We start from the raw sequence: 66,343 nt of genomic DNA, 5'->3' as shown, positions 1-66,343 counted from the left end.
CTGGAGTCAAGGCCCACTTCAGACTGGAGTCAAGGCCCAGCGTGGTCTAGAGTCAAGGCCCAGCGTGGTCTGGAGTCAAGGCCCAGTGTGATCTGGAGTCAAGGCCCAATGTGGTCTGGAGTTAAGGCCCAGTGTGGCCTTCTGTCAAGGCCCAGCGCAGTCTGGAATCAAGGCCCAGCGTGCTCTGGTGTCAGGGCCCAGTGTGGTCTGGAGTCAAGGCGCAGTGTAGTCTGGAGCCAAGGCCCAGTGTGGGCTGGTGTCAAGGCCCAGTGTGGCCTGGAGTCAAGGCCCAGCGTGGTCTGGTGTCAAGGCCCAGTGTAGCCTTGTGTTAAGGCCCAGCGCAGTGAAGAATCAAGGCCCAGCGTGGTCTGGTGTCAAGGCCCAGTGTGGCCTGGAGTCAAGGCCCAATGTGGTCTGGAGTCAAGGCCCAGCGTGGTCTGGAGTCAAGGCCCAGTGTGGTCTGGAGACAAGGCCCAGCATGGTCGGAGTCAATGCCCAGTGCAGACTGGAGTCAAGGCCCAGCGTGGTCTGGATTCAAGGCCCAGTGCGGTCTGGAGTCAAGGACCAGTGTGGTCTGGGGTCAAGACCCAGTGCGGACTGGAGTCAAGGCCCAGCACGGTCTGGGGTCAAGGCCCAGCAAGGTCTGGTTTCAAGGACCAGCATGGTCTGGAGTTACGGCCCAGCGTGTTCTGGAGTCAAGGCCCAGCGCAGACTGGTGGGAAGGCCTAGTGTGGTCAGGGGTCAAGGCCCAGCACGGACTAGAGTCAATGCCCAGCATGGTCTGTAGTCAAGGCCCAATGTGGTGTGGAGTCAAGGCCCACTGCAGACTGGAGTCAAGGCCCAGCGTGGTCTGGAGTCAAGGCCCAGTGTGGTCTGGTGTCAGGGCCCAGTGTGGTCTGGAGTCAAGGCTCAGCGCGGTCTGGTGTCAAGGCCCAGCGTGGTCTGGCGTCAAGGCCCAGTGTGGTCTGGGGTCAAGGCCCAGCAAGGTCTGGTTTCAAGGACCAGCGTGGTCTGGAGTCACGGCCCAGCGCGCTCTGGAGTCAAGGCGCAGCGCAGACTTGTGTGAAGGCCCAGCGTGGTCAGGGGACAAGGCCCAGCGCGGTCTAGAGTCAAGGCCCAGTGTGGTCTGGAGTCAAGGCCCAGTGCGGACTGGAGTCAATGCCCAGCATGGTCTGTAGTCAAGGCCCAATGTGGTCTGGAGTCAAGGCCCACTGCAGACTGGAGTCAAGGCCCAGCGTGGTCTAGAGTCAAGGCCCAGCGTGGTCTGCAGTCAAGGCGCAGTGTGGTCTGGAGTCAAGGCCCAGTGTGGTCTGGTGTCAAGGCCCAGTGTGGCCTTCTGTCAAGGCCCAGCGCACTCTGGAATCAAGGCCCAGCGTGCAGTGGTGTTAGGGCCCAGTGTGGTCTGGAGTCAAGGCGCAGTGTGGTCTGGTGTCAAGGCCCAGTGTGGTCTAGAGTCAAGGCCCAGCGTGGTCTGGTGTCAAGGCCCAGTGCGGACTGGAGTCAAGGCCCAATGTGGTCTGGAGTCAAGGCCCAGTGTGGCCTGGAGTCAAGGCCCAGCGTGATCTGGAGTCAATGCCCAGCGTGGTCTGGAGTCAAGGCCCAGCGTGGTCTCGTGTCAAGGCCCAGTGTGGCCTGGAGTCAAAGCCCAGCGTGGTCTGCATTCAAGGCCCAGCGCAGACTGGAGTCGAGGCCAGCGTGGTCTGGAATCAAGGCCCAGCGTGCTCTGGTGTCAGGGCCCAGTGTGGTCTGGAGTCAAGGCGCAGTGTGGTCTGGAGTCAAGGCCCAGTGTGGTCTGGTGTCAAGGCCCAGTGTGGCCTGGAGTCAAGGCCCAGCGTGGTCTGGAGTCAAGGCCCAGTGTAGCCTAGTGTCAAGGCCCAGCGCAGTTTAGAATCAAGGCCCAGCGTGGTCTGGTGTCAAGGCCCAGTGTGGCCTGGAGTCAAGGCCCAATGTGGTCTGGAGTCAAGGCCCAGCGTGGTCTGGAGTCAAGGCCCAGTGTGGTCTGGAGACAAGGCCCAGCATGGTCGGAGTCAATGCCCACTGCAGACTGGAGTCAAGGCCCAGCGTGGTCTGGATTCAAGGCCCAGTGCGGTCTGGAGTCAAGGCCCAGTGTGGTCTGGGGTCAAGTCCCAGTGCGGACTGGAGTCAAGGCCCAGCACGGTCTGGAGTCAAGGCACAGCGTGGTCTAGTGTCAAGGCCCAGTGTGGTCTGGAGTCAAGGCCCAGTGTGGTCTGGAGTCAATGCCCAGTGCAGACTGGAGTCAAGGCCCAGCATGGTCTGGAGTCAAGGCCCCTGTGCGGTCTGGAGTCAAGGCCCAGTGTGGCCTGGGGTCAAGACCCAGTGCGGACTGGAGTCAAGGCCCAGCACGGTCTGGAGTCAAGGCCCAGCGTGGTCTGGAGTCAAGGCCCAGCAAGGTCTGGAGTCAAGGCCCAGCGTGGTCTGGAGTCAAGGCCCAGTGCGGACTGGTGTTAGGGCACAGTGTGGTCTGGAGTCAGGGCCAACCCGGTCTGGTGTCAAGGCCCAGCGTGGTCTGGTGTCAAGGCCCAGTGTGGCCTTGTGTCAAGGCCTAGCGTGGCCTTGTGTCAAGTCCCAGCGCAGTCTGGAATCAAAGCCCAGCTTGGTCTGGTGTCAGGGCCCAGTGCGGACTGGTGTCAAGTCCCAGCGCAGTCTGGAATCAAGGCCCAGTGTGGTCTGGAGTCAAGGCCCAGCGTGATCTGGAGTCAATGCCCAGCGTGGTCTGGAGTCAAGGCCCAGCGTGGTCTGGAGTCAAGGCCCAGTGCGGACTGGAGTCAAGGCCCAGCACGGTCTGGAGTCAAGACCCAATGTGGTCTGGAGTCAAGGCCCACTGCTGACTGGACTGGAGTCAAGGCCCAGTGTGGCCTCGAGTCAAGGACCAGCGTGGTCTGGAGTCAAGGCCCTGCAAGGTCTGGAGCCAGGGCCCAGCGTGGCCTGGAGTCAAGGCCCAGCGTGGTCTGGAGTCAAGGCCCTGCGCAGTCTGGAGTCAAGGCCCAGTGTGGTCTGGAGTCAAGGCCCAGTGCGGACTGGAGTCAAGGCCCAGCACGGTCTGGGGTCAAGGCCCAGCACCGTCTGGAGTCAAGGCCCAGTGTGGTCTGGTGTCAGGGCCCAGTGTGATCTGGAGTCAAGGTTCAGCGTGGTCTGCTGTCAAGGCCCAGCGTGGTCTGGCATCAAGGCCCAGTGTGGTCTGGGGTCAAGGCCCAGCATGGTCTGGTGTCAAGGCCCAGTGTGGCCTTGTGTCAAGGCCAAGAATGGCCTTGTGTCAAGGCCCAGCACAGTCTGGAATCAAGGCCCAGCATGGTCTGGAGTCAAGGCCCAGAGTGGTCTAGAGTCAAGGCCCAGTGTGGACTGGAGTCAAGGCCCAGTGCGGACTGGAGTCAACATCCAGTGCGGACTGGAGTCAAGGCCCAATGTGTTCTGGAGTCAAGGCCCATTGCAGACTGGAGTCAAGACCCAGTGTGGTTTAGAGTCAAGGCCCAGCGTGGTCTGGAGTCAAGGCCCAATGCTGACTGGAGTCAAGGCCCAGCGTGGTCTGGAGGCAAGGCCTAGCAAGGACTGGATTCAAGGCCCAGCACGGTCTGGAGTCAAGGGAGAGTGTGGCCTGGAGTCAAAGCCCAGCGTGGTCTGGAGTCAAGGCCCAGCGCAGATTGGAGTCAAGGCCAGCGTGGTCTGGTGTCAAGGCCCAGCGCAGTCTGGAGTCAAGGCCCAGTGTCGTCTGGAGTCAAGGCCCAGTGCGGACTGGAGTCAAGGCCCAGCACGGTCTGGGGTCAAGGCCCAGCACGGTCTGGAGTCAAGGCCCAATGTGTTCTGGAGTCAAGGCTCACTGCTGACTGGACTGGGGTCAAGGCCCAGTGTGGTCTGGAGTCAAGGCCCAGCAAGGTCTGGAGTCAGGGCCCAGCATGGCCTGGAGTCAAGGCCCAGCGTGGTCTGGAGTCAAGGCCCAGCGCAGTCTGGAGTCAAGGCCCAGTGTGGTCTGGAGTCAAGGCCCAGTGCGGACTGGAGTCAAGGCCCAGCACGGTCTGGAGTCAAGGCCCAGTGTGGTCTGGTGTCAGGGCCCAGTGTGGTCTGGAGTCAAGGCTCAGCGCGGTCTGGTGTCAAGGCCCAGCGTGGTCTGGCGTCAAGGCCCAGTGTGGTCTGGGATCAAGGCCCAGCGTGGTCTGGTGTCAAGGCCCAGTGTGTCCTTGTGTCAAGGCCCAGCGCAGTCTGGAATCAAGGCCCAGCGCAGTCTGGAGTCAAGGCCCAGTGTGGCCTGGAGTCAAGGCCCAATGTGGTCTGGGGTCAAGGCCCAGCAAGGTCTGGTTTCAAGGACCAGCGTGGTCTGGAGTCAAGGCCCAGCGTGCTCTGGAGTCAAGGCCCAGCGCAGACTGGTGTGAAGGCCCAGCGAGGTCAGGGGTCAAGGCCCAGCGTGGTCTAGAGTCAAGGCCCAGTGTGGTCTGGTTTCAAGGCCCAGTGTGGACTGGAGTCAAGGCCCAGTGCGGACTGGAGTCAATGCCCAGCATGGTCTGGAGTCAAGGCCCACTGCAGACTGGAGTCAAGGCCCAGCGTGGTCTAGAGTCAAGGCCCAGCGTGGTCTGGAGTCAAGGCCCAGTGTGATCTGGAGTCAAGGCCCAATGTGGTCTGGTGTTAAGGCCCAGTGTGGCCTTCTGTCAAGGCCCAGCGCAGTCTGGAATCAAGGCCCAGCGTGCTCTGGTGTCAGGGCCCAGTGTGGTCTGGAGTCAAGGCGCAGTGTAGTCTGGAGCCAAGGCCCAGTGTGGGCTGGTGTCAAGGCCCAGTGTGGCCTGGAGTCAAGGCCCAGCGTGGTCTGGTGTCAAGGCCCAGTGTAGCCTTGTGTTAAGGCCCAGCGCAGTGAAGAATCAAGGCCCAGCGTGGCCTGGTGTCAAGGCCCAGTGTGGCCTGGAGTCAAGGCCCAATGTGGTCTGGAGTCAAGGCCCAGCGTGATCTGGAGTCAAGGCCCAGTGTGGTCTGGAGACAAGGCCCAGCATGGTCGGAGTCAATGCCCAGTGCAGACTGGAGTCAAGGCCCAGCGTGGTCTGGATTCAAGGCCCAGTGCGGTCTGGAGTCAAGGACCAGTGTGGTCTGGAGTCAAGGCCCAGCACGGTCTGGAGTCAAGGCCTAATGTGGTCTGGAGTCATGGCCCACTGCAGACTGGAATCAAGACCCAGCGTGGTCTAGAGTCAAGGCCCAGCGTGTTCTGGTGTCAAGATCCAGTGCGGACTGGAGTCAAGGCCCAGTGCGGACTGGTGTTAGGGCCCAGTGTGGTCTGGAGTCAAGGCCCAACGCGGTCTGGAGTCAAGCCCCAGCGTGGTCTGGTGTCAAGGCCCAGTGTGGCCTTGTGTCAATGCCTAGCGTGGCCTTGTGTCAAGTCCCAGCGCAGTCTGGAATCAAGGCCCAGCGTGGTCTGGTGTCAGGGCCCAGTGCGGACTGGAGTCAAGGCCCAGTGTGGTCTAGAGTCAAGGCCCAGCGTGGTCTGGTGTCAAGGGCCAGTGCGGACTGGAGTCAAGGCCCAGTGTGGTCTGGAGTCAAGGCACAGTGTGGCCTGGAGTCAATGCCCAGCGTGATCTGGAGTCAATGCCCAGCGTGGTCTGGAGTCAAGGCCCAGCGTGGTCTCGTGTCAAGGCCCAGTGTGGTCTGGAGTCAAAGCCCAGCGTGGTCTGGAGTCAAGGCCCAGCGCAGACAGGAGTCAATGCCCAACGTGGTCTGGGGTCAAGGCCCAGCGCAGTCTGGAGTCAAGGCCCAGTGTGGTCTGGAGTCAAGGCCCAGTGTGGTCTGGGGTCAAGGCCCAGCGTGGTCTGGTGTCAAGGCCCAGTGTGGCCTTGTGTCAAGGCCCAGCGCAGTCTGGAATCAAGGCCCAGCATGGTCTGGAGTCAAGGCCCAGTGTGGCTTGGAGTCAAGGCCCAATGTGGTCTGGGGTCAAGCCCAGCAAGGTCTGGTTTCAAGGACCAGCGTGGTCTGGAGTCACGGCCCAGCGTGTTCTGGAGTCAAGGCCCAGCGCAGACTGGTGGGAAGGCCCAGTGTGGTCAGGGGTCAAGGCCCAGCACGGTCTAGAGTCAATGCCCAGCATGGTCTGTAGTCAAGGCCCAATGTGGTCTGGAGTCAAGGCCCACTGCAGACTGGAGTCAAGGCCCAGCGTGGTCTAGAGTCAATGCCCAGCGAGGTCGAGTGTCAAAGCCCAGTGCGGACTGGAGTCAAGGCCCAGCGCGGACTGGAGTCAAGGCCTAGTGCGGACTGGAGTCAAGGCTAGGCGTGGTCTGGAGGCAAGGCCCAGCACGGTCTGGAGTCAAGGCCCAGCACGGTCTGGAGTCAAGGCCCAGCGTTGTCTGGCGTCAAGGCCCAGCGTGGTCTGGTGTCAAGACCCAGCAGGGTCTGGGGTCAAGGCCCAGTGTGGTCTGGAGACAACGCCCAGTGCGGACTGGAGTCAAGGCCCAGCACGGTCTGGGGTCAAGGCCCAGCACGGTCTGGGGTCAAGGCCCAGCGCGGTCTGGAGTCAACACCCAGTATGGTCTGGGGTCAAGGCCCAGTGCGGACTGGAGTCAATGCCCAGCACGGTCTGGAGTCAAAGCCCAGCACCGTCTGGAGTCAAGGCCCAATGTGGTCTGGAGTCAAGGCCCACTGCAGACTGGAGTCAAGGCCCAGCATGGTCTAGAGTCAAGGCCCAGCATGGTCTAGAGTCAAGGCCCAGCGTGGTCTGGTTTCAAGGCTCAGTGAGGACTGGAGTCAAGGCCCAGTGTGGTCTGGAGTCAAGACCCAGTGTTGTCTGGAGTCAAGGCCCAGTATGGCCTGGAGTCAAGGCCCAGCGTGTTCTGGAGTCAAGTGTCAGTGCGGACTGGAGTCAAGGCCCAGTGTGGTCTGGAGCCAAGGCCGAGTGCGGACTGGGGTCAAGGCCCAGTGTCTTCTGGAGTCAAGGCACAGTGTGGCCTGGAGTCAAGGCCCAATGTAGTATGGAGTCAAGGCCCACTGCAGACTGGAGTCAAGGCCCAGCGTGGTCTAGAGTCAAGGCCCAGCATGATCTAGTATCAAGGCCCAGTGCGGACTGGAGTCAAGGCCCACTTCAGACTGGAGTCACGGCCCAGCGTGGTCTAGAGTCAAGGCCCAGCGTGGTCTGGAGTCAAGGCCCAGTGTGATCTGGAGTCAAGGCCCAATGTGGTCTGGAGTTAAGGCCCAGTGTGGCCTTCTGTCAAGGCCCAGCGCAGTCTGGAATCAAAGCCCAGCGTGCTCTGGTGTCAGGGCCCAGTGTGGTCTGGAGTCAAGGCGCAGTGTAGTCTGGAGCCAAGGCCCAGTGTGGGCTGGTGTCAAGGCCCAGTGTGGCCTGGAGTCAAGGCCCAGCGTGGTCTGGTGTCAAGGCCCAGTGTAGCCTTGTGTTAAGGCCCAGCGCAGTGAAGAATCAAGGCCCAGCGTGGCCTGGTGTCAAGGCCCAGTGTGGCCTGGAGTCAAGGCCCAATGTGGTCTGGAGTCAAGGCCCACTGCAGACTGGAGTCAAGGCCCAGCGTGGTCTGGAGTCAAGGCCCAGCGTGGTCTGGAGTCAAGGCCCAGTGTGGTCTGGAGACAAGGCCCAGCATGGTCGGAGTCAATGCCCAGTGCAGACTGGAGTCAAGGCCCAGCGTGGTCTGGATTCAAGGCCCAGTGCGGTCTGGAGTCAAGGACCAGTGTGGTCTGGGGTCAAGACCCAGTGCGGACTGGAGTCAAGGCCCAGCACGGTCTGGAGTCAAGGCCTAATGTGGTCTGGAGTCATGGCCCACTGCAGACTGGAATCAAGACCCAGCGTGGTCTAGAGTCAAGGCCCAGCGTGTTCTGGTGTCAAGGCCCAGTGCGGACTGGTGTTAGGGCCCAGTGTGGTCTGGAGTCAAGGCCCAACGCGGTCTGGAGTCAAGCCCCAGCGTGGTCTGGTGTCAAGGCCCAGTGTGGCCTTGTGTCAATGCCTAGCGTGGCCTTGTGTCAAGTCCCAGCGCAGTCTGGAATCAAGGCCCAGCGTGGTCTGGTGTCAGGGCCCAGTGCGGACTGGAGTCAAGGCCCAGTGTGGTCTAGAGTCAAGGCCCAGCGTGGTCTGGTGTCAAGGGCCAGTGCGGACTGGAGTCAAGGCCCAGTGTGGCCTGGAGTCAAGGCCCAGCGTGATCTGGAGTCAATGCCCAGCGTGGTCTGGAGTCAAGGCCCAGCGTGGTCTCGTGTCAAGGCCCAGTGTGGTCTGGAGTCAAAGCCCAGCGTGGTCTGGAGTCAAGGCCCAACGCAGACAGGCGTCAATGCCCAGCGTGGTCTGGGGTCAAGGCCCAGCGCAGTCTGGAGTGAAGGCCCAGTGTGGTCTGGAGTAAAGGCCCAGTGTGGTCTGGGGTCAAGGCCCAGTGTGGCCTTGTGTCAAGGCCTAGTATGGCCTTGTGTCAAGGCCCAGCGCAGTCTGGAATCAAGGCCCAGCATGTTCTGGAGTCAAGGCCCAGTGTGGCTTGGAGTCAAGGCCCAATGTGGTCTGGGGTCAAGGCCCAGCAAGGTCTGGTTTCAAGGACCAGCGTGGTCTGGAGTCACGGCCCAGCGTGTTCTGGAGTCAAGGCCCAGCGCAGACTGGTGGCAAGGCCCAGTGTGGTCAGGGGTCAAGGCCCAGCACGGTCTAGAGTCAATGCCCAGCCTGGTCTGTAGTCAAGGCCCAATGTGGTCTGGAGTCAAGGCCCACTGCAGACTGGAGTCAAGGCCCAGCGTGGTCTAGAGTCAAGGCCCAGCGAGGCCGAGTGTCAAAGCCCAGTGCGGACTGGAGTCAAGGCCCAGCGCGGACTGGAGTCAAGGTCTAGTGCGGACTGGAGTCAAGGCTAGGCGTGGTCTGGAGGCAAGGCCCAGCACGGTCTGGAGTCAAGGCCCAGCATGGTCTGGAGTCAAGGCCCAGCATGGTCTGGAGTCAAGGCCCAGCGTTGTCTGGCGTCAAGGCCCAGCGTGGTCTGGTGTCAAGACCCAGCAGGGTCTGGGGTCAAGGCCCAGTGTGGTCTGGAGTCAACGCCCAGTGCGGACTGGAGTCAAGGCCCGGCACGGTTTGGGGTCAAGGCCCAGCACGGTCTGGGGTCAAGGCCCAGCGCGGTCTGGAGTCAACACCCAGTATGGTCTGGGGTCAAGGCCCAGTGCGGACTGGAGTCAATGCCCAGCACGGTCTGGAGTCAAAGCCCAGCACCGTCTGGAGTCAAGGCCCAATGTGGTCTGGAGTCAAGGCCCACTGCAGACTGGAGTCAAGGCCCAGCATGGTCTAGAGTCAAGGCCCAGCATGGTCTAGAGTCAAGGCCCAGCGTGGTCTGGTTTCAAGGCTCAGTGAGGACTGGAGTCAAGGCCCAGTGTGGTCTGGAGTCAAGACCCAGTGTTGTCTGGAGTCAAGGCCCAGTATGGCCTGGAGTCAAGGCCCAGCGTGTTCTGGAGCCAAGGCCGAGTGCGGACTGGGGTCAAGGCCCAGTGTGTTCTGGAGTCAAGGCACAGTGTGGCCTGGAGTCAAGGCCCAATGTAGTCTGGAGTCAAGGCCCACTGCAGACTGGAGTCAAGGCCCAGCGTGGTCTAGAGTCAAGGCCCAGCATGGTCTAGTATCAAGGCCCAGTGCGGACTGGAGTCAAGGCCCAGTGCGGACTGGAGTCAAGGCCCAGTGTGGTCTGGATTCAAGGCCCAGCATGGCCCGGAGTGAAGGCCCAGCATGGTCTGGAGTCAAGGCACAGTGTGATCTGTAGTCAAGGCCCAGCAAGGTCTGGAGTCAAGCCCAACACGGTCTGGAGTCAAGGCCCAGCATGGTCTGGAGTCAAGGCTCAGCGTGGTCTGGAGTCAAGGCTCTCCGTGGTATGGTGTCAAGATCCAGTGATGACTGGAGTCAAGGCCCAGCACGGTCTGGAGTCAAGGCCCAGCGTGGTCTGGTGTCAAGGCCCAGTGCGGACTGGAGTCAAGGCCCAGTGCAGACTGGAGTCACGACCCAGCGTGTTCTGGAGTCAAGGCCCAGCGCAGAATGGTGGGAAGGCCCAGTGTGGTCAGGGGTCAAGGCCCAGCGCGGTCTAGAGTCAATGCCCAGCATGGTCTGTAGTCAAGGCCCAATGTGGTCTGGAGTCAAGGCCCACTGCAGACTGGAGTCAAGGCCCAGCGTGGTCTAGAGTCAAGGCCCAGCGAGGTCTAGTGTCAAAGCCCAGTGCGGACTGGAGTCAAGGCCCAGCGCGGACTGGAGTCAAGGCCTAGTGCGGACTGGAGTCAAGGCTAGGCGTGGTCTGGAGGCAAGGCTCAGCACGGTCTGGAGTCAAGGCCCAGTACGGTCTGGAGTCAAGGCCCAGCGTTGTCTGGCGTCAAGGCCCAGCGTGGTCTGGTGTCAAGGCCCAGTGTGGCCTGGAGTCAAGGCCCAGCGTGGTCTGGGGTCAAGGCCCAGCGCAGACTGGAGTCAAGGCCCAGCACAGACTGGAGTCAAGGCCCAGTGCGGACTGGAGTCAAGACCAAGTGCGGACTGGAGTCAAGGCCCAGCACGGTCAGGAGTCAAGGACCAATGTGTTCTGGAGTCAAGGCCCACTGCAGACTGGAGTCAAGGCCCAGTGTGGTTTAGAGTCATGGCCCAGTGTAGCCTTGTGTCAAGGCCCAGCGCAGTCTAGAATCAAGACCCAGCGTAGTCTGGTGTCAAGGCGCAGTGAGGCCTGGAGTCAAGGCCCAATGTGGTCTGGAGTCAAGACCCAGCAAGGTCTGGACTCAAGGCACAGCGTGGTCTGGGGTCAAGGCCCAGTGCAGTCTGGAGTCAAGGCCCAGCGCTGACTGGAGTCAAGGCCCAGTGTGGACTGGAGTCAAGGCCCAGTGCGGACTGGAGTCAAGGCCCAGCACGGTCTGGTGTCAAGGCACAGCACGGTCTGGAGTCAAGGCCCAATGTGGTCTGGAGTCAAGGCCCACTGCTGACTGGACTGGAGTCAAGGCCCAGTGTGGTCTGGAGTCAAGGCCCAGCAAGGTCTGGAGTCAGGGCCCAGCGTGGCCTGGAGTCAAGGCCCAGCGTTGTCTTGAGTCAAGGCCCAGCGCCGTCTGGAGTCAAGGCCCAGTGTGGTCTGGAGTGAAGGCCCAGCACGGTCTGGGGTCAAGACCCAGCACGGTCTGGAGTCAAGGCCCAGTGTGGTCTGGAGTCAACGCCCAGTGCGGACTGGAGTCAAGGCCCAGTGTGGACTGGAGTCAAGGCCCAGTGCGGACTGGAGTCAAGGCCCAGCGCAGACTGGTGGCAAGGCCCAGTGTGGTCAGGGGTCAAGGCCCAGCACGGTCTAGAGTCAATGCCCAGCCTGGTCTGTAGTCAAGGCCCAATGTGGTCTGGAGTCAAGGCCCACTGCAGACTGGAGTCAAGGCCCAGCGTGGTCTAGAGTCAAGGCCCAGCGAGGCCGAGTGTCAAAGCCCAGTGCGGACTGGAGTCAAGGCCCAGCGCGGACTGGAGTCAAGGTCTAGTGCGGACTGGAGTCAAGGCTAGGCGTGGTCTGGAGGCAAGGCCCAGCACGGTCTGGAGTCAAGGCCCAGCATGGTCTGGAGTCAAGGCCCAGCGTTGTCTGGCGTCAAGGCCCAGCGTGGTCTGGTGTCAAGACCCAGCAGGGTCTGGGGTCAAGGCCCAGTGTGGTCTGGAGTCAACGCCCAGTGCGGACTGGAGTCAAGGCCCGGCACGGTTTGGGGTCAAGGCCCAGCACGGTCTGGGGTCAAGGCCCAGCGCGGTCTGGAGTCAACACCCAGTATGGTCTGGGGTCAAGGCCCAGTGCGGACTGGAGTCAATGCCCAGCACGGTCTGGAGTCAAAGCCCAGCACCGTCTGGAGTCAAGGCCCAATGTGGTCTGGAGTCAAGGCCCACTGCAGACTGGAGTCAAGGCCCAGCATGGTCTAGAGTCAAGGCCCAGCATGGTCTAGAGTCAAGGCCCAGCGTGGTCTGGTTTCAAGGCTCAGTGAGGACTGGAGTCAAGGCCCAGTGTGGTCTGGAGTCAAGACCCAGTGTTGTCTGGAGTCAAGGCCCAGTATGGCCTGGAGTCAAGGCCCAGCGTGTTCTGGAGCCAAGGCCGAGTGCGGACTGGGGTCAAGGCCCAGTGTGTTCTGGAGTCAAGGCACAGTGTGGCCTGGAGTCAAGGCCCAATGTAGTCTGGAGTCAAGGCCCACTGCAGACTGGAGTCAAGGCCCAGCGTGGTCTAGAGTCAAGGCCCAGCATGGTCTAGTATCAAGGCCCAGTGCGGACTGGAGTCAAGGCCCAGTGCGGACTGGAGTCAAGGCCCAGTGTTGTCTGGATTCAAGGCCCAGCATGGCCCGGAGTGAAGGCCCAGCATGGTCTGGAGTCAAGGCACAGTGTGATCTGTAGTCAAGGCCCAGCAAGGTCTGGAGTCAAGCCCAACACGGTCTGGAGTCAAGGCCCAGCATGGTCTGGAGTCAAGGCTCAGCGTGGTCTGGAGTCAAGGCTCTCCGTGGTATGGTGTCAAGATCCAGTGATGACTGGAGTCAAGGCCCAGCACGGTCTGGAGTCAAGGCCCAGCGTGGTCTGGTGTCAAGGCCCAGTGCGGACTGGAGTCAAGGCCCAGTGCAGACTGGAGTCACGACCCAGCGTGTTCTGGAGTCAAGGCCCAGCGCAGAATGGTGGGAAGGCCCAGTGTGGTCAGGGGTCAAGGCCCAGCGCGGTCTAGAGTCAATGCCCAGCATGGTCTGTAGTCAAGGCCCAATGTGGTCTGGAGTCAAGGCCCACTGCAGACTGGAGTCAAGGCCCAGCGTGGTCTAGAGTCAAGGCCCAGCGAGGTCTAGTGTCAAAGCCCAGTGCGGACTGGAGTCAAGGCCCAGCGCGGACTGGAGTCAAGGCCTAGTGCGGACTGGAGTCAAGGCTAGGCGTGGTCTGGAGGCAAGGCTCAGCACGGTCTGGAGTCAAGGCCCAGCACGGTCTGGAGTCAAGGCCCAGCGTTGTCTGGCGTCAAGGCCCAGCGTGGTCTGGTGTCAAGGCCCAGTGTGGCCTGGAGTCAAGGCCCAGCGTGGTCTGGGGTCAAGGCCCAGCGCAGACTGGAGTCAAGGCCCAGCACAGACTGGAGTCAAGGCCCAGTGCGGACTGGAGTCAAGACCAAGTGCGGACTGGAGTCAAGGCCCAGTGTGGTCTGGGGTCAAGGCCCAGCGTGGTCTGGTGTCAAGGCCCAGTGTGGCCTTGTGTCAAGGCCCAGCGTGGTCTGGTGTCAAGGCCCAGTGTGGCCTTGTGTCAAGGCCCAGCATGGCCTGGAGTCAAGGCCCAGCGTTGTCTTGAGTCAAGGCCCAGCGCCGTCTGGAGTCAAGGCCCAGTGTGGTCTGGAGTGAAGGCCCAGCACGGTCTGGGGTCAAGACCCAGCACGGTCTGGAGTCAAGGCCCAGTGTGGTCTGGAGTCAACGCCCAGTGCGGACTGGAGTCAAGGCCCAGCACGGTCTGGGGTCAAGGCCCAGCGCGGTCTGGAGTCAACGCCCAGTATGGTCTGGGGTCAAGGCCCAGTGCGGACTGGAGTCAAAGCCCAGCACCGTCTGGAGTCAAGGCCCAATGTGGTCTGGAGTCAAGGCCCACTGCAGACTGGAGTCAAGGCCCAGCATGGTCTAGAGTCAAGGCCCAGCATGGTCTAGAGTCAAGGCCCAGCGTGGTCGGGTGTCAAGGCTCAGTGATGACTGGAGTCAAGGCCCAGTGTGGTCTGGAGTCAAGACCCAGCAAGGTCTGGACTCAAGGCACAGCGTGGTCTGGTGTCAAGGCCCAGTGCAGACTGGAGTCAAGGCCCAGTGTGGTCTGGGGTCAAGGCCCAGTGCAGTCTGGAGTCAAGGCCCAGTGTGGTCTGGATTCAAGGCCCAGTGTGGACTGGAGTCAAGGCCCAGTGCGGACTGGAGTCAATGCCCAGCATGGTCTGTAGTCAAGGCCCAATGTGGTCTGGAGTCAAGGCCCACTGCAGACTGGAGTCAAGGCCCAGCGTGGTCTAGAGTCAAGGCCCAGCGTGGTCTGGAGTCAAAGCCCAGTGCGGACTGGAATCAAGGCCCAGCGCGGACTGGAGTCAAGGCCTTGTGCGGACTTCAGTCAAGGCCCAGCGTGGTCTGGAGGCAATCCCAGCAAGGACTGGAGACAAGGCCCAGCACGGTCTGGAGTCAAGGCCCAGCGTGGTCTGGCGTCAAGGCCCAGCGTGGTCTGGTGTCAAGGCCCAGCGTGGCCTGGAGTCAAGGCCCAGTGCAGACTGGAGTCAAGGCCCCAGTGTGGTCTGGAGTCAGGGCCCAGCGTGGCCTGGAGTCAAGGCCCAGCGTTGTCTGGAGTCAAGGCCCAGCGCAGTCTGGAGTCAAGGCCCAGTGTGGTCTGGAGTCAACGCCCAGTGCGGACTGGAGTCAAGGCCCAGCAAGGTCTGGAGTCAAGCCCAACACGGTCTGGAGTCAAGGCCCAGCATGGTCTGGAGTCAAGGCTCAGCGTGGTCTGGAGTCAAGGCTCTCCGTGGTATGGTGTCAAGATCCAGTGCGGACTGGAGTCAAGGCCCAGCACGGTCTGGAGTCAAGGCCCAGCGTGGTCTGGTGTCAAGGCCCAGTGCGGACTGGAGTCAAGGCCCAGTGCAGACTGGAGTCAAGGACCAGCGTGGTCTGGAGTCAAGGCCCAGCAAGGTCTGGAGTCAAGGCCCAGCGCTGTCTGGAGTCAAGGCCCAGTGCGGACTGGTGTTAGGGCCCAGTGTGGTCTGGAGTCAAGGCCCAACGCGGTCTGGTGTCAAGGCCCAGCGTGGTCTGGTGTCAAGGCCCAGTGTGGCCTTGTGTCAAGGCCTAGCGTGGCCTTGTGTCAAGTCCCAGCGCAGTCTGGAATCAAAGCCCAGCCTGGTCTGGTGTCAGGGCCCAGTGCGGACTGGAGTCAAGGCCCAGTGTCGTCTAGAGTCAAGGCCCAGCGTGGTCTGGTGTCAAGGCCCAGTGCGGACTGGAGTCAAGGCCCAGTGTGGTCTGGAGTCAAGGCCCAGTGTGGCCTGGGGTCAAGGCCCAGCGTGATCTGGAGTCAATGCCCAGCGTGGTCTGGAGTCAAGACCCAGCGTGGTCTCGTGTCAAGGCCCAGTGTGGCCTGGAGTCAAAGCCCAGCGTGGTCTGGAGTCAAGGCCCAGCGCAGACTGGAGTCAAGGCCAGCGTGGTCTGGGGTCAAGGCCCAGCGCAGTCTGGAGTCAAGGCCCAGTGTGGCCTGGAGTCAAGGCCCAGTGCGGACTGGAGTCAAGGCACAGCACGGTCTGGAGTCAAGGCCCAAAGTGGTCTGGAGTCAAGGCCCACTGCTGACTGGACTGGAGTCAAGGCCCAGCGTTGTCTTGAGTCAAGGCCCAGCGCAGTCTGGAGTCAAGGCCCAGTGTGGTCTGGAGTCAAGGCCCAGTGCGGACTGGAGTCAAGGCCCAGCACGGTCTGGGGTCAAGACCCAGCAGGGTCTGGAGTCAAGGCCCAGTGTGGTCTGGAGTCAACGCCCAGTGCGGACTGGAGTCAAGGCCCAGCACGGTCTGGGGTCAAGGCCCAGCACGGTCTGGGGTCAAGGCCCAGCGCGGTCTGGAGTCAACGCCCAGTATGGTCTGGGGTCAAGGCCCAGTGCGGACTGGAGTCAAAGCCCAGCACCGTCTGGAGTCAAGGCCCAGTGTGGCCTGGAGTCAAAGCCAAGCGTGGTCTGGAGTCAAGGCCCAGCGCAGACTGGAGTCAAGGCCAGCGTGGTCTGGGGTCAAGGCCCAGCGCAGTCTGGAGTCAAGGCCCAGTGTGGCCTGGAGTCAAGGCCCAGTGCGGACTGGAGACGAGGCACAGCACGGTCTGGAGTCAAGGCCCAATGTGGTCTGGAGTCAAGGCCCACTGCTGACTGGACTGGAGTCAAGGCCCAGCGTTGCCTTGAGTCAAGGCCCAGCGCAGTCTGGAGTCAAGGCCCAGTGTGGTCTGGAGTCAAGGCCCAGTGCGGACTGGAGTCAAGGCCCAGCACGGTCTGGGGTCAAGACCCAGCAGGGTCTGGAGTCAAGGCCCAGTGTGGTCTGGAGTCAACGCCCAGTGCGGACTGGAGTCAAGGCCCAGCACGGTCTGGGGTCAAGGCCCAGCACGGTCTGGGGTCAAGGCCCAGCGCAGTCTGGAGTCAACGCCCAGTATGGTCTGGGGTCAAGGCCCAGTGCGGACTGGAGTCAAAGCCCAGCACCGTCTGGAGTCAAGGCCCAGTGTGGCCTGGAGTCAAAGCCAAGCGTGGTCTGGAGTCAAGGCCCAGGGCAGACTGGAGTCAAGGCCAGCGTGGTCTGGGGTCAAGGCCCAGCGCAGTCTGGAGTCAAGGCCCACTGTGGCCTGGAGTCAAGGCCCAGTGCGGACTGGAGTCAAGGCACAGCACGGTCTGGAGTCAAGGCCCAATGTGGTCTGGAGTCAAGGCCCACTGCTGACTGGACTGGAGTCAAGGCCCAGTGTGGTCTGGAGTCAAGGCCCAGCAAGGTCTGGAGTCAAGGCCCAGTGTGGCCTGGAGTCAAAGCCAAGCGTAGTCTGGAGTCAAGGCCCAGCGCTGACTGGAGTCAAGGCCAGCGTGGTCTGGGGTCAAGGCCCAGCGCAGTCTGGAGTCAAGGCCCAGTGTGGCCTGGAGTCAAGGCCCAGTGCGGACTGGAGTCAAGGCACAGCACGGTCTGGAGTCAAGGCCCAATGTGGTCTGGAGTCAAGGCCCACTGCTGACTGGACTGGAGTCAAGGCCCAGCGTTGTCTTGAGTCAAGGCCCAGCGCAGTCTGGAGTCAAGGCCCAGTGTGGTCTGGAGTCAAGGCCCAGTACGGACTGGAGTCAAGGCCCAGCACGGTCCGGGGTCAAGACCCAGCAGGGTCTGGAGTCAAGGCCCAGTGTGGTCTGGAGTCAACGCCCAGTGCGGACTGGAGTCAAGGCCCAGCACGGTCTGGGGTCAAGGCCCAGCACGGTCTGGGGTCAAGGCCCAGCGCGGTCTGGAGTCAACGCCCAGTATGGTCTGGGGTCAAGGCCCAGTGCGGACTGGAGTCAAAGCCCAGCACCGTCTGGAGTCAAGGCCCAATGTGGTCTGGAGTCAAGGCCCACTGCAGACTGGAGTCAAGGCCCAGCATGGTCTAGAGTCAAGGCCCAGCATGGACTAGAGTCAAGGCCCAGCGTGGTCTGGTGTCAAGGCTCAGTGATGACTGGAGTCAAGGCCCAGTGTGGTCTGGAGTCAGGGCCCAGCGTGGCCTGGAGTCAAGGCCCAGCGTTGTCTGGAGTCAAGGCCCAGCGCAGTCTGGAGGCAAGGCCCAGCACGGTCTGGGGTCAAGACCCAGCAGGGTCTGTAGTCAAGGCCCAGTGTGGTCTGGAGTCAACGCCCAGTGCGGACTGGAGTCAAGGCCCAGCACGGTCTGGGGTCAAGGCCCAGCACGGTCTGGGGTCAAGGCCCAGCGCGGTCTGGAGACAACACCCAGTATGGTCTGGGGTCAAGGCCCAGTGCGGACTGGAGTCAATGCCCAGCACGGTCTGGAGTCAAAGCCCAGCACCGTCTGGAGTCAAGGCCCAGCATGGTCTCGAGTCAAGGCCCAGCATGGCCTCGAGTCAAGGCCCAGCGTGGTCTGGTTTCAAGGCACAGTGTGGCCGGGAGTCAAGGCCCAATGTAGTCTGGAGTCAAGTCCCACTGCAGACTGGAGTCAAGGCCCAGCGTGTTCTAGAGTCAAGGCCCAGCATGGTCTAGTATCAAGGCCCAGTGCGGACTGGAGTCAAGGCCCAGTGCGGACTGGAGTCAAGGCCCAGTGTGGTCTGGATTCAAGGCCCAGCATGGCCCGGAGTGAAGGCCCAGTGTGGTCTGGAGTCAAGGCCCAGCAAGGTCTGGAGTCAAGCCCAACACAGTCTGGAGTCAAGGCCCAGCATGGTCTGGAGTCAAGGCTCAGCGTGGTCTGGAGTCAAGGCTCTCCGTGGTATGGTGTCAAGATCCAGTGTGGACTGGAGTCAAGGCCCAGCACGGTCTGGAGTCAAGGCCCAGCGTGGTCTGGTGTCAAGGCCCAGTGCGGACTGGAGTCAAGGCCCAGTGCAGACTGGAGTCAAGGACCAGCGTGGTCTGGAGTCAAGGCCCAGCAAGGTCTGGAGTCAAGGCCCAGCGTTGTCTGGAGTCAAGGCCCAGTGCGGACTGGTGTTAGGGCCCAGTGTGGTCTGGAGTCAAGGCCCAACGCGGACTGGAGTCAAGGCCCAGTGTGGTCTGGATTCAAGGCCCAGCATGGCCCGGAGTGAAGGCCCAGCGTGGTCTGGAGTCAAGGCCCAGCAAGGTCTGGAGTCAAGCCCAACACGGTCTGGAGTCAAGGCCCAGCATGGTCTGGAGTCAAGGCTCAGCGTGGTCTGGAGTCAAGGCTCTCCGTGGTATGGTGTCAAGATCCAGTGTGGACTGGAGTCAAGGCCCAGCACGGTCTGGAGTCAAGGCCCAGCGTGGTCTGGTGTCAAGGCCCAGTGCGGACTGGAGTCAAGGCCCAGTGCAGACTGGAGTCAAGGACCAGCGTGGTCTGGAGTCAAGGCCCAGCAAGGTCTGGAGTCAAGGCCCAGCGTTGTCTGGAGTCAAGGCCCAGTGCGGACTGGTGTTAGGGCCCAGTGTGGTCTGGAGTCAAGGCCCAACGCGGTCTGGTGTCAAGGCCCAGCGTGGTCTGGTGTCAAGGCCCAGTGTGGCCTTGTGTCAAGGCCTAGCGTGGCCTTGTGTCAAGTCCCAGCGCAGTCTGGAATCAAAGCCCAGCCTGGTCTGGTGTCAGGGCCCAGTGCGGACTGGAGTCAAGGCCCAGTGTGGTCTAGAGTCAAGGCCCAGTGTGGTCTGGAGCCAAGGTCGAGTGCGGACTGGGGTCAAGGCCCAGTGTGTTCTGGAGTCAAGGCACAGTGTGGCCTGGAGTCAAGGCCCAATGTAGTCTGGAGTCAAGGCCCACTGCAGACTGGAGTCAAGGCCCAGCGTGGTCTAGAGTCAAGGCCCAGCATGGTCTAGTATCAAGGCCCAGTGCAGACTGGAGTCAAGGCCCAGTGCGGACTGGAGTCAAGGCCCAGTGTGGTCTGGATTCAAGGCCCAGCATGGCCCGGAGTGAAGGCCCAGTGTGGTCTGGAGTCAAGGCCCAGTGTGATCTGTAGTCAAGGCCCAGCAAGGTCTGGAGTCAAGCCCAACAAGGTCTGGAGTCAAGGCCCAGCATGGTCTGGAGTCAAGGCTCAGCGTGGTCTGGAGTCAAGGCTCTCCGTGGTATGGTGTCAAGATCCAGTGCGGACTGGAGTCAAGGCCCAGCACGGTCTGGAGTCAAGGCCCAATGAGGTCTGGAGTCAAGGCCCAATGTGGACTGGAGACAAGGCCCAGTGCAGTCTGGAGTCAAGGCTCTGTGTGTCCTGGAGTCAAGGCCCAGTGCGGACTGGAGTCAAAGCCCAGCGTGGTCTGGAGTCAAGGCCCAGCGTGGTCTGGAGTCAAGGTCCAGTGCAGACTGGAGTCAAGGCCCAGCGTGGTCTGGATTCAAGGCCCAGCGTGGTCTGGAGTCAAGGCCCAGCATGTCTGGAGTCAAGGCCCAGCAAGGTCTGGAGTCAAGCCCAACACGGTCTGGAGTCAAGGCCCAGCATGGTCTGGAGTCAAGGCTCAGCGTGGTCTGGAGTCAAGGCTCTCCGTGGTATGGTGTCAAGATCCAGTGTGGACTGGAGTCAAGGCCCAGCACGGTCTGGAGTCAAGGCCCAGCGTGGTCTGGTGTCAAGGCCCAGTGCGGACTGGAGTCAAGGCCCAGTGCAGACTGGAGTCAAGGACCAGCGTGGTCTGGAGTCAAGGCCCAGCAAGGTCTGGAGTCAAGGCCCAGCGTTGTCTGGAGTCAAGGCCCAGTGCGGACTGGTGTTAGGGCCCAGTGTGGTCTGGAGTCAAGGCCCAACGCGGTCTGGTGTCAAGGCCCAGCGTGGTCTGGTGTCAAGGCCCAGTGTGGCCTTGTGTCAAGGCCTAGCGTGGCCTTGAGTCAAGTCCCAGCGGAGTCTGGAATCAAAGCCCAGCCTGGTCTGGTGTCAGGGCCCAGTGCGGACTGGAGTCAAGGCCCAGTGTGGTCTAGAGTCAAGGCCCAGTGTGGTCTGGAGCCAAGGCCGAGTGCGGACTGGGGTCAAGGCCCAGTGTGTTCTGGAGTCAAGGCACAGTGTGGCCTGGAGTCAAACCCAATGTAGTCTGGAGTCAAGGCCCACTACAGACTGGAGTCAAGGCCCAGCGTGGTCTAGAGTCAAGGCCCAGCATGGTCTAGTATCAAGGCCCAGTGCGGACTGGAGTCAAGGCCCAGTGCGGACTGGTGTCAAGGCCCAGTGTGGTCTGGATTCAAGGCCCAGCATGGCCCGGAGTGAAGGCCCAGTGTGGTCTGGAGTCAAGGCCCAGTGTGATCTGTAGTCAAGGCCCAGCAAGGTCTGGAGTCAAGCCCAACACGGTCTGGAGTCAAGGCCCAGCATGGTCTGGAGTCAAGGCTCAGCGTGGTCTGGAGTCAAGGCTCTCCGTGGTATGGTGTCAAGATCCAGTGCGGACTGGAGTCAAGGCCCAGCACGGTCTGGAGTCAAGGCCCAATGAGGTCTGGATTCAAGGCCCACTGCAGACTGGACTCAAGGCCCAGTGTGGTTTAGAGTCAAGGCCCAGCGTGGTCTGGTGTCAAGGCCCAATGTGGACTGGAGTCAAGGCCCAGTGTGGTCTGGAGTCAAGGCTCAGCGTGGTCTGGAGTCAAGGTCCAGTGCAGACTGGAGTCAAGGCCCAGCGTGGTCTGGATTCAAGGCCCAGCGTGGTCTCGAGTCAAGGCCCAGCGTGTCTGGAGTCAAGGCCCAGCATGGTCTGGAGTCAAGGCCCAGCGTGGTCTGGGGTCAATGCCCAGTGTGGCCTGGTTTCAAGGCCCAATGTGGACTGGAGTCAAGGCCCAGTGTGGTCTGGAGACAAGGCCCAGTGCAGTCTGGAGTCAAGGCTCTGTGTGTCCTGGAGTCAAGGCCCAGTGCGGACTGGAGTCAAAGCCCAGCGTGGTCTGGAGTCAAGGCCCAGCATGGTCTGGAGTCAAGGTCCAGTGCAGACTGGAGTCAAGGCCCAGCGTGGTCTGGATTCAAGGCCCAGCGTGGTCTGGAGTCAAGGCCCAGCGTGTCTGGAGTCAAGGCCCAGCATGGTCTGGAGTCAAGGCCCAGCGTGGTCTGGGGTCAATGCCCAGTGTGGCCTGGTGTCAAGGCCCAGCGTGATCTGGAGTCAATGCCCAGCGTGGTCTGGAGTCAAGGCCCACCGTGGTCTGGTGTCAAGGCCCAGTGTGGCCTTGTGTCAAGGCCTAGCATGGCCTTGTGTCAAGTCCCAGTGCAGTCTGGAGTCAAGGCCCAGCAAGGTCTGGAGTCAAGGCCCAGCGTTGTCTGGAGTCAAGGCCCAGTGCGGACTGGTGTTAGGGCCCAGTGTGGTCTGGAGTCAAGGCCCAACGCGGTCTGGTGTCAAGGCCCAGCGTGGTCTGGTGTCAAGGCCCAGTGTGGCCTTGTGTCAAGGCCTAGCGTGGCCTTGTGTCAAGTCCCAGCGCAGTCTGGAATCAAAGCCCAGCCTGGTCTGGTGTCAGGGCCCAGTGCGGACTGGAGTCCAGGCCCAGTGTGGTCTAGAGTCAAGGCCCAGTGTGGTCTAGAGCCAAGGGCGAGTGCGGACTGGGGCCAAGGCCCAGTGTGTTCCGGAGTCAAGGCACAGTGTGGCCTGGAGTCAAACCCAATGTAGTCTGGAGTCAAGGCCCACTGCAGACTGGAGTCAAGGCCCAGCGTGGTCTAGAGTCAAGGCCCATCATGGTCTAGTATCAAGGCCCAGTGCGGACTGGAGTCAAGGCCCAGTGCGGACTGGAGTCAAGGCCCAGTGTGGTCTGGATTCAAGGCCCAGCATGGCCCGGAGTGAAGGCCCAGCATGGTCTGGAGTCAAGGCCCAGTGTGATCTGTAGTCAAGGCCCAGCAAGGTCTGGAGTCAAGCCCAACACGGTCTGGAGTCAAGGCCCAGCATGGTCTGGAGTCAAGGCTCAGCGTGGTCTGGAGTCAAGGCTCTCCGTGGTATGGTGTCAAGATCCAGTGCGGACTGGAGTCAAGGCCCAGCACGGTCTGGAGTCAAGGCCCAATGAGGTCTGGAGTCAAGGCCCACTGCAGACTGGACTCAAGGCCCAGTGTGGTTTAGAGTCAAGGCCCAGCGTGGTCTGGTGTCAAGGCCCAATGTGGACTGGAGTCAAGGCCCAGTGTGGTCTGGAGACAAGGCCCAGTGCAGTCTGGAGTCAAGGCTCTGTGTGTCCTGGAGTCAAGGCCCAGTGCGGACTGGAGTCAAAGCTCAGCGTGGTCTGGAGTCAAGGCCCAGCGTGGTCTGGAGTCAAGGTCCAGTGCAGACTGGAGTCAAGGCCCAGCGTGGTCTGGATTCAAGGCCCAGCGTGGTCTGGAGTCAAGGCCCAGCGTGTCTGGAGTCAAGGCCCAGCGTGGTCTGGAGTCAAGGCCCAGCGTGGTCTGGGGTCAATGCCCAGTGTGGCCTGGTGTCAAGGCCCAGCGGGATCTGGAGTCAATGCCCAGCGTGGTCTGGAGTCAAGGCCCACCGTGGTCTGGTGTCAAGGCCCAGTGTGGCCTTGTGTCAAGGCCTAGCATGGCCTTGTGTCAAGTCCCAGTGCAGTCTGGAATCAAGGCCCAGCGTGGTCTGGTGTCAGGGCCCCATGTGGTCTGGAGTCAAGGCCCACTGCAGACTGGAGTCAAGGCCCAGCGTGGTCTAGAGTAAAGGCCCAGCGTGTTCTGATGTCAAGGCCCAGTGCGGACTGGAGTCAAGGCCCATTGTGGACTGGAGTCAAGGCCCAGTGTGGTGTGGAGTCAAGGCCCAGTGTGGCCAGGAGTCAAGACCCAGTGTGGTCTGGAGTCAAGACCCAGCATGGCCCGGAGTCAAGGCCCAACGTGGTCTGGAGTCAAGGCCCAGTGTGGACTGGAGTCAAGGCCCAGTGTGGTCTGGAGTCAAGACCCAGTGCGGACTGGAGTCAAGCCCCAGCACGGTCTGGAGTCAAGGCCCAATGTGGTCTGGAGTCAAGGCACAGTGTGGACTGGAGTCAAGGCCCAGTGCGGACTGGAGTCAAGACCCAGTGCGGACTAGAGTCAAGCCCCAGCACGGTCTGGAGTCAAGGCCCAATGTGGTCTGGAGTCAAGGCCCACTGCAGACTGGAGTCAAGGCCCAGCGCAGACTGGAGTCAAGGCCCAGCGTAGTCTGGTGTCAAGGCCCAGTGTGGTCTGGAGTCAAGGCCCAGTGTGAACTGGAGTCAAGGCACAGTGTGGCCTGGAGTCAAGGCCCAGCGTGGTCTGGAATCAAGGCCCAGTGTGGCCTGGAGTCAAGACCCACTGCAGACGGGAGTCAAGGCCCAGCATGGCCCTGAGTCAAGGCCCAGTGTGGTCTGGAGTCAAGGCCTAAGGCGGACTGGAGTCAAGGCCCAGTGTGTTCTGGAGTCAAGGCACAGTGTTGCCTGGAGTCAAGACCCAGCGTGGTCTGGAGTCAAGGTCCAGCGAGGTCTGGTGTCAAGGGCCAGTGTGGCCTGGAGTCAAGGCCCAGCGTGGTCTGGAGTCAAGTCCCAGCGCTGACTGGAGTCAAGGCCAAGTGCGGACTGGAGTCAAGTCCCAGCGTGGTCTGGTGTCAAGGCCCAGCATGGTCTGGTGTCAAGGCCCAGTGTGGCCTGGTGACAAGGCCCAGCGCAGTCTTGAATCAAGGCCCAACGTGGTCTGGTGTCAGGGCCCAGTGTGGTCTGGAGTCAAGGCCCAGCAAGGTCTGGAGTCAAGGCCCAATGTGGTCTGGAGTCAAGGCCCAGCATGGTCTTGAGTCAAGGCCCAGCGTGGTCTGGTGTCAAGGCCCAGTGCAGACTGGAGTCAAGGCCCAGTGTGGTCAGGAGTCAAGGCCCAGCGTGGTCTGGAGTCAAGGCCCAGCGTGGTCTGGAGTCAATGCCAAGCGTGGTCTAGTGTCAAGGCCCAGCGTGGCCTGGTGTCAAGGCCCGTGCGGACTGGAGTCAAGGCCCAGCTTGGTCTGGAGTCAAGGCCCACTGCTGACTGGACAGGACTCAAGGCCCAGTGTGGTCTGGAATCAAGGCCCAGCAAGGTCTAGAGTCAAGGCCCAGCGTGGCCTGGAGTCAAGGCCCAGCGTGGTCTGGAGTCAAGGCCCAGCGCAGACTGGAGTCAAGGCCCAGCAAGGTCTGGAGTCAAGGCCCAGCGTTGTCTGGAGTCAAGGCCCAGTGCGGACTGGTGTTAGGGCCCAGTGTGGTCTGGAGTCAAGGCCCAACGCGGTCTGGTGTCAAGGCCCAGCGTGGTCTGGTGTCAAGGCCCAGTGTGGCCTTGTGTCAAGGCCTAGCGTGGCCTTGTGTCAAGTCCCAGTGCAGTCTGGAATCAAAGCCCAGCCTGGTCTGGTGTCAGGGCCCAGTGCGGACTGGAGTCAAGGCCCAGTGTGGTCTAGAGTCAAGGCCCAGTGTGGTCTAGAGCCAAGGCCGAGTGCGGACTGGGGTCAAGGCCCAGTGTGTTCTGGAGTCAAGGCACAGTGTGGCCTGGAGTCAAACCCAATGTAGTCTGGAGTCAAAGCCCACTGCAGACTGGAGTCAAGGCCCAGCGTGGTCTAGAGTCAAGGCCCAGCATGGTCTAATATCAAGGCCCAGTGCAGACTGGAGTCAAGGCCCAGTGCGGACTGGAGTCAAGGCCCAGTGTGGTCTGGATTCAAGGCCCAGCATGGCCCGGAGTGAAGGCCCAGTGTGGTCTGGAGTCAAGGCCCAGTGTGATCTGTAGTCAAGGCCCAGCAAGGTCTGGAGTCAAGCCCAACAAGGTCTGGAGTCAAGGCCCAGCATGGTCTGGAGTCAAGGCTCAGCGTGGTCTGGAGTCAAGGCTCTCCGTGGTATGGTGTCAAGATCCAGTGCGGACTGGAGTCAAGGCCCAGCACGGTCTGGAGTCAAGGCCCAATGAGGTCTGGAGTCAAGGCCCACTGCAGACTGGACTCAAGGCCCAGTGTGGTTTAGAGTCAAGGCCCAGCGTGGTCTGGTGTCAAGGCCCAATGTGGACTGGAGTCAAGGCCCAGCGTGGTCTGGAGACAAGGCCCAGCGCAGTCTGGAGTCAAGGCTCTGTGTGTCCTGGAGTCAAGGCCCAGTGCGGACTGGAGTCAAAGCCCAGCGTGGTCTGGAGTCAAGGCCCAGCGTGGTCTGGAGTCAAGGTCCAGTGCAGACTGGAGTCAAGGCCCAGCGTGGTCTGGATTCAAGGCCCAGCGTGGTCTGGAGTCAAGGCCCAGCGTGTCTGGAGTCAAGGCCCAGCAAGGTCTGGAGTCAAGCCCAACACGGTCTGGAGTCAAGGCCCAGCATGGTCTGGAGTCCAGGCTCAGCTTGGTCTGGAGTCAAGGCTCTCCATGGTATGGTGTCAAGATCCAGTGTGGACTGGAGTCAAGGCCCAGCACGGTCTGGAGTCAAGGCCCAGCGTGGTCTGGTGTCAAGGCCCAGTGCGGACTGGAGTCAAGGCCCAGTGCAGACTGGAGTCAAGGACCAGCGTGGTCTGGAGTCAAGGCCCAGCAAGGTCTGGAGTCAAGGCCCAGCGTTGTCTGGAGTCAAGGCGCAGTGCGGACTGGTGTTAGGGCCCAGTGTGGTCTGGAGTCAAGGCCCAACGCGGTCTGGTGTCAAGGCCCAGCGTGGTCTGGTGTCAAGGCCCAGTGTGGCCTTGTGTCAAGGCCTAGCGTGGCCTTGTGTCAAGTCCCAGCGCAGTCTGGAATCAAAGCCCAGCCTGGTCTGGTGTCAGGGCCCAGTGCGGACTGGAGTCAAGGCCCAGTGTGGTCTAGAGTCAAGGCCCAGTGTGGTCTGGAGCCAAGGCCGAGTGCGGACTGGGGTCAAGGCCCAGTGTGTTCTGGAGTCAAGGCACAGTGTGGCCTGGAGTCAAACCCAATGTAGTCTGGAGTCAAGGCCCACTACAGACTGGAGTCAAGGCCCAGCGTGGTCTAGAGTCAAGGCCCAGCATGGTCTAGTATCAAGGCCCAGTGCGGACTGGAGTCAAGGCCCAGTGCGGACTGGAGTCAAGGCCCAGTGCGGACTGGAGTCAAGGCCCAGTGTGGTCTGGATTCAAGGCCCAGCATGGCCCGGAGTGAAGGCCCAGTGTGGTCTGGAGTCAAGGCCCAGTGTGATCTGTAGTCAAGGCCCAGCAAGGTCTGGAGTCAAGCCCAACACGGTCTGGAGTCAAGGCCCAGCATGGTCTGGAGTCAAGGCTCAGCGTGGTCTGGAGTCAAGGCTCTCCGTGGTATGGTGTCAAGATCCAGTGCGGACTGGAGTCAAGGCCCAGCACGGTCTGGAATCAAGGCCCAATGAGGTCTGGATTCAAGGCCCACTGCAGACTGGACTCAAGGCCCAGTGTGGTTTAGAGTCAAGGCCCAGCGTGGTCTGGTGTCAAGGCCCAATGTGGACTGGAGTCAAGGCCCAGTGTGGTCTGGAGACAAGGCCCAGTGCAGTCTGGAGTCAAGGCTCTGTGTGTCCTGGAGTCAAGGCCCAGTGCGGACTGGAGTCAAAGCCCAGCGTGGTCTGGAGTCAAGGCCCAGCGTGGTCTGGAGTCAAGGTCCAGTGCAGACTGGAGTCAAGGCCCAGCGTGGTCTGGATTCAAGGCCCAGCGTGGTCTGGAGTCAAGGCCCAGCGTGTCTGGAGTCAAGGCCCAGCATGGTCTGGAGTCAAGGCCCAGCGTGGTCTGGGGTCAATGCCCAGTGTGGCCTGGTGTCAAGGCCCAGCGTGATCTGGAGTCAATGCCCAGCGTGGTCTGGAGTCAAGGCCCACCGTGGTCTGGTGTCAAGGCCCAGTGTGGCCTTGTGTCAAGGCCTAGCATGGCCTTGTGTCAAGTCCCAGTGCAGTCTGGAGTCAAGGCCCAGCAAGGTCTGGAGTCAAGGCCCAGCGTTGTCTGGAGTCAAGGCCCAGTGCGGACTGGTGTTAGGGCCCAGTGTGGTCTGGAGTCAAGGCCCAACGCGGTCTGGTGTCAAGGCCCAGCGTGGTCTGGTGTCAAGGCCCAGTGTGGCCTTGTGTCAAGGCCTAGCGTGGCCTTGTGTCAAGTCCCAGCGCAGTCTGGAATCAAAGCCCAGCCTGGTCTGGTGTCAGGGCCCAGTGCGGACTGGAGTCAAGGCCCAGTGTGGTCTAGAGTCAAGGCCCAGTGTGGTCTAGAGCCAAGGGCGAGTGCGGACTGGGGCCAAGGCCCAGTGTGTTCTGGGGTCAAGGCACAGTGTGGCCTGGAGTGAAGGCCCAATGTAGTCTGGAGTCAAGGCCCACTGCAGACTGGAGTCAAGGCCCAGCGTGGTCTAGAGTCAAGGCCCATCATGGTCTAGTATCAAGGCCCAGTGCGGACTGGAGTCAAGGCCCAGTGCGGACTGGAGTCAAGGCCCAGTGTGGTCTGGATTCAAGGCCCAGCATGGCCCGGAGTGAAGGCCCAGCATGGTCTGGAGTCAAGGCCCAGTGTGATCTGTAGTCAAGGCCCAGCAAGGTCTGGAGTCAAGCCCAACACGGTCTGGAGTCAAGGCCCAGCATGGTCTGGAGTCAAGGCTCAGCGTGGTCTGGAGTCAAGATTCTCCGTGGTATGGTGTCAAGATCCAGTGCGGACTGGAGTCAAGGCCCAGCACGGTCTGGAGTCAAGGCCCAATGAGGTCTGGAGTCAAGGCCCACTGCAGACTGGACTCAAGGCCCAGTGTGGTTTAGAGTCAAGGCCCAGCGTGGTCTGGTGTCAAGGCACAATGTGGACTGGAGTCAAGGCCCAGTGTGGTCTGGAGACAAGGCCCAGTGCAGTCTGGAGTCAAGGCTCTGTGTGTCCTGGAGTCAAGGCCCAGTGCGGACTGGAGTCAAAGCCCAGCGTGGTCTGGAGTCAAGGCCCAGCGTGGTCTGGAGTCAAGGTCCAGTGCAGACTGGAGTCAAGGCCCAGCGTGGTCTGGATTCAAGGCCCAGCATGGTCTGGAGTCAAGGCCCAGCGTGTCTGGAGTCAAGGCCCAGCGTGGTCTGGAGTCAAGGCCCAGCGTGGTCTGGGGTCAATGCCCAGTGTGGCCTGTTGTCAAGGCCCAGCGGGATCTGGAGTCAATGCCCAGCGTGGTCTGGAGTCAAGGCCCACCGTGGTCTGGTGTCAAGGCCCAGTGTGGCCTTGTGTCAAGGCCTAGCATGGCCTTGTGTCAAGTCCCAGTGCAGTCTGGAATCAAGGCCCAGCGTGGTCTGGTGTCAGGGCCCCGTGTGGTCTGGAGTCAAGGCCCACTGCAGACTGGAGTCAAGGCCCAGCGTGGTCTAGAGTAAAGGCCCAGCGTGTTCTGATGTCAAGGCCCAGTGCGGACTGGAGTCAAGGCCCATTGTGGACTGGAGTCAAGGCCCAGTGTGGTGTGGAGTCAAGGCCCAGTGTGGCCAGGAGTCAAGACCCAGTGTGGTCTGGAGTCAAGACCCAGCATGGCCCGGAGTCAAGGCCCAACGTGGTCTGGAGTCAAGGCCCAGTGTGGACTGGAGTCAAGGCCCAGTGTGGTCTGGAGTCAAGACCCAGTGCGGACTGGAGTCAAGACCCAGTGCGGACTGGAGTCAAGCCCCAGCACGGTCTGGAGTCAAGGCCCAATGTGGTCTGGAGTCAAGGCACAGTGTGGACTGGAGTCAAGGCCCAGTGCGGACTGGAGTCAAGACCCAGTGCGGACTGGAGTCAAGCCCCAGCACGGTCTGGAGTCAAGGCCCAATATGGTCTGGAGTCAAGGCCCACTGCAGACTGGAGTCAAGGCCCAGCGCAGACTGGAGTCAAGGCCCAGCGTGGTCTGGTGTCAAGGCCCAGTGTGGTCTGGAGTCAAGGCCCAGTGTGAACTGGAGTCAAGGCACAGTGTGGCCTGGAGTCAAGGCCCAGCGTGGTCTGGAATCAAGGCCCAGTGTGGCCTGGAGTCAAGACCCACTGCAGACGGGAGTCAAGGCCCAGCATGGCCCTGAGTCAAGGCCCAGTGTGGTCTGGAGTCAAGGCCTAAGGCGGACTGGAGTCAAGGCCCAGTGTGTTCTGGAGTCAAGGCACAGTGTTGCCTGGAGTCAAGACCCAGCGTGGTGTGGAGTCAAGGTCCAGCGAGGCCTGGTGTCAAGGGCCAGTGTGTCCTGGAGTCAAGGCCCAGCGTGGTCTGGAGTCAAGTCCCAGCGCTGACTGGAGTCAAGGCCAAGTGCGGACTGGAGTCAAGTCCCAGCGTGGTCTGGTGTCAAGGCCCAGCATGGTCTGGTGTCAAGGCCCAGTGTGGCCTGGTGACAAGGCCCAGCGCAGTCTTGAATCAAGGCCCAACGTGGTCTGGTGTCAGGGCCCAGTGTGGTCTGGAGTCAAGGTCCAGCGAGGCCTGGTGTCAAGGGCCAGTGTGTCCTGGAGTCAAGGCCCAGCGTGGTCTGGAGTCAAGTCCCAGCGCTGACTGGAGTCAAGGCCAAGTGCGGACTGGAGTCAAGTCCCAGCGTGGTCTGGTGTCAAGGCCCAGCATGGTCTGGTGTCAAGGCCCAGTGTGGCCTGGTGACAAGGCCCAGCGCAGTCTTGAATCAAGGCCCAACGTGGTCTGGTGTCAGGGCCCAGTGTGGTCTGGAGTCAAGGCCCAGCAAGGTCTGGAGTCAAGGCCCAATGTGGTCTGGAGTCAAGGCCCAGCATGGTCTTGAGTCAAGGCCCAGCGTGGTCTGGTGTCAAGACCCAGTGCAGACTGGAGTCAAGGCCCAGTGTGGTCTGGAGTCAAGGCCCAGCGTGGTCTGGAGTCAAGGCCCAGCGTGGTCTGGAGTCAATGCCAAGCGTGGTCTAGTGTCAAGGCCCAGCGTGGCCTGGAGTCAAGGCCCGTGCGGACTGGAGTCAAGGCCCAGCTTGGTCTGGAGTCAAGGCACACTGCTGACTGGACAGGACTCAAGGCCCAGTGTGGTCTGGAATCAAGGCCCAGCAAGGTCTAGAGTCAAGGCCCAGCGTGGCCTGGAGTCAAGGCCCAGCTTGGTCTGGAGTCAAGGCCCAGCGCAGACTGGAGTCAAGGCCCAGCGTGGTCTGGAGTCAAGGCCCAGCGTGTCTGGAGTCAAGGCCCAGCGTGGTCTGGAGTCAAGGCCCAGCGTGGTCTGGGGTCAATGCCCAGTGTGGCCTGTTGTCAAGGCCCAGCGGGATCTGGAGTCAATGCCCAGCGTGGTCTGGAGTCAAGGCCCACCGTGGTCTGGTGTCAAGGCCCAGTGTGGCCTTGTGTCAAGGCCTAGCATGGCCTTGTGTCAAGTCCCAGTGCAGTCTGGAATCAAGGCCCAGCGTGGTCTGGTGTCAGGGCCCCGTGTGGTCTGGAGTCAAGGCCCACCTCAGACTGGAGTCAAGGCCCAGCGTGGTCTAGAGTAAAGGCCCAGCGTGTTCTGATGTCAAGGCCCAGTGCGGACTGGAGTCAAGGCCCATTGTGGACTGGAGTCAAGGCCCAGTGTGGTGTGGAGTCAAGGCCCAGTGTGGCCAGGAGTCAAGACCCAGTGTGGTCTGGAGTCAAGACCCAGCATGGCCCGGAATCAAGGCCCAACGTGGTCTGGAGTCAAGGCCCAGTGTGGACTGGAGTCAAGGCCCAGTGTGGTCTGGAGTCAAGACCCAGTGCGGACTGGAGTCAAGCCCCAGCACGGTCTGGAGTCAAGGCCCAATGTGGTCTGGAGTCAAGGCCCAGTGTGGACTGGAGTCAAGGCCCAGTGCGGACTGGAGTCAAGACCCAGCACGGTCTGGAGTCAAGGCCCAATATGGTCTGGAGTCAAGGCCCACTGCAGACTGGAGTCAAGGCCCAGCGCAGACTGGAGTCAAGGCCCAGCGTGGTCTGGTGTCAAGGCCCAGTGTGGTCTGGAGTCAAGGCCCAGTGTGAACTGGAGTCAAGGCACAGTGTGGCCTGGAGTCAAGGCCCAGCGTGGTCTGGAATCAAGGCCCAGTGTGGCCTGGAGTCAAGACCCACTGCAGACGGGAGTCAAGGCCCAGCATGGCCCTGAGTCAAGGCCCAGTGTGGTCTGGAGTCAAGGCCTAAGGCGGACTGGAGTCAAGGCCCAGTGTGTTCTGGAGTCAAGGCACAGTGTTGCCTGGAGTCAAGACCCAGCGTGGTCTGGAGTCAAGGTCCAGCGAGGTCTGGTGTCAAGGGCCAGTGTGGCCTGGAGTCAAGGCCCAGCGTGGTCTGGAGTCAAGTCCCAGCGCTGACTGGAGTCAAGGCCAAGTGCGGACTGGAGTCAAGTCCCAGCGTGGTCTGGTGTCAAGGCCCAGCATGGTCTGGTGTCAAGGCCCAGTGTGGCCTGGTGACAAGGCCCAGCGCAGTCTTGAATCAAGGCCCAACGTGGTCTGGTGTCAGGGCCCAGTGTGGTCTGGAGTCAAGGCCCAGCAAGGTCTGGAGTCAAGGCCCAATGTGGTCTGGAGTCAAGGCCCAGCATGGTCTTGAGTCAAGGCCCAGCGTGGTCTGGTGTCAAGGCCCAGTGCAGACTGGAGTCAAGGCCCAGTGTGGTCTGGAGTCAAGGCCCAGCGTGGTCTGGAGTCAAGGCCCAGCGTGGTCTGGAGTCAATGCCAAGCGTGGTCTAGTGTCAAGGCCCAGCGTGGCCTGGAGTCAAGGCCCGTGCGGACTGGAGTCAAGGCCCAGCTTCGTCTGGAGTCAAGGCCCACTGCTGACTGGACAGGACTCAAGGCCCAGTGTGGTCTGGAATCAAGGCCCAGCAAGGTCTAGAGTCAAGGCCCAGCGTGGCCTGGAGTCAAGGCCCAGCGTGGTCTGGAGTCAAGGCCCAGCGCAGACTGGAGTCAAGGCCCAGCGTGGTCTGGAGTCAAGGCCCAGCATGGTCTGGAGTCAAGGCCCTGTGTGGTCTGGAGTCAAGGCCCAGTGCGGACTGGAGTCAAGGCCCAGCACGGTCTGGAGTCAAGGCCCTGCGTGGTCTGGAGTCAAGGCCCACAGCAGACTGGAGTCAAGGCCCAGCGTGGTCTAGAGTAAAGGCCCAGCGTGGTCTGATGTCAAGTCCCAGTGCGGACTGGAGTCATGGCCCAGTGTGGACTGGAGTCAAGGCCCAGTGTGGTGTGGAGTCAAGGCCCAGTGTGGCCAGGAGTCAAGACCCAGTGTGGTCTGGAGTCAAGACCCAGCATGGCCCGGAGTCAAGGCCCAACGTGGTCTGGAGTCAAGGCCCAGTGTGGACTGGAGTCAAGGCCCAGTGTGGTCTGGAGTCAAGACCCAGTGCGGACTGGAGTCAAGCCCCAGCACGGTCTGGAGTCAAGGCCCAATGTGGTCTGGAGTCAAGGCCCAGTGTGGGCTGGAATCAAGGCCCAGTGCGGACTGGAGTCAAGACCCAGTGCGGACTGGAGTCAAGCCCCAGCACGGTCTGGAGTCAAGGCCCAATGTGGTCTGGAGTCAAGGCCCACTGCAGACTGGAGTCAAGGTCCAGCGCAGACTGGAGTCAAGGCCCAGCGTGGTCTGGTGTGAAGGCCCAGTGTGGTCTGGAGTCAAGGCCCAGTGTGAACTGGAGTCAAGGCACAGTGTGGCCTGGAGTCAAGACCCACTGCAGACTGGAGTCAAGGCCCAGCATGGCCCTGAGTCAAGGCCCAGTGTAGTCTGGAGTCAAGGCCTAAGGCGGACTGGAGTCAAGGCACAGTGTTGCCTGGAGTCAAGACCCAGCGCGGTCTGGAGTCAAGGCCCAGCACGGTATGGAGTCAAGGCCCAGCGTGGTCTGGAGTCAAGGTCCAGCGAGGTCTGGTGTCAAGGGCCAGTGTGGCATGGAGTCAAGGCCCAGCGTGGTCTGGAGACAAGTCCCAGCGTGGTCTGGAGTCAAGGCCAAGTGCGGGCTGGAGTCAAGACCCAGTGCGGACTGGAGTCAAGCCCCAGCAAGGTCTGGAGTCAAGGCCCAATGTGGTCTGGAGTCAAGGCCCAGCATGGTCTTGAGTCAAGGCCCAGCGTGGTCTGGTGTCAAGACCCAGTGCAGACTGGAGTCAAGGCCCAGTGTGGTCTGGAGTCAAGGCCCAGCGTGGTCTGGAGTCAAGGCCCAGCGTGGTCTGGAGTCAATGCCAAGCGTGGTCTAGTGTCAAGGCCCAGCGTGGCCTGGAGTCAAGGCCCGTGCGGACTGGAGTCAAGGCCCAGCTTGGTCTGGAGTCAAGGCACACTGCTGACTGGACAGGACTCAAGGCCCAGTGTGGTCTGGAATCAAGGCCCAGCAAGGTCTAGAGTCAAGGCCCAGCGTGGCCTGGAGTCAAGGCCCAGCTTGGTCTGGAGTCAAGGCCCAGCGCAGACTGGAGTCAAGGCCCAGCGTGGTCTGGAGTCAAGGCCCAGCGTGTCTGGAGTCAAGGCCCAGCGTGGTCTGGAGTCAAGGCCCAGCGTGGTCTGGGGTCAATGCCCAGTGTGGCCTGTTGTCAAGGCCCAGCGGGATCTGGAGTCAATGCCCAGCGTGGTCTGGAGTCAAGGCCCACCGTGGTCTGGTGTCAAGGCCCAGTGTGGCCTTGTGTCAAGGCCTAGCATGGCCTTGTGTCAAGTCCCAGTGCAGTCTGGAATCAAGGCCCAGCGTGGTCTGGTGTCAGGGCCCCGTGTGGTCTGGAGTCAAGGCCCACCTCAGACTGGAGTCAAGGCCCAGCGTGGTCTAGAGTAAAGGCCCAGCGTGTTCTGATGTCAAGGCCCAGTGCGGACTGGAGTCAAGGCCCATTGTGGACTGGAGTCAAGGCCCAGTGTGGTGTGGAGTCAAGGCCCAGTGTGGCCAGGAGTCAAGACCCAGTGTGGTCTGGAGTCAAGACCCAGCATGGCCCGGAGTCAAGGCCCAACGTGGTCTGGAGTCAAGGCCCAGTGTGGACTGGAGTCAAGGCCCAGTGTGGTCTGGAGTCAAGACCCAGTGCGGACTGGAGTCAAGCCCCAGCACGGTCTGGAGTCAAGGCCCAATGTGGTCTGGAGTCAAGGCCCAGTGTGGACTGGAGTCAAGGCCCAGTGCGGACTGGAGTCAAGACCCAGCACGGTCTGGAGTCAAGGCCCAATATGGTCTGGAGTCAAGGCCCACTGCAGACTGGAGTCAAGGCCCAGCGCAGACTGGAGTCAAGGCCCAGCGTGGTCTGGTGTCAAGGCCCAGTGTGGTCTGGAGTCAAGGCCCAGTGTGAACTGGAGTCAAGGCACAGTGTGGCCTGGAGTCAAGGCCCAGCGTGGTCTGGAATCAAGGCCCAGTGTGGCCTGGAGTCAAGACCCACTGCAGACGGGAGTCAAGGCCCAGCATGGCCCTGAGTCAAGGCCCAGTGTGGTCTGGAGTCAAGGCCTAAGGCGGACTGGAGTCAAGGCCCAGTGTGTTCTGGAGTCAAGGCACAGTGTTGCCTGGAGTCAAGACCCAGCGTGGTCTGGAGTCAAGGTCCAGCGAGGTCTGGTGTCAAGGGCCAGTGTGGCCTGGAGTCAAGGCCCAGCGTGGTCTGGAGTCAAGTCCCAGCGCTGACTGGAGTCAAGGCCAAGTGCGGACTGGAGTCAAGTCCCAGCGTGGTCTGGTGTCAAGGCCCAGCATGGTCTGGTGTCAAGGCCCAGTGTGGCCTGGTGACAAGGCCCAGCGCAGTCTTGAATCAAGGCCCAACGTGGTCTGGTGTCAGGGCCCAGTGTGGTCTGGAGTCAAGGCCCAGCAAGGTCTGGAGTCAAGGCCCAATGTGGTCTGGAGTCAAGGCCCAGCATGGTCTTGAGTCAAGGCCCAGCGTGGTCTGGTGTCAAGGCCCAGTGCAGACTGGAGTCAAGGCCCAGTGTGGTCTGGAGTCAAGGCCCAGCGTGGTCTGGAGTCAAGGCCCAGCGTGGTCTGGAGTCAATGCCAAGCGTGGTCTAGTGTCAAGGCCCAGCGTGGCCTGGAGTCAAGGCCCGTGCGGACTGGAGTCAAGGCCCAGCTTCGTCTGGAGTCAAGGCCCACTGCTGACTGGACAGGACTCAAGGCCCAGTGTGGTCTGGAATCAAGGCCCAGCAAGGTCTAGAGTCAAGGCCCAGCGTGGCCTGGAGTCAAGGCCCAGAGTGGTCTGGAGTCAAGGCCCAGCGCAGACTGGAGTCAAGGCCCAGCGTGGTCTGGAGTCAAGGCCCAGCATGGTCTGGAGTCAAGGCCCTGTGTGGTCTGGAGTCAAGGCCCAGTGCGGACTGGAGTCAAGGCCCAGCACGGTCTGGAGTCAAGGCCCTGCGTGGTCTGGAGTCAAGGCCCACAGCAGACTGGAGTCAAGGCCCAGCGTGGTCTAGAGTAAAGGCCCAGCGTGGTCTGATGTCAAGTCCCAGTGCGGACTGGAGTCATGGCCCAGTGTGGACTGGAGTCAAGGCCCAGTGTGGTGTGGAGTCAAGGCCCAGTGTGGCCAGGAGTCAAGACCCAGTGTGGTCTGGAGTCAAGACCCAGCATGGCCCGGAGTCAAGGCCCAACGTGGTCTGGAGTCAAGGCCCAGTGTGGACTGGAGTCAAGGCCCAGTGTGGTCTGGAGTCAAGACCCAGTGCGGACTGGAGTCAAGCCCCAGCACGGTCTGGAGTCAAGGCCCAATGTGGTCTGGAGTCAAGGCCCAGTGTGGGCTGGAATCAAGGCCCAGTGCGGACTGGAGTCAAGACCCAGTGCGGACTGGAGTCAAGCCCCAGCACGGTCTGGAGTCAAGGCCCAATGTGGTCTGGAGTCAAGGCCCACTGCAGACTGGAGTCAAGGTCCAGCGCAGACTGGAGTCAAGGCCCAGCGTGGTCTGGTGTGAAGGCCCAGTGTGGTCTGGAGTCAAGGCCCAGTGTGAACTGGAGTCAAGGCACAGTGTGGCCTGGAGTCAAGACCCACTGCAGACTGGAGTCAAGGCCCAGCATGGCCCTGAGTCAAGGCCCAGTGTAGTCTGGAGTCAAGGCCTAAGGCGGACTGGAGTCAAGGCACAGTGTTGCCTGGAGTCAAGACCCAGCGCGGTCTGGAGTCAAGGCCCAGCACGGTATGGAGTCAAGGCCCAGCGTGGTCTGGAGTCAAGGTCCAGCGAGGTCTGGTGTCAAGGGCCAGTGTGGCATGGAGTCAAGGCCCAGCGTGGTCTGGAGTCAAGTCCCAGCGTGGTCTGGAGTCAAGGCCAAGTGCGGGCTGGAGTCAAGACCCAGTGCGGACTGGAGTCAAGCCCCAGCACGGTCTGGAGTCAAGGCCCAATGTTGTCTGGAGTCAAGGCCCACTGCAGACTGGAGTCAAGGCCCAGTGTGGTCTCGAGTCAAGGCCCTTCGTGGTCTGGTGACAAGGCCCAGTGTGGTCTGGAGTCAAGGCCCAGTGTAGACTGGAGTCAAGGCATAGTGTGGCCTGGAGTCAAGACCCAGCGTGGTCTGGAATCAAGGCCCAGTGAGGACTGGAGTCAAGGCCCTGTGTGGCCTGGAATCAAGGCCCAGTGTGGTCTGGTGTCAAGGCCCAGCATGGTCTGGTGTCAAGGCCCAGTGTGGTCTGGTGACAAGGCCCAATGCGGAATGCAGCCATGGCCCAGTGCGGACTGGAGTCAAGGCCCAGCACGGTCTGGTGTCAAGGCCCAGTGCGGACTGGAGTCAAGGCCCAGCAAGGTCTGGAGTCAAGGACCAGTGCCGACTGGAGTCAAGGCCCAGTGTGGTCTGGAGTCAAGGCCCAGCGTGGTCTGGAGTCAAGGCCGCCCCGCGGTCTGGAGTCAAGGCCCAGTGTGGTCTGGAGTCAAGGCCCAGCGCAGACTGGAGTAAAGTCCCAGAGTGGTCAGGAGTCAAGGCCCAGCGTGGTCTGGACTCAAGGTGCAGTGTGGTCTGGAGTCAAGGCCCAGTGTGGTCTGGAGCAAAGGCCAGTGCGGACTGGAGTCAAGGCCCAGTGTGGACTGGAGTCAAGGCCCAATGTGATCTGGAGTCAAGGCCCAGCAAGGTCTGGAGTCGAGGCCCAGCGTGGCCTGGAGTCAAGGCCCAGCGCAGACTGGAGTAAAGTCCCAGCGTGGTCAGGAGTCAAGGCCCAGTGCGGTCTGGAGTCAAGGCCCAGTGTGGTCTGGAGTCAAGGCCCAATGCAGAATGAAGCCATGGCCCAGTGCGGACTGGAGTCAAGGCCCAGCGTGGTCAGGAGTCAAGGCCCAGCGTGGTCTGGAGTCAAGGTCCAGTGCAGACTGGAGTCAAGGCCCAGCGTGGTCTGGATTCAAGGCCCAGCGTGGTCTGGAGTCAAGGCACAGTGTGGCCTGGAGTCAAGGCCCAGTGCGGACTGGAGTGAAGACCCAGTGCGGACTGGAGTCAAGCCCCAGCACGGTCTGGAGTCAAGGCCCAATATGGTCTGGAGTCAAGGCCCACTGCAGACTGGAGTCAAGGCCCAGCGCAGACTGGAGTCAAGGCCCAGCGTGGTCTGGTGTCAAGGCCCAGTGTGGTCTGGAGTCAAGGCCCAGTGTGAACTGGAGTCAAGGCACAGTGTGGCCTGGAGTCAAGGCCCAGCGTGGTCTGGAATCAAGGCCCAGTGTGGCCTGGAGTCAAGACCCACTGCAGACGGGAGTCAAGGCCCAGCATGGCCCTGAGTCAAGGCCCAGTGTGGTCTGGAGTCAAGGCCTAAGGCGGACTGGAGTCAAGGCCCAGTGTGTTCTGGAGTCAAGGCACAGTGTTGCCTGGAGTCAAGACCCAGCGTGGTGTGGAGTCAAGGTCCAGCGAGGCCTGGTGTCAAGGGCCAGTGTGTCCTGGAGTCAAGGCCCAGCGTGGTCTGGAGTCAAGTCCCAGCGCTGACTGGAGTCAAGGCCAAGTGCGGACTGGAGTCAAGTCCCAGCGTGGTCTGGTGTCAAGGCCCAGCATGGTCTGGTGTCAAGGCCCAGTGTGGCCTGGTGACAAGGCCCAGCGCAGTCTTGAATCAAGGCCCAACGTGGTCTGGTGTCAGGGCCCAGTGTGGTCTGGAGTCAAGGTCCAGCGAGGCCTGGTGTCAAGGGCCAGTGTGTCCTGGAGTCAAGGCCCAGCGTGGTCTGGAGTCAAGTCCCAGCGCTGACTGGAGTCAAGGTCAAGTGCGGACTGGAGTCAAGTCCCAGCGTGGTCTGGTGTCAAGGCCCAGCATGGTCTGGTGTCAAGGCCCAGTGTGGCCTGGTGACAAGGCCCAGCGCAGTCTTGAATCAAGGCCCAACGTGGTCTGGTGTCAGGGCCCAGTGTGGTCTGGAGTCAAGGCCCAGCAAGGTCTGGAGTCAAGGCCCAATGTGGTCTGGAGTCAAGGCCCAGCATGGTCTTGAGTCAAGGCCCAGCGTGGTCTGGTGTCAAGGCCCAGTGCAGACTGGAGTCAAGGCCCAGTGTGGTCTGGAGTCAAGGCCCAGCGTGGTCTGGAGTCAAGGCCCAGCGTGGTCTGGAGTCAATGCCAAGCGTGGTCTAGTGTCAAGGCCCAGCGTGGCCTGGAGTCAAGGCCCGTGCGGACTGGAGTCAAGGCCCAGCTTGGTCTGGAGTCAAGGCCCACTGCTGACTGGACAGGACTCAAGGCCCAGTGTGGTCTGGAATCAAGGCCCAGCAAGGTCTAGAGTCAAGGCCCAGCGTGGCCTGGAGTCAAGGCCCAGCGTGGTCTGGAGTCAAGGCCCAGCGCAGACTGGAGTCAAGGCCCAGCGTGGTCTGGAGTCAAGGCCCAGCGTGTCTGGAGTCAAGGCCCAGCGTGGTCTGGAGTCAAGGCCCAGCGTGGTCTGGGGTCAATGCCCAGTGTGGCCTGTTGTCAAGGCCCAGCGGGATCTGGAGTCAATGCCCAGCGTGGTCTGGAGTCAAGGCCCACCGTGGTCTGGTGTCAAGGCCCAGTGTGGCCTTGTGTCAAGGCCTAGCATGGCCTTGTGTCAAGTCCCAGTGCAGTCTGGAATCAAGGCCCAGCGTGGTCTGGTGTCAGGGCCCCGTGTGGTCTGGAGTCAAGGCCCACCTCAGACTGGAGTCAAGGCCCAGCGTGGTCTAGAGTAAAGGCCCAGCGTGTTCTGATGTCAAGGCCCAGTGCGGACTGGAGTCAAGGCCCATTGTGGACTGGAGTCAAGGCCCAGTGTGGTGTGGAGTCAAGGCCCAGTGTGGCCAGGAGTCAAGACCCAGTGTGGTCTGGAGTCAAGACCCAGCATGGCCCGGAGTCAAGGCCCAACGTGGTCTGGAGTCAAGGCCCAGTGTGGACTGGAGTCAAGGCCCAGTGTGGTCTGGAGTCAAGACCCAGTGCGGACTGGAGTCAAGCCCCAGCACGGTCTGGAGTCAAGGCCCGATGTGGTCTGGAGTCAAGGCCCAGTGTGGACTGGAGTCAAGGCCCAGTGCGGACTGGAGTCAAGACCCAGCACGGTCTGGAGTCAAGGCCCAATATGGTCTGGAGTCAAGGCCCACTGCAGACTGGAGTCAAGGCCCAGCGCAGACTGGAGTCAAGGCCCAGCGTGGTCTGGTGTCAAGGCCCAGTGTGGTCTGGAGTCAAGGCCCAGTGTGAACTGGAGTCAAGGCACAGTGTGGCCTGGAGTCAAGGCCCAGCGTGGTCTGGAATCAAGGCCCAGTGTGGCCTGGAGTCAAGACCCACTGCAGACGGGAGTCAAGGCCCAGCATGGCCCTGAGTCAAGGCCCAGTGTGGTCTGGAGTCAAAGCCTAAGGCGGACTGGAGTCAAGGCCCAGTGTGTTCTGGAGTCAAGGCACAGTGTTGCCTGGAGTCAAGACCCAGCGTGGTCTGGAGTCAAGGTCCAGCGAGGCCTGGTGTCAAGGGCCAGTGTGTCCTGGAGTCAAGGCCCAGCGTGGTCTGGAGTCAAGTCCCAGCGCTGACTGGAGTCAAGGCCAAGTGCGGACTGGAGTCAAGTCCCAGCGTGGTCTGGTGTCAAGGCCCAGCATGGTCTGGTGTCAAGGCCCAGTGTGGCCTGGTGACAAGGCCCAGCGCAGTCTTGAATCAAGGCCCAACGTGGTCTGGTGTCAGGGCCCAGTGTGGTCTGGAGTCAAGGCCCAGCAAGGTCTGGAGTCAAGGCCCAATGTGGTCTGGAGTCAAGGCCCAGCATGGTCTTGAGTCAAGGCCCAGCGTGGTCTGGTGTCAAGGCCCAGTGCAGACTGGAGTCAAGGCCCAGTGTGGTCTGGAGTCAAGGCCCAGCGTGGTCTGGAGTCAAGGCCCAGCGTGGTCTGGAGTCAATGCCAAGCGTGGTCTAGTGTCAAGGCCCAGCGTGGCCTGGAGTCAAGGCCCGTGCGGACTGGAGTCAAGGCCCAGCTTGGTCTGGAGTCAAGGCCCACTGCTGACTGGACAGGACTCAAGGCCCAGTGTGGTCTGGAATCAAGGCCCAGCAAGGTCTAGAGTCAAGGCCCAGCGTGGCCTGGAGTCAAGGCCCAGCGTGGTCTGGAGTCAAGGCCCAGCGCAGACTGGAGTCAAGGCCCAGCGTGGTCTGGAGTCAAGGCCCAGCATGGTCTGGAGTCAAGGCCCTGTGTGGTCTGGAGTCAAGGCCCAGTGCGGACTGGAGTCAAGGCCCAGCACGGTCTGGAGTCAAGGCCCTGCGTGGTCTGGAGTCAAGGCCCACAGCAGACTGGAGTCAAGGCCCAGCGTGGTCTAGAGTAAAGGCCCAGCGTGGTCTGATGTCAAGTCCCAGTGCGGACTGGAGTCATGGCCCAGTGTGGACTGGAGTCAAGGCCCAGTGTGGTGTGGAGTCAAGGCCCAGTGTGGCCAGGAGTCAAGACCCAGTGTGGTCTGGAGTCAAGACCCAGCATGGCCCGGAGTCAAGGCCCAACGTGGTCTGGAGTCAAGGCCCAGTGTGGACTGGAGTCAAGGCCCAGTGTGGTCTGGAGTCAAGACCCAGTGCGGACTGGAGTCAAGCCCCAGCACGGTCTGGAGTCAAGGCCCAATGTGGTCTGGAGTCAAGGCCCAGTGTGGGCTGGAATCAAGGCCCAGTGCGGACTGGAGTCAAGACCCAGTGCGGACTGGAGTCAAGCCCCAGCACGGTCTGGAGTCAAGGCCCAATGTGGTCTGGAGTCAAGGCCCACTGCAGACTGGAGTCAAGGTCCAGCGCAGACTGGAGTCAAGGCCCAGCGTGGTCTGGTGTGAAGGCCCAGTGTGGTCTGGAGTCAAGGCCCAGTGTGAACTGGAGTCAAGGCACAGTGTGGCCTGGAGTCAAGACCCACTGCAGACTGGAGTCAAGGCCCAGCATGGCCCTGAGTCAAGGCCCAGTGTAGTCTGGAGTCAAGGCCTAAGGCGGACTGGAGTCAAGGCACAGTGTTGCCTGGAGTCAAGACCCAGCGCGGTCTGGAGTCAAGGCCCAGCACGGTATGGAGTCAAGGCCCAGCGTGGTCTGGAGTCAAGGTCCAGCGAGGTCTGGTGTCAAGGGCCAGTGTGGCATGGAGTCAAGGCCCAGCGTGGTCTGGAGTCAAGGCCAAGTGCGGGCTGGAGTCAAGACCCAGTGCGGACTGGAGTCAAGCCCCAGCACGGTCTGGAGTCAAGGCCCAATGTGGTCTGGAGTCAAGGCCCACTGCAGACTGGAGTCAAGGCCCAGTGTGGTCTCGAGTCAAGGCCCTGCGTGGTCTGGTGTCAAGGCCCAGTGTGGTCTGGAGTCAAGGCCCAGTGTAGACTGGAGTCAAGGCATAGTGTGGCCTGGAGTCAAGACCCAGCGTGGTCTGGAATCAAGGCCCAGTGAGGACTTGAGTCAAGGCCCTGTGTGGCCTGGAATCAAGGCCCAGTGTGGTCTGGTGTCAAGGCCCAGCATGGTCTGGTGTCAAGGCCCAGTGTGGTCTGGTGACAAGGCCCAATGCGGAATGCAGCCATGGCCCAGTGCGGACTGGAGTCAAGGCCCAGCACGGTCTGGAGTCAAGGCCCAATGTGGACTGGAGTCAAGGCCCAGCGTGGTCTGGTGTCAAGGCCCAGTGCGGACTGGAGTCAAGGCCCAGCAAGGTCTGGAGTCAAGGACCAGTGCGGACTGGAGTCAAGGCCCAGTGTGGTCTGGAGTCAAGGCCCAGCGTGGTCTGGAGTCAAGGCCGCCCCGCGGTCTGGAGTCAAGGCCCAGTGTGGTCTGGAGTCAAGGCCCAGCGCAGACTGGAGTAAAGTCCCAGAGTGGTCAGGAGTCAAGGCCCAGCGTGGTCTGGACTCAAGGTGCAGTGTGGTCTGGAGTCAAGGCCCAGTGTGGTCTGGAGCAAAGGCCAGTGCGGACTGGAGTCAAGGCCCAGTGTGGACTGGAGTCAAGGCCCAATGTGATCTGGAGTCAAGGCCCAGCAAGGTCTGGAGTCGAGGCCCAGCGTGGCCTGGAGTCAAGGCCCAGCGCAGACTGGAGTAAAGTCCCAGCGTGGTCAGGAGTCAAGGCCCAGTGCGGTCTGGAGTCAAGGCCCAGTGTGGTCTGGAGTCAAGGCCCAATGCAGAATGAAGCCATGGCCCAGTGCGGACTGGAGTCAAGGCCCAGCGTGGTCAGGAGTCAAGGCCCAGCGTGGTCTGGAGTCAAGGTCCAGTGCAGACTGGAGTCAAGGCCCAGCGTGGTCTGGATTCAAGGCCCAGCGTGGTCTGGAGTCAAGGCACAGTGTGGCCTGGAGTCAAGGCCCAGTGTGGTCTGGTGTCAAGGCCCAGCGTGGTCTGGTGTCAAGGCCCAGTTTTGCCTGGTGTCAAGGCCCAGCGCAATCTGGAATCAAGGCCCAGCGTGGTCTGGAGTCAAGGCCCAGTGTAGCCTTGTGTCAAGCCCCAGCACAGTCTGGAATCAAGGCCCAGCGTGGTCTGGTGTCAAGGCCCAGTGTGGCCTGGAGTCAAGGCCCAATGTGGTCTGGAGTGAAGGCCCAGCGTGGTCTGGAGTCAAGGCCCAGTCTGGTCTGGAGTCAAGGCGCAGTGTGGAGTGGAGTGAAGGCCCAGCACGTTCCGGAGTCAGGGCCCAGCACGGTCTGGAGTCAAGGCCCAGCACGGTCTGGAGTCAAGGCCCAATGTGGTCTGGTGCAAAGGCCAGTGCAGACTGGAGTCAAGGCCCAGTGCGGACTGGAGTCAAGGCCCAGTGTGGTCTGGAGTCAAGGCCCAGCAAAGTCTGGAGTCAAGGTCCAGCGTGGTCTGGAGTCAAGGCCCAGCGCAGACTGGAGTAAAGTCCCAGCGTGTTCTGAAGTCAAGGCCCAGTGCGGACTGGAGTCAAGGCCCAGTGTGGACTGGAGTCAAGGCCCAGTGTGGTGTGGAGTCAAGGCACAGTGTGGCCAGGAGTCAAGACCCAGTGTGGTCTGGAGTCAAGACCCAGCATGGCCCAGAGTCAAGGCCCAACGTGGTCTGGAGTCAAGGCCCAGCAAGGTCTGGAGTCGAGGCCCAGCGTGGCCTGGAGTCAAGGCCCAGCGCAGACTGGAGTAAAGTCCCAGCGTGGTCAGGAGTCAAGGCCAAGTGCGGACTGGAGTCAAGTCCCAGCGTGGTCTGGTGTCAAGGCCCAGCATGGTCTGGTGTCAAGGCCCAGTGTGGCCTGGTGACAAGGCCCAGCGCAGTCTTGAATCAAGGCCCAACGTGGTCTGGTGTCAGGGCCCAGTGTGGTCTGGAGTCAAGGCCCAGCAAGGTCTGGAGTCAAGGCCCAATGTGGTCTGGAGTCAAGGCCCAGCATGGTCTTGAGTCAAGGCCCAGCGTGGTCTGGTGTCAAGGCCCAGTGCAGACTGGAGTCAAGGCCCAGTGTGGTCTGGAGTCAAGGCCCAGCGTGGTCTGGAGTCAAGGCCCAGCGTGGTCTGGAGTCAATGCCAAGCGTGGTCTAGTGTCAAGGCCCAGCGTGGCCTGGAGTCAAGGCCCGTGCGGACTGGAGTCAAGGCCCAGCTTGGTCTGGAGTCAAGGCCCACTGCTGACTGGACAGGACTCAAGGCCCAGTGTGGTCTGGAATCAAGGCCCAGCAAGGTCTAGAGTCAAGGCCCAGCGTGGCCTGGAGTCAAGGCCCAGCGTGGTCTGGAGTCAAGGCCCAGCGCAGACTGGAGTCAAGGCCCAGCGTGGTCTGGAGTCAAGGCCCAGCGTGTCTGGAGTCAAGGCCCAGCGTGGTCTGGAGTCAAGGCCCAGCGTGGTCTGGGGTCAATGCCCAGTGTGGCCTGTTGTCAAGGCCCAGCGGGATCTGGAGTCAATGCCCAGCGTGGTCTGGAGTCAAGGCCCACCGTGGTCTGGTGTCAAGGCCCAGTGTGGCCTTGTGTCAAGGCCTAGCATGGCCTTGTGTCAAGTCCCAGTGCAGTCTGGAATCAAGGCCCAGCGTGGTCTGGTGTCAGGGCCCCGTGTGGTCTGGAGTCAAGGCCCACCTCAGACTGGAGTCAAGGCCCAGCGTGGTCTAGAGTAAAGGCCCAGCGTGTTCTGATGTCAAGGCCCAGTGCGGACTGGAGTCAAGGCCCATTGTGGACTGGAGTCAAGGCCCAGTGTGGTGTGGAGTCAAGGCCCAGTGTGGCCAGGAGTCAAGACCCAGTGTGGTCTGGAGTCAAGACCCAGCATGGCCCGGAGTCAAGGCCCAACGTGGTCTGGAGTCAAGGCCCAGTGTGGACTGGAGTCAAGGCCCAGTGTGGTCTGGAGTCAAGACCCAGTGCGGACTGGAGTCAAGCCCCAGCACGGTCTGGAGTCAAGGCCCAATGTGGTCTGGAGTCAAGGCCCAGTGTGGACTGGAGTCAAGGCCCAGTGCGGACTGGAGTCAAGACCCAGCACGGTCTGGAGTCAAGGCCCAATATGGTCTGGAGTCAAGGCCCACTGCAGACTGGAGTCAAGGCCCAGCGCAGACTGGAGTCAAGGCCCAGCGTGGTCTGGTGTCAAGGCCCAGTGTGGTCTGGAGTCAAGGCCCAGTGTGAACTGGAGTCAAGGCACAGTGTGGCCTGGAGTCAAGGCCCAGCGTGGTCTGGAATCAAGGCCCAGTGTGGCCTGGAGTCAAGACCCACTGCAGACGGGAGTCAAGGCCCAGCATGGCCCTGAGTCAAGGCCCAGTGTGGTCTGGAGTCAAAGCCTAAGGCGGACTGGAGTCAAGGCCCAGTGTGTTCTGGAGTCAAGGCACAGTGTTGCCTGGAGTCAAGACCCAGCGTGGTCTGGAGTCAAGGTCCAGCGAGGCCTGGTGTCAAGGGCCAGTGTGGCCTGGAGTCAAGGCCCAGCGTGGTCTGGAGTCAAGTCCCAGCGCTGACTGGAGTCAAGGCCAAGTGCGGACTGGAGTCAAGTCCCAGCGTGGTCTGGTGTCAAGGCCCAGCATGGTCTGGTGTCAAGGCCCAGTGTGGCCTGGTGACAAGGCCCAGCGCAGTCTTGAATCAAGGCCCAACGTGGTCTGGTGTCAGGGCCCAGTGTGGTCTGGAGTCAAGGCCCAGCAAGGTCTGGAGTCAAGGCCCAATGTGGTCTGGAGTCAAGGCCCAGCATGGTCTTGAGTCAAGGCCCAGCGTGGTCTGGTGTCAAGGCCCAGTGCAGACTGGAGTCAAGGCCCAGTGTGGTCTGGAGTCAAGGCCCAGCGTGGTCTGGAGTCAAGGCCCAGCGTGGTCTGGAGTCAATGCCAAGCGTGGTCTAGTGTCAAGGCCCAGCGTGGCCTGGAGTCAAGGCCCGTGCGGACTGGAGTCAAGGCCCAGCTTGGTCTGGAGTCAAGGCCCACTGCTGACTGGACAGGACTCAAGGCCCAGTGTGGTCTGGAATCAAGGCCCAGCAAGGTCTAGAGTCAAGGCCCAGCGTGGCCTGGAGTCAAGGCCCAGCGTGGTCTGGAGTCAAGGCCCAGCGCAGACTGGAGTCAAGGCCCAGCGTGGTCTGGAGTCAAGGCCCAGCATGGTCTGGAGTCAAGGCCCTGTGTGGTCTGGAGTCAAGGCCCAGTGCGGACTGGAGTCAAGGCCCAGCACGGTCTGGAGTCAAGGCCCTGCGTGGTCTGGAGTCAAGGCCCACAGCAGACTGGAGTCAAGGCCCAGCGTGGTCTAGAGTAAAGGCCCAGCGTGGTCTGATGTCAAGTCCCAGTGCGGACTGGAGTCATGGCCCAGTGTGGACTGGAGTCAAGGCCCAGTGTGGTGTGGAGTCAAGGCCCAGTGTGGCCAGGAGTCAAGACCCAGTGTGGTCTGGAGTCAAGACCCAGCATGGCCCGGAGTCAAGGCCCAACGTGGTCTGGAGTCAAGGCCCAGTGTGGACTGGAGTCAAGGCCCAGTGTGGTCTGGAGTCAAGACCCAGTGCGGACTGGAGTCAAGCCCCAGCACGGTCTGGAGTCAAGGCCCAATGTGGTCTGGAGTCAAGGCCCAGTGTGGGCTGGAATCAAGGCCCAGTGCGGACTGGAGTCAAGACCCAGTGCGGACTGGAGTCAAGCCCCAGCACGGTCTGGAGTCAAGGCCCAATGTGGTCTGGAGTCAAGGCCCACTGCAGACTGGAGTCAAGGTCCAGCGCAGACTGGAGTCAAGGCCCAGCGTGGTCTGGTGTGAAGGCCCAGTGTGGTCTGGAGTCAAGGCCCAGTGTGAACTGGAGTCAAGGCACAGTGTGGCCTGGAGTCAAGACCCACTGCAGACTGGAGTCAAGGCCCAGCATGGCCCTGAGTCAAGGCCCAGTGTAGTCTGGAGTCAAGGCCTAAGGCGGACTGGAGTCAAGGCACAGTGTTGCCTGGAGTCAAGACCCAGCGCGGTCTGGAGTCAAGGCCCAGCACGGTATGGAGTCAAGGCCCAGCGTGGTCTGGAGTCAAGGTCCAGCGAGGTCTGGTGTCAAGGGCCAGTGTGGCATGGAGTCAAGGCCCAGCGTGGTCTGGAGTCAAGGCCAAGTGCGGGCTGGAGTCAAGACCCAGTGCGGACTGGAGTCAAGCCCCAGCACGGTCTGGAGTCAAGGCCCAATGTGGTCTGGAGTCAAGGCCCACTGCAGACTGGAGTCAAGGCCCAGTGTGGTCTCGAGTCAAGGCCCTGCGTGGTCTGGTGTCAAGGCCCAGTGTGGTCTGGAGTCAAGGCCCAGTGTAGACTGGAGTCAAGGCATAGTGTGGCCTGGAGTCAAGACCCAGCGTGGTCTGGAATCAAGGCCCAGTGAGGACTGGAGTCAAGGCCCTGTGTGGCCTGGAATCAAGGCCCAGTGTGGTCTGGTGTCAAGGCCCAGCATGGTCTGGTGTCAAGGCCCAGTGTGGTCTGGTGACAAGGCCCAATGCGGAATGCAGCCATGGCCCAGTGCGGACTGGAGTCAAGGCCCAGCACGGTCTGGAGTCAAGGCCCAATGTGGACTGGAGTCAAGGCCCAGCGTGGTCTGGTGTCAAGGCCCAGTGCGGACTGGAGTCAAGGCCCAGCAAGGTCTGGAGTCAAGGACCAGTGCGGACTGGAGTCAAGGCCCAGTGTGGTCTGGAGTCAAGGCCCAGCGTGGTCTGGAGTCAAGGCCGCCCCGCGGTCTGGAGTCAAGGCCCAGTGTGGTCTGGAGTCAAGGCCCAGCGCAGACTGGAGTAAAGTCCCAGAGTGGTCAGGAGTCAAGGCCCAGCGTGGTCTGGACTCAAGGTGCAGTGTGGTCTGGAGTCAAGGCCCAGTGTGGTCTGGAGCAAAGGCCAGTGCGGACTGGAGTCAAGGCCCAGTGTGGACTGGAGTCAAGGCCCAATGTGATCTGGAGTCAAGGCCCAGCAAGGTCTGGAGTCGAGGCCCAGCGTGGCCTGGAGTCAAGGCCCAGCGCAGACTGGAGTAAAGTCCCAGCGTGGTCAGGAGTCAAGGCCCAGTGCGGTCTGGAGTCAAGGCCCAGTGTGGTCTGGAGTCAAGGCCCAATGCAGAATGAAGCCATGGCCCAGTGCGGACTGGAGTCAAGGCCCAGCGTGGTCAGGAGTCAAGGCCCAGCGTGGTCTGGAGTCAAGGTCCAGTGCAGACTGGAGTCAAGGCCCAGCGTGGTCTGGATTCAAGGCCCAGCGTGGTCTGGAGTCAAGGCACAGTGTGGCCTGGAGTCAAGGCCCAGTGTGGTCTGGTGTCAAGGCCCAGCGTGGTCTGGTGTCAAGGCCCAGTTTTGCCTGGTGTCAAGGCCCAGCGCAATCTGGAATCAAGGCCCAGCGTGGTCTGGAGTCAAGGCCCAGTGTAGCCTTGTGTCAAGCCCCAGCACAGTCTGGAATCAAGGCCCAGCGTGGTCTGGTGTCAAGGCCCAGTGTGGCCTGGAGTCAAGGCCCAATGTGGTCTGGAGTGAAGGCCCAGCGTGGTCTGGAGTCAAGGCCCAGTCTGGTCTGGAGTCAAGGCGCAGTGCGGAGTGGAGTGAAGGCCCAGCACGTTCCGGAGTCAGGGCCCAGCACGGTCTGGAGTCAAGGCCCAGCACGGTCTGGAGTCAAGGCCCAATGTGGTCTGGTGCAAAGGCCAGTGCAGACTGGAGTCAAGGCCCAGTGCGGACTGGAGTCAAGGCCCAGTGTGGTCTGGAGTCAAGGCCCAGCAAAGTCTGGAGTCAAGGTCCAGCGTGGTCTGGAGTCAAGGCCCAGCGCAGACTGGAGTAAAGTCCCAGCGTGTTCTGAAGTCAAGGCCCAGTGCGGACTGGAGTCAAGGCCCAGTGTGGACTGGAGTCAAGGCCCAGTGTGGTGTGGAGTCAAGGCACAGTGTGGCCAGGAGTCAAGACCCAGTGTGGTCTGGAGTCAAGACCCAGCATGGCCCAGAGTCAAGGCCCAACGTGGTCTGGAGTCAAGGCCCAGCAAGGTCTGGAGTCGAGGCCCAGCGTGGCCTGGAGTCAAGGCCCAGCGCAGACTGGAGTAAAGTCCCAGCGTGGTCAGGAGTCAAGGCCAAGTGCGGACTGGAGTCAAGTCCCAGCGTGGTCTGGTGTCAAGGCCCAGCATGGTCTGGTGTCAAGGCCCAGTGTGGCCTGGAGTCAAGGCCCAATGTGGTCTGGAGTGAAGGCCCAGCGTGGTCTGGAGTCAAGGCCCAGTCTGGTCTGGAGTCAAGGCGCAGTGCGGAGTGGAGTGAAGGCCCAGCACGTTCCGGAGTCAGGGCCCAGCACGGTCTGGAGTCAAGGCCCAGCACGGTCTGGAGTCAAGGCCCAATGTGGTCTGGTGCAAAGGCCAGTGCAGACTGGAGTCAAGGCCCAGTGCGGACTGGAGTCAAGGCCCAGTGTGGTCTGGAGTCAAGGCCCAGCAAAGTCTGGAGTCAAGGTCCAGCGTGGTCTGGAGTCAAGGCCCAGCGCAGACTGGAGTAAAGTCCCAGCGTGTTCTGAAGTCAAGGCCCAGTGCGGACTGGAGTCAAGGCCCAGTGTGGACTGGAGTCAAGGCCCAGTGTGGTGTGGAGTCAAGGCACAGTGTGGCCAGGAGTCAAGACCCAGTGTGGTCTGGAGTCAAGACCCAGCATGGCCCAGAGTCAAGGCCCAACGTGGTCTGGAGTCAAGACCCAGCATGGCCCGGAGTCAAGGCCCAACGTGGTCTGGAGTCAAGGCCCAGTGTGGTCTGGAGTCAAGGCCCAGTGTGGTTTGGAGTCAAGACCCAGTGCGGACTGGAGTCAAGCCCCAGCGTGGTCTGGTGTCAAGGCCCTGCGTGGTCTGGAGTCAAGGCCCACTGCAGACTGGAGTCAAGGCCCAGCGTGGTCTAGAGTACAGGCCCAGCGTGTTCTGAAGTCAAGGCCCAGTGCGGACTGGAGTCAAGGCCCAGCAAGGTCTGGAGTCAAGGCCCAGCGTGGTCTGGAGTCAAGGCCCAGCACGGTCTGGAGTCAAGGCCCAATGTGGTCTGGAGTCAAGGCCCAGCGTGGTCTGGTGTCAAGGCCCAGTGCGGACTGGAGTCAAGGACCAGTGCGGACTGGAGTCAAGGCCCAGCAAGGTCTGGAGTCAAGGCATAGTGCGGACTGGTGTCAAGGCATAGTGCGGACTGGAGTCAAGGACCAGAGCGGACTGGAGTCAAGGCATAGTGCGGACTGGAGTCAAGGCCCAGTGCGGACTGGAGTCAAGGCCCAGTGTGGTCTGGAGTCAAGGCCCAGCGTGGTCTGGAGTCAAGGCCCAGCACGGTCTGGAGTCAAGGCCCAGCTTGGTTTAGAGTCAAGGCCTAGCGTAGTCTGGTGTCAAGGCCCAGTGCAGACTGGAGTCAAGGCCCAGTGTGGTCTGGAGTCAAAGCCCAGTGCAGTCTGGAGTCAAGGGCCAGTGTGGCCTGGATTCAAAGCCCAGCGTGGTCTGGAGTCAAGGCCCAGCGTGGTCTGGAGTCAAGGCCCAGTGTGGCCTGGAATCAAAGCCCAGTGTGGTCTGGTGTCAAGGCCCAGCATGGTCTGGTGTCAAGACCCAGTGTGGCCTGGTGACAAGGCCCAGTGCAGTCTGGAATCAAGGCCCAGCGTGGTCTGGTGTCAGAACCCAGTGTGGTCTGGAGTCGAGGCCCAGCGTGGTCTGGAGTCAAGGCCCAATGTGGTCTGGAGTCAAGGCCCAGCATGGTCTTGGGTCAAGGCCCAGCGTGGTCTGGTGTCAAGGCCCAGTTCGGACTGGAGTCAAGGCCCAGTGTGGTCTGGAGTCAAGGCCCAGCGTGGTCTGGAGTCAAGGCCCAGCGTGGTCTGGAGTCAATGCCAAGCGTGGTTTAGTGTCAAGGCCCAGCGTGGCCTGGAGTCAAGGCCCGTGCGGACTGGAGTCAAGTCCCAGCGTGGTGTGGAGTCAAGGCCCACTGCTGACTGGACAGGACTCAAGGCCCAGTGTGGTCTGGAATCAAGGCCCAGCAAGGTCTAGATTCAAGGCCCAGCATGGCCTGGAGTCAAGGCCCAGCGTAGTCTGGAGTCAAGGCCCAGCGCAGACTGGAGTCAAGGCCCAGCGTGGTCTGGAGTCAAGGCCCAGCGTGGTCTGGAGTCAAGGCCCTGTGTGGTCTAGAGTCAAGGCCCAGTATGGTCTGGTGTCAAGGCCCAGCATGGTCTGGTGTCAAGGCCCAGTGTGGTCTGGTGACAAGGCCCAATGCGGAATGCAGCCATGGCCCAGTGCGGACTGGAGTCAAGGCCCAGCACGGTCTGGAGTCAAGGCCCAATGTGGACTGGAGTCAAGGCCCAGCGTGGTCTGGTGTCAAGGCCCAGTGCGGACTGGAGTCAAGGCCCAGCAAGGTCTGGAGTCAAGGCATAGTGCGGACTGGAGTCAAGGACCAGTGCGGACTGGAATCAAGGACCAGTGCGGACTGGAGTCAAGGCCCAGTGTGGTCTGGAGTCAAGGCCGCCCCGCGGTCTGGAGTCAAGGCCCAGTGTGGTCTGGAGTCAAGGCCCAGCGTAGACTGGTGTAAAGTCCCAGAGTGGTAAGGAGTCAAGGCCCAGCGTGGTCTGGACTCAAGGCCCAGTGTGGTCTGGAGTCAAGGCACAGTGTGGTCTGGAGCAAAGGCCAGTGCGGACTGGAGTCAAGGCCCAGCAAGGTCTGGAGTCGAGGCCCAGCGTGGTCTGGAGTCAAGGCCCAGTGCAGACTGGAGTAAAGTCCCAGCGTGGTCAGGAGTCAAGGCCCAGTGCGGTCTGGAGTCAAGGCCCAGTGTGGTCTGGAGTCAAGGCCCAATGCAGAATGGAGCCATGGCCCATTGCGGACTGGAGTCAAGGCCCAGCGTGGTCTGGAGTCAAGGCCCACTGCTGACTGGACAGGACTCAAGGCCCAGTGTGGTCTGGAATCAAGGCCCAGCAAGGTCTAGAGTCAAGGCCCAGCGTGGCCTGGAGTCAAGGCCCAGCGTGGTCTGGAGTCAAGGCCCAGCGCAGACTGGAGTCAAGGCCCAGCGTGGTCTGGAGTCAAGGCCCAGCGTGGTCTGGAGTCAAGGCCCTGTGTGGTCTGGAGTCAAGGCCCAGTGCGGACTGGAGTCAAGGCCCAGCACGGTCTGGAGTCAAGGCCCAGCGTGGTCTGGAGTCAAGGCCCAGTGTGTTCTGAAGTCAAGGCCCAGTGCGGACTGGAGTCAAGGCCCAGTGTGGACTGGAGTCAAGGCCCAGTGTGGTGTGGAGTCAAGGCCCAGTGTGGCCAGGAGTCAAGACCCAGTGTGGTCTGGAGTCAAGACCCAGCATGGCCCGGAGTCAAGGCCCAACGTGGTCTGGAGTCAAGGCCCAGTGTGGACTGGAGTCAAGGCCCAGTGTGGTCTGGAGTCAAGACCCAGTGCGGACTGGAGTCAAGCCCCAGCACGGTCTGGAGTCAAGGCCCAATGTGGTCTGGAGTCAAGGCCCAGTGTGGACTGGAGTCAAGGCCCAGTGCGGACTGGAGTCAAGACCCAGTGCGGACTGGAGTCAAGCCCCAGCATGGTCTGGAGTCAAGGCCCAATGTGGTCTGGAGTCAAGGCCCAGTGTGGACTGGAGTCAAGGCCCAGTGTGGTCTGGAGTCAAGACCCAGTGCGGACTGGAGTCAAGCCCCAGCACGGTCTGGAGTCAAGGCCCAATGTGGTCTGGAGTCAAGGCACAGTGTGGACTGGAGTCAAGGCCCAGTGCGGACTGGAGTCAAGACCCAGTGCGGACTGGAGTCAAGCCCCAGCACGGTCTGGAGTCAAGGCCCAATGTGGTCTGGAGTCAAGGCCCACTGCAGACTGGAGTCAAGGCCCAGCGCAGACTGGAGTCAAGGCCCAGCGTAGTCTGGTGTCAAGGCCCAGTGTGGTCTGGAGTCAAGGCCCAGTGTGAACTGGAGTCAAGGCACAGTGTGGCCTGGAGTCAAGGCCCAGCGTGGTCTGGAATCAAGGCCCAGTGTGGCCTGGAGTCAAGACCCACTGCAGACGGGAGTCAAGGCCCAGCATGGCCCTGAGTCAAGGCCCAGTGTGGTCTGGAGTCAAGGCCTAAGGCGGACTGGAGTCAAGGCCCAGTGTGTTCTGGAGTCAAGGCACAGTGTTGCCTGGAGTCAAGACCCAGCGTGGTCTGGAGTCAAGGTCCAGCGAGGTCTGGTGTCAAGGGTCAGTGTGGCCTGGAGTCAAGGCCCAGCGTGGTCTGGAGTCAAGTCCCAGCGCTGACTGGAGTCAAGGCCAAGTGCGGACTGGAGTCAATGCCCAGCCTGGTCTGGTGTCAAGGCCCAGCATGGTCTGGTGTCAAGGCCCAGTGTGGCCTGGTGACAAGGCCCAGCGCAGTCTTGAATCAAGGCCCAACGTGGTCTGGTTTCAGGGCCCAGTGTGGTCTGGAGTCAAGGCCCAGCAAGGTCTGGAGTCAAGGCCCAATGTGGACTGGAGTCAAGCCCCAGCACGGTCTGGAGTCAAGGCCCTGCGTGGTCTGGAGTCAAGGCCCACTGCAGACTGGAGTCAAGGCCCAGCGTGGTCTAGAGTACAGGCCCAGCGTGTTCTGAAGTCAAGGCCCAGTGCGGACTGGAGTCAAGGCCCAGCGCAGACTGGAGTAAAGTCCCAGCGTGGTCAGGAGTCAAGGCCCAGCGCGGTCTGGAGTCAAGGCCCAGTGTGGTCTGGAGTCAAGGCCCAATGCGGAATGGAGACATGGCCCAGTGCGGACTGGGGTCAAGGCCCAGCACGGTCTGGAGTCAAGGCCCAATGTGGTCTGGAGTCAAGGCCCAGCGTGGTCTGGTGTCAAGGCCCAGTGCGGACTGGAGTCAAGGACCAGTGCGGACTGGAGTCAAGGCCCAGCAAGGTCTGGAGTCAAGGCATAGTGCGGACTGGAGTCAAGGCATAGTGCGGACTGGAATCAAGGACCAGAGCGGACTGGAGTCAAGGCATATTGCGGACTGGAGTCAAGGCCCAGTGCGGACTGGAGTCAAGGCCCAGTGTGGTCTGGAGTCAAGGCCCAGCGTGGTCTGGAGTCAAGGCCCAGCACGGTCGGGAGTCAAGGCCCAGTGTGGTCTGGAGTCAAGGCCCAGCTTGGTTTAGAGTCAAGGCCTAGCGTAGTCTGGTGTCAAGGCCCAGTGCAGACTGGAGTCAACGCCCAGTGTGGTCTGGAGTCAAAGCCCAGTGCAGTCTGGAGTCAAGGGCCAGTGTGGCCTGGATTCAAGGCCCAGCGTGGTCTGGAGTCAAGGCCCAGCGTGGTCTGGAGTCAAGGCCCAGTGTGGCCTGGAATCAAAGCCCAGTGTGGTCTGGTGTCAAGGCCCAGCATGGTCTGGTGTCAAGACCCATTGTGGCCTGGTGACAAGGCCCAGCGCAGTCTGGAATCAAGGCCCAGCGTGGTCTGGTGTCAGAACCCAGTGTGGTCTGGAGTCGAGGCCCAGCGTGGTCTGGAGTCAAGGCCCAATGTGGTCTGGAGTCAAGGCCCAGCATGGTCTTGGGTCAAGGCCCAGCGTGGTCTGGTGTCAAGGCCCAGTTCGGACTGGAGTCAAGGCCAAGTGTGGTCTGGAGTCAAGGCCCAGCGTGGTCTGGAGTCAAGGCCCAGCGTGGTCTGGAGTAAATGCCAAGCGTGGTTTAGTGTCAAGGCCCAGCGTGGCCTGGAGTCAAGGCCCGTGCGGACTGGAGTCAAGTCCCAGCGTGGTGTGGAGTCAAGGCCCACTGCTGACTGGACAGGACTCAAGGCCCAGTGTGGTCAGGAATCAAGGCCCAGCAAGGTCTAGATTCAAGGCCCAGCATGGCCTGGAGTCAAGGCCCAGCGTAGTCTGGAGTCAAGGCCCAGCGCAGACTGGAGTCAAGGCCCAGCGTGGTCTGGAGTCAAGGCCCAGCGTGGTCTGGAGTCAAGGCCCTGTGTGGTCTAGAGTCAAGGCCCAGTATGGTCTTGAGTCAAGGCCCAGCGTGGTCTGGTGTCAAGGCCCAGTTCGGACTGGAGTCAAGGCCCAGTGTGGTCTGGAGTCAAGGCCCAGCGTGGTCTGGAGTCAAGGCCCAGCGTGGTCTGGAGTCAATGCCAAGCGTGGTCTAGTGTCAAGGCCCAGCGTGGCCTGGAGTCAAGGCCCGTGCGGACTGGAGTCAAGGCCCAGCGTGGTCTGGAGTCAAGGCCCACTGCTGACTGGACAGGACTCAAGGCCCAGTGTGGTCTGGAATCAAGGCCCAGCAAGGTCTAGAGTCAAGGCCCAGTGTGGTCTGGAATCAAGGCCCAGCGCAGACTGGAGTCAAGGCCCAGCGTGGTCTGGAGTCAAGGCCCAGCGTGGTCTGGAGTCAAGGCCCTGTGTGGTCTGGAGTCAAGGCCCAGTGCGGACTGGAGTCAAGGCCCAGCACGGTCTGGAGTCAAGGCCCTGCGTGGTCTGGAGTCAAGGCCCACTGCAGACTGGAGTCAAGGCCCAGCGTGGTCTAGAGTCAAGGCCCAGCGTGTTCTGAAGTCAAGGTCCAGTGCGGACTGGAGTCAAGGCCCATTGTGGACTGCGGTCAAGGCCCAGTGTGGTGTGGAGTCAAGGCCCAGTGTGGCCATGAGTCAAGACCCAGTGTGGTCTGGAGTCAAGACCCAGCATGGCCCGGAGTCAAGGCCCAACGTGGTCTGGAGTCAAGGCCCAGTGTGGACTGGAGTCAAGGCCCAGTGTGGTCTGGAGTCAAGACCCAGTGCGGACTGGAGTCAAGCCCCAGCACGGTCTGGGGTCAAGGCCCAATGTGGTCTGGAGTCAAGGCCCAGTGTGGACTGGAGTCAAGGCCCAGTGCGGACCTGAGTCAAGACCCATTGCGGACTGGAATCAAGCCCCAGCACGGTCTGGAGTCAAGGCCCAATGTGGTCTGGAGTCAAGGCCCACTGCAGACTGGAGTCAAGGCCCAGCGCAGACTGGAGTCAAGGCCCAGCGTGGTCTGGTGTCAAGGCCCAGTGTGGTCTGGAGTCAAGGCCCAGTGTGAACTGGAGTCAAGGCACAGTGTGGCCTGGAGTCAAGGCCCAGCGTGGTCTGGAATCAAGGCCCAGTGTGGCCTGGAGTCAAGACCCACTGCAGACTGGAGTCAAGGCCCAGCATGGCCCTGAGTCAAGGCCCAACGTGGTCTGGAGTCAAGGCCTAAGGCGGACTGGAGTCAAGGCCCAGTGTGTTCTGGAGTCAAGGCACAGTGTTGCCTGGAGTCAAGACCCAGCGTGGTCTGGAGTCAAGGCCCAGCACGGTATGGAGTCAAGGCCCAGCGTGGTCTGGAGTCAAGGTCCAGCGAGGTCTGGTGTCAAGGGCCAGTGTGGCCTGGAGTCAAGGCCCAGCGTGGTCTGGAGTCAAGTCCCAGCGCAGACTGGAGTCAAGGCCAAGTGCAGACTGGAGTCAAGACCCAGTGCGGACTGGAGTCAAGCCCCAGCACGGTCTGGAGTCAAGGCCCAATGTGGTCTGGAGTAAAGGCCCACTGCAGACTGGAGTCAAGGCCCAGTGTGGTCTCGAGTCAAGGCCCTGCGTGGTCTGGTGTCAAGGCCCAGTGTGGTCTGGAGTCAAGGCCCAGTGTAGACTGGAGTCAAGGCATAGTGTGGCCTGGAGTCAAGACCCAGCGTGGTCTGGAATCAAGGCCCAGTGAGGACTGGAGTCAAGGCCCAGTGTGGTCTGGAGTCAAGGCCCAGTGTGGCCTAGAATCGAAGCCCAGTGTGGTCTGGTGTCAAGGCCCAGCATGGTCTTGTGTCAAGGCCCAGTGTGGTCTGGTGACAAGGCCCAATGCGGAATGCAGCCATGGCCCAGTGCGGACTGGAGTCAAGGCCCAGCACGGTCTGGAGTCAAGGCCCACTGCTGACTGGACAGGACTCAAGGCCCAGTGTGGTCTGGAATCAAGGCCCAGCAAGGTCTAGAGTCAAGGCCCAGCGTGGCCTGGAGTCAAGGCCCAGCGTGGTCTGGAGTCAAGGCCCAGCGCAGACTGGAGTCAAGGCCCAGCGTGGTCTGGAGTCAAGGCCCAGCGTGGTCTGGAGTCAAGGCCCTGTGTGGACTGGAGTCAAGGCCCACTGCAGACTGGAGTCAAGGCCCAGTGTGGTCTCGAGTCAAGGCCCTGCGTGGTCTGGTGTCAAGGCCCAGTGTGGTCTGGAGTCAAGGCCCAGTGTAGACTGGAGTCAAGGCATAGTGTGGCCTGGAGTCAAGACCCAGCGTGGTCTGGAATCAAGGCCCAGTGAGGACTGGAGTCAAGGCCCAGTGTGGTCTGGAGTCAAGGCCCAGTGTGGCCTAGAATCAAAGCCCAGTGTGGTCTGGTGTCAAGGCCCAGCATGGTCTGGTGTCAAGGCCCAGTGTGGTCTGGTGACAAGGCCCAATGCGGAATGCAGCCATGGCCCAGTGCGGACTGGAGTCAAGGCCCAGCACGGTCTGGAGTCAAGGCCCAATGTGGACTGGAGTCAAGGCCCAGCGTGGTCTGGTGTCAAGGCCCAGTGCGGACTGGAGTCAAGGCCCAGCAAGGTCTGGAGTCAAGGCATAGTGCGGACTGGAGTCAAGGACCAGTGCGGACTGGAATCAAGGACCAGTGCGGACTGGAGTCAAGGCCCAGTGTGGTCTGGAGTCAAGGCCCAGCGTGGTCTGGAGTCAAGGCCGCCCCGCGGTCTGGAGTCAAGGCCCAGTGTGGTCTGGAGTCAAGGCCCAGCGTAGACTGGTGTAAAGTCCCAGAGTGGTCAGGAGTCAAGGCCCAGCGTGGTCTGGACTCAAGGCCCAGTGTGGTCTGGAGTCAAGGCCCAGTGTGGTCTGGAGCAAAGGCCAGTGCGGACTGGAGTCAAGGCCCAGCAAGGTCTGGAGTCGAGGCCCAGCGTGGTCTGGAGTCAAGGCCCAGTGCAGACTGGAGTAAAGTCCCAGCGTGGTCAGGAGTCAAGGCCCAGTGCAGTCTGGAGTCAAGGCCCAGTGTGGTCTGGAGTCAAGGCCCAATGCAGAATGGAGCCATGGCCCATTGCGGACTGGAGTCAAGGCCCAGCGTGGTCTGGAGTCAAGGCCCACTGCTGACTGGACAGGACTCAAGGCCCAGTGTGGTCTGGAATCAAGGCCCAGCAAGGTCGAGAGTCAAGGCCCAGCGTGGCCTGGAGTCAAGGCCCAGCGTGGTCTGGAGTCAAGGCCCAGCGCAGACTGGAGTCAAGGCCCAGCGTGGTCTGGAGTCAAGGCCCAGCGTGGTCTGGAGTCAAGGCCCTGTGTGGACTGGAGTCAAGGCCCACTGCAGACTGGAGTCAAGGCCCAGTGTGGTCTCGAGTCAAGGCCCTGCGTGGTCTGGTGTCAAGGCCCAGTGTGGTCTGGAGTCAAGGCCCAGTGTAGACTGGAGTCAAGGCATAGTGTGGCCTGGAGTCAAGACCCAGCGTGGTCTGGAATCAAGGCCCAGTGAGGACTGGAGTCAAGGCCCAGTGTGGTCTGGAGTCAAGGCCCAGTGTGGCCTAGAATCAAAGCCCAGTGTGGTCTGGTGTCAAGGCCCAGCATGGTCTGGTGTCAAGGCCCAGTGTGGTCTGGTGACAAGGCCCAATGCGGAATGCAGCCATGGCCCAGTGCGGACTGGAGTCAAGGCCCAGCACGGTCTGGAGTCAAGGCCCAATGTGGACTGGAGTCAAGGCCCAGCGTGGTCTGGTGTCAAGGCCCAGTGCGGACTGGAGTCAAGGCCCAGCAAGGTCTGGAGTCAAGGCATAGTGCGGACTGGAGTCAAGGACCAGTGCGGACTGGAATCAAGGACCAGTGCGGACTGGAGTCAAGGCCCAGTGTGGTCTGGAGTCAAGGCCCAGCGTGGACTGGAGTCAAGGCCGCCCCGCGGTCTGGAGTCAAGGCCCAGTGTGGTCTGGAGTCAAGGCCCAGCGTAGACTGGTGTAAAGTCCCAGAGTGGTCAGGAGTCAAGGCCCAGCGTGGTCTGGACTCAAGGCCCAGTGTGGTCTGGAGTCAAGGCCCAGTGTGGTCTGGAGCAAAGGCCAGTGCGGACTGGAGTCAAGGCCCAGCAAGGTCTGGAGTCGAGGCCCAGCGTGGTCTGGAGTCAAGGCCCAGTGCAGACTGGAGTAAAGTCCCAGCGTGGTCAGGAGTCAAGGCCTAGTGCAGTCTGGAGTCAAGGCCCAGTGTGGTCTGGAGTCAAGGCCCAATGCAGAATGGAGCCATGGCCCATTGCGGACTGGAGTCAAGGCCCAGCGTGGTCTGGAGTCAAGGCCCACTGCTGACTGGACAGGATTCAAGGCCCAGTGTGGTCTGGAATCAAGGCCCAGCAAGGTCTAGAGTCAAGGCCCAGCGTGGCCTGGAGTCAAGGCCCAGCGTGGTCTGGAGTCAAGGCCCAGCGCAGACTGGAGTCAAGGCCCAGCGTGGTCTGGAGTCAAGGCCCAGCGTGGTCTGGAGTCAAGGCACAGTGTGGACTGGAGTCAAGGCCCAGTGCGGACTGGAGTCAAGACCCAGTGCGGACTGGAGTCAAGCCCCAGCACGGTCTGGAGTCAAGGCCCAATGTGGTCTGGAGTCAAGGCCCACTGCAGACTGGAGTCAAGGCCCAGCGCAGACTGGAGTCAAGGCCCAGCGTAGTCTGGTGTCAAGGCCCAGTGTGGTGTGGAGTCAAGGCCCAGTGTGAACTGGAGTCAAGGCACAGTGTGGCCTGGAGTCAAGACCCAGCGTGGTCTGGAATCAAGGCCCAGTGTGGCCTGGAGTCAAGACCCACTGCAGACGGGAGTCAAGGCCCAGCATGGCCCTGAGTCAAGGCCCAGTGTGGTCTGGAGTCAAGGCCTAAGGCGGACTGGAGTCAAGGCCCAGTGTGTTCTGGAGTCAAGGCACAGTGTTGCCTGGAGTCAAGACCCAGCGTGGTCTGGAGTCAAGGTCCAGCGAGGTCTGGTGTCAAGGGCCAGTGTGGCCTGGAGTCAAGGCCCAGCGTGGTCTGGAGTCAAGTCCCAGCGCTGACTGGAGTCAAGGCCAAGTGCGGACTGGAGTCAATGCCCAGCGTGGTCTGGTGTCAAGGCCCAGCATGGTCTGGTGTCAAGGCCCAGTGTGGCCTGGTGACAAGGCCCAGCGCAGTCTTGAATCAAGGCCCAACGTGGTCTGGTTTCAGGGCCCAGTGTGGTCTGGAGTCAAGGCCCAGCAAGGTCTGGAGTCAAGGCCCAATGTGGACTGGAGTCAAGCCCCAGCACGGTCTGGAGTCAAGGCCCTGCGTGGTCTGGAGTCAAGGCCCACTGCAGACTGGAGTCAAGGCCCAGCGTGGTCTAGAGTACAGGCCCAGCGTGTTCTGAAGTCAAGGCCCAGTGCAGACTGGAGTCAAGGCCCAGCAAGGTCTGGAGTCAAGGCCCAGCGTGGTCTGGAGTCAAGGCCCAGCGCAGACTGGAGTAAAGTCCCAGCGTGGTCAGGAGTCAAGGCCCAGCGCGGTCTGGAGTCAAGGCCCAGTGTGGTCTGGAGTCAAGGCCCAATGCGGAATGGAGACATGGCCCAGTGCGGACTGGGGTCAAGGCCCAGCACGGTCTGGAGTCAAGGCCCAATGTGGTCTGGAGTCAAGGCCCAGCGTGGTCTGGTGTCAAGGCCCAGTGCGGACTGGAGTCAAGGACCAGTGCGGACTGGAGTCAAGGCCCAGCAAGGTCTGGAGTCAAGGCATAGTGCGGACTGGAGTCAAGGCATAGTGCGGACTGGAGTCAAGGACCAGAGCGGACTGGAGTCAAGGCGTAGTGCGGACTGGAGTCAAGGCCCAGTGCGGACTGGAGTCAAGGCCCAGTGTGGTCTGGAGTCAAGGCCCAGCGTGGTCTGGAGTCAAGGCCCAGCACGGTCTGGAGTCAAGGCCCAGTGTGGTCTGGAGTCAAGGCCCAGCTTGGTTTAGAGTCAAGGCCTAGCGTAGTCTGGTGTCAAGGCCCAGTGCAGACTGGAGTCAAGGCCCAGTGTGGTCTGGAGTCAAAGCCCAGTGCAGTCTGGAGTCAAGGGCCAGTGTGGCCTGGATTCAAGGCCCAGCGTGGTCTGGAGTCAAGGCCCAGCGTGGTCTGGAGTCAAGGCCCAGTGTGGCCTGGAATCAAAGCCCAGTGTGGTCTGGTGTCAAGGCCCAGCATGGTCTGGTGTCAAGACCCAGTGTGGCCTGGTGACAAGGCCCAGCGCAGTCTGGAATCAAGGCCCAGCGTGGTCTGGTGTCAGAACCCAGTGTGGTCTGGAGTCGAGGCCCAGCGTGGTCTGGAGTCAAGGCCCAATGTGGTCTGGAGTCAAGGCCCAGCATGGTCTTGGGTCAAGGCCCAGCGTGGTCTGGTGTCAAGGCCCAGTTCGGACTGGAGTCAAGGCCCAGTGTGGTCTGGAGTCAAGGCCCAGCGTGGTCTGGAGTCAAGGCCCAGCATGGTCTGGAGTCAATGCCAAGCGTGGTTTAGTGTCAAGGCCCAGCGTGGCCTGGAGTCAAGGCCCGTGCGGACTGGAGTCAAGTCCCAGCGTGGTGTGGAGTCAAGGCCCACTGCTGACTGGACAGGACTCAAGGCCCAGTGTGGTCTGGAATCAAGGCCCAGCAAGGTCTAGATTCAAGGCCCAGCATGGCCTGGAGTCAAGGCCCAGCGTAGTCTGGAGTCAAGGCCCAGTGCAGACTGGAGTCAAGGCCCAGCGTGGTCTGGAGTCAAGGCCCAGCGTGGTCTGGAGTCAAGGCCCTGTGTGGTCTAGAGTCAAGGCCCAGTATGGTCTTGAGTCAAGGCCCAGCGTGGTCTGGTGTCAAGGCCCAGTTCGGACTGGAGTCAAGGCCCAGTGTGGTCTGGAGTCAAGGCCCAGCGTGGTCTGGAGTCAAGGCCCAGCGTGGTCTGGAGTCAATGCCAAGCGTGGTCTAGTGTCAAGGCCCAGCATGGCCTGGAGTCAAGGCCCGTGCGGACTGGAGTCAAGGCCCAGCGTGGTCTGGAGTCAAGGCCCAGTGTGGTCTGGAATCAAGGCCCAGCGCAGACTGGAGTCAAGGCCCAGCGTGGTCTGGAGTCAAGGCCCAGCGTGGTCTGGAGTCAAGGCCCTGTGTGGTCTGCAGTCAAGGCCCAGTGCGGACTGGAGTCAAGGCCCAGCACGGTCTGGAGTCAAGGCCCTGCGTGGTCTGGAGTCAAGGCCCACTGCAGACTGGAGTCAAGGCGCAGCGTGGTCTAGAGTAAAGGCCCAGCGTGTTCTGAAGTCAAGGCCCAGTGCGGACTGGAGTCAAGGCCCATTGTGGACTGGGGTCAAGGCCCAGTGTGGTGTGGAGTCAAGGCCCAGTGTGGCCAGGAGTCAAGACCCAGTGTGGTCTGGAGTCAAGACCCAGCATGGCCCGGAGTCAAGGCCCAACGTGGTCTGGAGTCAAGGCCCAGTGTGGACTGGAGTCAAGGCCCAGTGTGGTCTGGAGTCAAGACCCAGTGCGGACTGGAGTCAAGCCCCAGCACGGTCTGGAGTCAAGGCCCAATGTGGTCTGGAGTCAAGGCCCAGTGTGGACTGGAGTCAAGGCCCAGTGCGGACCTGAGTCAAGACCCATTGCGGACTGGAATCAAGCCCCAGCACGGTCTGGAGTCAAGGCCCAATGTGGTCTGGAGTCAAGGCCCACTGCAGACTGGAGTCAAGGCCCAGCGCAGACTGGAGTCAAGGCCCACCGTGGTCTGGTGTCAAGGCCCAGTGTGGTGTGGAGTCAAGGCCCAGTGTGAACTGGAGTCAAGGCACAGTGTGGCCTGGAGTCAAGGCCCAGCGTGGTCTGGAATCAAGGCCCAGTGTGGCCTGGAGTCAAGACCCACTGCAGACTGGAGTCAAGGCCCAGCATGGCCCTGAGTCAAGGCCCAACGTGGTCTGGAGTCAAGGCCTAAGGCGGACTGGAGTCAAGGCCCAGTGTGTTCTGGAGTCAAGGCACAGTGTTGCCTGGAGTCAAGATCCAGCGCGGTCTGGAGTCAAGGCCCAGCACGGTATGGAGTCAAGGCCCAGCGTGGTCTGGAGTCAAGCTCCAGCGAGGTCTGGTGTCAAGGGCCAGTGTGGCCTGGAGTCAAGGCCCAGCGTGGTCTGGAGTCAAGTCCCAGCGCAGACTGGAGTCAAGGCCCGTGCGGACTGGAGTCAAGGCCCAGCGTGGTCTGGAGTCAAGGCCCACTGCTGACTGGACAGGACTCAAGGCCCAGTGTGGTCTGGAATCAAGGCCCAGCAAGGTCTAGAGTCAAGGCCCAGTGTGGTCTGGAATCAAGGCCCAGCGCAGACTGGAGTCAAGGCCCAGCGTGGTCTGGAGTCAAGGCCCACTGCTGACTGGACAGGACTCAAGGCCCAGTGTGGTCTGGAATCAAGGCCCAGCAAGGTCTAGAGTCAAGGCCCAGTGTGGTCTGGAATCAAGGCCAAGCGCAGACTGGAGTCAAGGCCCTGTGTGGTCTGCAGTCAAGGCCCAGTGCGGACTGGAGTCAAGGCCCAGCACGGTCTGGAGTCAAGGCCCTGCGTGGTCTGGAGTCAAGGCCCACTGCAGACTGGAGTCAAGGCGCAGCGTGGTCTAGAGTAAAGGCCCAGCGTGTTCTGAAGTCAAGGCCCAGTGCGGACTGGAGTCAAGGCCCATTGTGGACTGGGGTCAAGGCCCAGTGTGGTGTGGAGTCAAGGCCCAGTGTGGCCAGGAGTCAAGACCCAGTGTGGTCTGGAGTCAAGACCCAGCATGGCCCGGAGTCAAGGCCCAACGTGGTCTGGAGTCAAGGCCCAGTGTGGACTGGAGTCAAGGCCCAGTGTGGTCTGGAGTCAAGACCCAGTGCGGACTGGAGTCAAGCCCCAGCACGGTCTGGAGTCAAGGCCCAATGTGGTCTGGAGTCAAGGCCCAGTGTGGACTGGAGTCAAGGCCCAGTGCGGACCTGAGTCAAGACCCATTGCGGACTGGAATCAAGCCCCAGCACGGTCTGGAGTCAAGGCCCAATGTGGTCTGGAGTCAAGGCCCACTGCAGACTGGAGTCAAGGCCCAGCGCAGACTGGAGTCAAGGCACAGTGTGGCCTGGAGTCAAGGCCCAGTGTGGTGTGGAGTCAAGGCCCAGTGTGAACTGGAGTCAAGGCACAGTGTGGCCTGGAGTCAAGGCCCAGCGTGGTCTGGAATCAAGGCCCAGTGTGGCCTGGAGTCAAGACCCACTGCAGACTGGAGTCAAGGCCCAGCATGGCCCTGAGTCAAGGCCCAACGTGGTCTGGAGTCAAGGCCTAAGGCGGACTGGAGTCAAGGCCCAGTGTGTTCTGGAGTCAAGGCACAGTGTTGCCTGGAGTCAAGATCCAGCGCGGTCTGGAGTCAAGGCCCAGCACGGTATGGAGTCAAGGCCCAGCGTGGTCTGGAGTCAAGGTCCAGCGAGGTCTGGTGTCAAGGGCCAGTGTGGCCTGGAGTCAAGGCCCAGCGTGGTCTGGAGTCAAGTCCCAGCGCAGACTGGAGTCAAGGCCAAGTGCAGACTGGAGTCAAGACCCAGTGCGGACTGGAGTCAAGCCCCAGCACGGTCTGGAGTCAAGGCCCAATGTGGTCTGGAGTAAAGGCCCACTGCAGACTGGAGTCAAGGCCCAGTGTGGTCTCGAGTCAAGGCCCTGCGTGGTCTGGTGTCAAGGCCCAGTGTGGTCTGGAGTCAAGGCCCAGTGTAGACTGGAGTCAAGGCATAGTGTGGCCTGGAGTCAAGACCCAGCGTGGTCTGGAATCAAGGCCCAGTGAGGACTGGAGTCAAGGCCCAGTGTGGTCTGGAGTCAAGGCCCAGTGTGGCCTAGAATCAAAGCCCAGTGTGGTCTGGTGTCAAGGCCCAGCATGGTCTGGTGTCAAGGCCCAGTGTGGTCTGGTGACAAGGCCCAATGCGGAATGCAGCCATGGCCCAGTGCGGACTGGAGTCAAGGCCCAGCACGGTCTGGAGTCAAGGCCCAATGTGGACTGGAGTCAAGGCCCAGCGTGGTCTGGTGTCAAGGCCCAGTGCGGACTGGAGTCAAGGCCCAGCAAGGTCTGGAGTCAAGGCATAGTGCGGACTGGAGTCAAGGACCAGTGCGGACTGGAATCAAGGACCAGTGCGGACTGGAGTCAAGGCCCAGTGTGGTCTGGAGTCAAGGCCCAGCGTGGTCTGGAGTCAAGGCCGCCCCGCGGTCTGGAGTCAAGGCCCAGTGTGGTCTGGAGTCAAGGCCCAGCGTAGACTGGTGTAAAGTCCCAGAGTGGTCAGGAGTCAAGGCCCAGCGTGGTCTGGACTCAAGGCCCAGTGTGGTCTGGAGTCAAGGCCCAGTGTGGTCTGGAGCAAAGGCCAGTGCGGACTGGAGTCAAGGCCCAGCAAGGTCTGGAGTCGAGGCCCAGCGTGGTCTGGAGTCAAGGCCCAGTGCAGACTGGAGTAAAGTCCCAGCGTGGTCAGGAGTCAAGGCCCAGTGCGGTCTGGAGTCAAGGCCCAGTGTGGTCTGGAGTCAAGGCCCAATGCAGAATGGAGCCATGGCCCAGTGCGGACTGGAGTCAAGGCCCAGCGTGGTCTGGAGTCAAGGCCCACTGCTGACTGGACAGGACTCAAGGCCCAGTGTGGTCAGGAATCAAGGCCCAGCAAGGTCTAGAGTCAAGGCCCAGCGTGGCCTGGAGTCATGGCCCAGCGTGGGCTGGAGTCAAGGCCCAGCGCAGACTGGAGTCAAGGCCCAGCGTGGTCTGGAGTCAAGGCCCAGCGTGGTCTGGAGTCAAGGCCCTGTGTGGTCTGGAGTCAAGGCCCAGTGCGGACTGGAGTCAAGGCCCATCACGGTCTTGAGTCAAGGCCCTGCGTGGTCTGGAGTCAAGGCCCACTGCAGACTGGAGTCAAGGCCCAGCGTGGTCTAGAGTAAAGGCCCAGTGTGTTCTGAAGTCAAGGCCCAGTGCGGACTGGAGTCAAGGCCCAGTGTGGACTGGAGTCAAGGCCCAGTGTGGTGTGGAGTCAAGGCCCAGTTTGGCCAGGAGTCAAGACCCAGTGTGGTCTGGAGTCAAGACCCAGCATGGCCCGGAGTCAAGGCCAACGTGGTCTGGAGTCAAGGCCCAGTGTGGACTGGAGTCAAGGCCCAGTGTGGTCTGGAGTCAAGACCCAGTGCGGACTGGAGTCAAGCCCCAGCACGGTCTGGAGTCAAGGCCCAATGTGGTCTGGAGTCAAGGCCCAGTGTGGACTGGAGTCAAGGCCCAGTGCGGACTGGAGTCAAGACCCAGTGCGGACTGGAGTCAAGCCCCAGCACGGTCTGGAGTCAAGGCCCAATGTGGTCTGGAGTCAAGGCCCAGTGTGGACTGGAGTCAAGGCCCAGTGTGGTCTGGAGTCAAGACCCAGTGCGGACTGGATTCAAGCCCCAGCACGGTCTGGAGTCAAGGCCCAATGTGGTCTGGAGTCAAGGCACAGTGTGGACTGGAGTCAAGGCCCAGTGCGGACTGGAGTCAAGACCCAGTGCGGACTGGAGTCAAGCCCCAGCACGGTCTGGAGTCAAGGCCCAATGTGGTCTGGAGTCAAGGCCCACTGCAGACTGGAGTCAAGGCCCAGCGCAGACTGGAGTCAAGGCCCAGCGTAGTCTGGTGTCAAGGCCCAGTGTGGTCTGGAGTCAAGGCCCAGTGTGAACTGGAGTCAAGGCACAGTGTGGCCTGGAGTCAAGGCCCAGCGTGGTCTGGAATCAAGGCCCAGTGTGGCCTGGAGTCAAGACCCACTGCAGACTGGAGTCAAGGCCCAGAATGGCCCTGAGTCAAGGCCCAGTGTGGTCTGGAGTCAAGGCCTAAGGCGGACTGGAGTCAAGGCCCAGTGTGTTCTGGAGTCAAGGCACAGTGTTGCCTGGAGTCAAGACCCAGCGTGGTCTGGAGTCAAGGTCCAGCGAGGTCTGGTGTCAAGGGCCAGTGTGGCCTGGAGTCAAGGCCCAGCATGGTCTTGAGTCAAGGCCCAACGTGGTCTGGTTTCAGGGCCCAGTGTGGTCTGGAGTCAAGGCCCAGCAAGGTCTGGAGTCAAGGCCCAATGTGGTCTGGAGTCAAGGCCCAGCATGATCTTGAGTCAAGGCCCAGCGTGGTCTGGTGTCAAGGCCCAGTGCGGACTGGAGTCAAGGCCCAGTGTGGTCTGGAGTCAAGGCCCAGCGTGGTCTGGAGTCAAGGCCCAGCGTGGTCTGGAGTCAATGCCAAGCGTGGTCTAGTGTCAAGGCCCAGCGTGGCCTGGAGTCAAGGCCCGTGCGGACTGGAGTCAAGGCCCAGCGTGGTCTGGAGTCAAGGCCCACTGCTGACTGGACAGGACTCAAGGCCCAGTGTGGTCTGGAATCAAGGCCCAGCAAGGTCTAGAGTCAAGGCCCAGCGTGGCCTGGAGTCAAGGCCCAGCGTGGTCTGGAGTCAAGGCCCAGCGCAGACTGGAGTCAAGGCCCAGCGTGG

The sequence above is a fragment of the Chiloscyllium plagiosum genome, unplaced genomic scaffold (genome assembly GCF_037043375.1).
Source record: "Chiloscyllium plagiosum isolate Xiang-an unplaced genomic scaffold, Cpla_swu_hap1 HiC_scaffold_32, whole genome shotgun sequence".
NCBI lineage: Eukaryota > Metazoa > Chordata > Chondrichthyes > Orectolobiformes > Hemiscylliidae > Chiloscyllium > Chiloscyllium plagiosum.
This window is presented reverse-complemented; position numbering follows the sequence as displayed.